This window comes from Sebastes umbrosus, chromosome 6 (assembly GCF_015220745.1).
Source record: "Sebastes umbrosus isolate fSebUmb1 chromosome 6, fSebUmb1.pri, whole genome shotgun sequence".
Classification (NCBI taxonomy): Eukaryota; Metazoa; Chordata; class Actinopteri; order Perciformes; family Sebastidae; genus Sebastes; species Sebastes umbrosus.
Window position 1 is genome coordinate 15,554,259 of NC_051274.1, and position 60,445 is coordinate 15,614,703.

At 39.4% G+C, this 60,445-nt stretch overlaps 4 protein-coding genes and 2 non-coding genes across 38 annotated transcripts; 5 read left to right on the forward strand and 1 right to left on the reverse strand.

Annotated features, from left to right (window-relative positions):
* Nucleotides 1-11,488: 11,488 nt before the first annotated feature.
* Nucleotides 11,489-23,075, reverse strand: LOC119490178 (rho-related GTP-binding protein Rho6-like). Its single transcript, XM_037773408.1, has 5 exons — nt 22,788-23,075; nt 21,438-21,525; nt 15,529-15,638; nt 15,255-15,389; nt 11,489-13,823 (listed from the first exon to the last, which is right to left on the reverse strand). Exons 1-5 carry the CDS (start codon nt 22,905-22,907, stop codon nt 13,578-13,580), a joined length of 699 nt encoding a protein of 232 aa, XP_037629336.1. The 5' UTR covers nt 22,908-23,075; the 3' UTR covers nt 11,489-13,577.
* A 7,310-nt stretch (nt 23,076-30,385) lies between these two features.
* On the forward strand, nt 30,386-35,263 carry prim1 (DNA primase subunit 1). Its single transcript, XM_037771378.1, has 13 exons — nt 30,386-30,770; nt 31,492-31,649; nt 31,742-31,848; nt 31,936-32,009; nt 32,099-32,235; nt 33,267-33,325; nt 33,492-33,601; nt 33,762-33,853; nt 33,960-34,092; nt 34,178-34,247; nt 34,340-34,452; nt 34,742-34,840; nt 34,927-35,263. Exons 1-13 carry the CDS (start codon nt 30,662-30,664, stop codon nt 34,944-34,946), a joined length of 1,281 nt encoding a protein of 426 aa, XP_037627306.1. The 5' UTR covers nt 30,386-30,661; the 3' UTR covers nt 34,947-35,263.
* Nucleotides 35,264-39,776: 4,513 nt separating this feature from the next.
* Nucleotides 39,777-49,965, forward strand: naca (nascent polypeptide associated complex subunit alpha). 33 transcript variants are annotated; one of them, XM_037771601.1, is made up of 11 exons: nt 39,777-39,907; nt 41,477-41,551; nt 45,594-46,648; nt 46,679-46,960; nt 47,003-47,660; nt 48,282-48,367; nt 48,642-48,719; nt 48,822-48,968; nt 49,173-49,301; nt 49,462-49,584; nt 49,847-49,965. In XM_037771601.1, exons 2-11 carry the CDS (start codon nt 41,482-41,484, stop codon nt 49,859-49,861), a joined length of 2,643 nt encoding a protein of 880 aa, XP_037627529.1. In that variant the 5' UTR covers nt 39,777-39,907; nt 41,477-41,481; the 3' UTR covers nt 49,862-49,965. The 33 variants fall into 33 exon arrangements, with proteins under 33 accessions (XP_037627529.1, XP_037627526.1, XP_037627525.1 ...); XM_037771598.1 differs by having other exon boundaries at nt 46,679-46,846; nt 46,877-47,660; XM_037771611.1 differs by having other exon boundaries at nt 39,778-39,907; nt 45,594-46,678; nt 46,763-46,804; nt 46,877-47,660.
* On the forward strand, nt 48,463-48,536 carry LOC119490691. Its single transcript, XR_005207464.1, has one exon. It is a non-coding gene; the product is annotated as a small nucleolar RNA SNORD59 (small nucleolar RNA).
* On the forward strand, nt 49,695-49,768 carry LOC119490690. Its single transcript, XR_005207463.1, has one exon. It is a non-coding gene; the product is annotated as a small nucleolar RNA SNORD59 (small nucleolar RNA).
* Nucleotides 49,966-54,649: 4,684 nt separating the features above from the next.
* LOC119489337 (prostaglandin E synthase 3-like) lies at nt 54,650-60,354 on the forward strand. The gene is made up of 8 exons (XM_037771643.1): nt 54,650-54,862; nt 57,381-57,494; nt 57,635-57,704; nt 57,837-57,935; nt 58,076-58,165; nt 58,921-58,977; nt 59,170-59,203; nt 59,311-60,354. Coding segments are annotated over exons 1-8 (486 nt in total). The 5' UTR covers nt 54,650-54,860; the 3' UTR covers nt 59,331-60,354.
* Nucleotides 60,355-60,445: the final 91 nt, after the last annotated feature.

The following is a 60,445-nucleotide window of genomic DNA, read 5'->3' on the forward strand; positions in this document are numbered from 1 at the left end:
GAAGCTAGCTTGCACACTTTATCTAATCTCTCTATCTATCTATCTATCTACATGTTCTATCTACATGTATCTATCTATCTACTCTACATAAAGACAAAAACAGCAACTTTATGACCATGAAAATTGTAAAATGCAATCATAAGAAAAAGATTAAAAGGCCTATCAGTCTATTGTTGACTGTAGTGCAGCCATGATGAAATATGTCTGTCTCCTCAGTACCATTTAAAGTCACCATCCTCTGCAGCAGATTAACATTCAAGAAGTGCTGTTCGTGCAGAGACCAGACTATGTTTTTCCTGTAATCTAAACCATCCTCTGGTGTGTATGTGTGTGTACATGTTCCTGCAGACAGATAAAAGACATTTGAGATGCTGCTATGCCAGTCCGGATTGGCCCGAAGCTGATTCATATTCCGGACCTGCCTTTTCATCCACGCGGAGATCAAGAGAGATTTATGGAGCCCTTCTGAAGGTGAAACAGTTTCAGTAGAAACAGATCAAAGTTGATGGTATAAGAAAAAACACACTCACACACACACAACGGGGAAAGATGCAGGGGAAGAAAACAATAGACAGGTTAGACAGTAAAAGTTTAATATTTGCATTTTATATACTGAACTGTGGTCATTAGCATTTCTTTGTTTTCCCTGATTTTCAAGTTTAGATACAAGTCTGAGGATGAAAGCTGCACATGAAATGAATAATGAATTACCTCAGCCTCACAGCAATGTGCAAAGTGTTCTTTAATGGAGGGAAACTGTTTCAGGGTTACTCTCAGCACAGGTGTAACTAATAACATTAACAATGGCTCAGTTCCATTTAGGTGTCCCAGTAAGCCATGTCCGTGAACCAGCATGCCCTCAGACTTGAACACCTGAATGTCATGCAGCCATGATCAATGTTTTTGAATGTAATTGCTATTAGATGCCGAAATGTCAGCCACGAAAAGGGTTCATTCTGTGAATCCTATGATTTTATTTTTCTTCATTTCATTGGATAAATTGTGACTCAGCAGACATAATCAGCCGGGATGAAAACGTCTGGACTTGTTCGATAAGCAGGCTGTTACCAGTAGGCAACATTGAGCGAACAAATCCAACTGGCTGATTTCACATCAGCCATTTGACTCGCCGTTGTAGGAAAAACACAGGTGTTACTAATAACATTAACAATGCTTGTGTTGCTCTGGCTCAATCTGTTTTGGTATTGAGAGGAGGTTGTGTTGCTCTGGCTCTATCTGTTTGGCGTGGAGAGGAGGTTGTGTTGCTCTGGCTCTACCTGTTTGGCGTGGAGAGGAGGTCGTGTTGCTCTGGCTCTGTCTGTTTGGCATGGAGAGGAGGTTGTGTTGCTCTGGCTCTATCTGTTTGGCGTGGAGAGGAGTTCCTGTTGCTCTGGTTCTATCCATTTGGTGTGGAGAGGAGGTCGTGTTGCTCTGGCTCTATCCATTTGGTGTGTAGAGGAGGTTGTGTTGCTCTGGCTCTATTTGTTTTGGCATGGAGAGGAGGTTGTGTTGCTCTGGCTCTATCCATTTGGCGTGGAGAGGAGGTTGTGTTGCTCTTGCTCTATCTGTTTGGCATGGAGAGGAGGTTGTGTTGCTCTGGCTCTATCTGTTTGGCGTGGAGAGGAGTTCCTGTTGCTCTGGCTCTATCCATTTGGCGTGGAGAGGAGGTCGTGTTGCTCTGGCTCTATTTGTTTTGGCATGGAGAGGAGGTCGTGTTGCTCTGGCTCTATCTGTTTTGGCATGGAGAGGAGGTTGTGTTGCTCTGGCTCTATCCATTTGGCGTGGAGAGGAGGTCGTGTTGCTCTTGCTCTATCTGTTTGGCATGGAGAGGAGGTTGTGTTGCTCTGGCTCTATCTGTTTGGCGTGGAGAGGAGGTTGTGTTGCTCTGGGTCTCTCCATTTAGAGTGGAGAGGAGGTTGTGTTGCTCTTTGTGATTTTGGGCTATACAAATAAAAATAACTGACTAAATTGACTTGACAGTGTTTTCGCTTTTTACCTGATCAGACCTCTTTCCAAGACTGTGGGCGTGTACATGTTGTGCACTTAAACAGGGGAAATAGTGAGTGAGAAGGATGAAGAAATCACACACGCAGCTCTTGCCGTCACTCGTCTCTGTATTGAGTGAGGAAGAGGAGCGAGATCCCTCTAATGGAGCCCCGAGGTATCACCAACAGATCAGCGCACAATCAACCTACACAGACAAGGATCTGCGTCACCTATCTTCATCATTCCTCTTTTTGTTTCACTGCATAGTGCTGCATAGTTTCAACAGTGACCAGTATTGATGCACATTTACATCCAAAAATTCAATTACATGCCCTGAAAATTATACAATAATAACTGAGACAACAAAGAAATTTGCTTTTCTCCAAATAAATGAATTAAGCCTGAAAATGAATTATTCTTGTCTGTCACATACAGAGAGTGTTTGATTGACATCTCCTTCACTCTCCAGGTTTGTTACACCTGTTAGGGGCGGGACAACTTACATCTTTATGATTTCCTGCCCAACTTTAACCTGAGTAGAGGTCTAATGAGACAGAATAAACCACCTGTGTGGGTGTGCAGGGCCTTTAAGTTGCTAGATATCATGTTGTTGTTTCAGGTATGTTCATTTGAAAGAGATGAAATAACATGGACAAAAACATTGTAGTTTTGTAGATGAAATATCAATAATATATATATATATATATATATACATATATATATATAATATTAAACTGGTGGAAAGTGTTCTCTATATCTAAAAACTCTATTGTAAAATGTATTTTTGTGATGTTTGTGTTTTATTTATGATTACAAATGTCCTTCAACATTATACTCGTTCTATGGTAAGTGCTGTACTGTGGTGTTAATATATGGTTCTAACACTCTCATACAGAACATGTAAACAAAACACAGAAACATAGTTCATTAATATTGTGTAGAAAGTGAATTGCAGTACCATATTCTCATAGATTTATTATCATAATTACTCATTACGCTTCATCACAACTAAAGAAGGAGTCATGAAAGTGTTGATTTATATCGTTTTGCCAGCAGTTTTAGGTACAGTTGCACATCAGGCACCAGAAATATCAAGGTGGTGTTATTTCTATCCAATGCCCATGACATGTTGTGTCTCTGCCAAGTGCTGACACAAGTCACTCACACACAGACACGCTGTCTTGATACTTTTGTGCTTCACCGTTGCCATGACTACCCTACGTTTGCCATTAGGTGCTTGTCTAATACAATATGTCTATAGTTGCCCCAAGATAGTTATGCATAGAGGGAGGATTTAGAGTAAAATATGCTTATTAGCATTACTGTCATCATTTTCTTTTTGCCGTATTTTTGGTGTTTCTACAGTGAAATTTAAGCAGAAGTAGAATGACAAAAGGCAGAAGGATGTGGAGGGACACAACATGAGATAAACGCACTCAGGCACACACAATTGAAGATTTTCCAGCACAGAAATCCATTCAACTAACTAGTTATTCATCCTCAAGTTAATAGGTGTGTTTAATGTGCTTGAGGAGAACATTTTTTTAATTATAAGCTGGGGACAATGTCTTAAAAGGGAGGAAATAATTCTGTAAACAGGCAAAAATTCTAATTTTACCCTGATGCAACTTTCTATATGCATTTTTTACAATCAAAATGTGGCTCTATACATGTTTTGTTTGTGTCACGGCCAGTTAATGATTCTTTAGGTCAGGAAGCTGAGCTGTGTTGTGTAGTGATGACAATTACTTAATTCAGATCACTAACAGCTGACTATTGATAACAGTTAAAGTAAGGCTTTGTGCAAGGAAAGAGATCAATATAAGACTGACAAATCGCATTTAGGGTCAATTCTTGTGCACAAAACACTTTTGATTTAAAGATAAAACATGGAAACGACTGCACTGATCAGCACATATTTACCAGTTCTGAAGCCCTAGAAACAGATTTTTTTGCAGGCGCCTCATGATTGGATGGCACAGATATGTTTTTAGCTGTTATCCAGATGTGCACATCACATCTCCAACTGTAACCCTCTCCCCCCAACTCCTAACTACAGTCGACCCCCATCCCAAACACCTCCTGTGCCCCAGCCTTTGCTCCCTTCCCCCCATATTCCCCGATGCCAGGCGTGGTTGTCTAATTAAACCGCTAGAAGAGCACTGACTCTTGACATGCCCTCAGGGTGTGCCACACGGGGCACGTGGGCACGAAGAGGGGGGGTAGATCTGGTGAAGGTGAGCAGTGTGGGTAAATAAGGGTGTCTGGGGGTGTCATAATAATATGGCGGATGAGGCGAGGGGAGCAAGATAGTTACCAGTACCAGGGGAGTCTATTTACCTGGGGGACACAAGGGGTCTTATCATCCAGCAGACCTGAGCTGAACACCGGTGTCCAGCCTGGATCCCCTCGCTGCACTTGGAGAGCAAGAAAATATGCAGAGCAGACGAGATAAACTGCTTAGTATACACAGCACACACTGACACACATTCATACACCAAATCACATGTACATCGACACGCATGAATGCCCTTAACTGCAAATACAGTCCTCACAGACAAACATGAACAGATAATGGGACGGCGCTGGCACAACACAAATGAGACAAAGAAACTTGGTTGAATCACAGTATTCACAGCAGCAATAAATAGATTTAATTAAAAAAAATCACAGATGAGGCGTCATATGTATTGAATATTTGATTTGATTTTCAGGACAGTATGCACTGTATGCAAATGTTAATACAGCTTAACATGGTTAATATTAATGTGAGTCGGTCCTCGGGGTTCAGGGCTATAGAAAGGCTGTGGTGTCTGCTGTCTGCTGATGTCTGTGTGCCTCATTGAGTCGCCCAAAGCACACAGACATACACAGGCTGAAAGACGCCCTCCATACTGCCTGAACCCGTCACATCACGGCAGCTTTGGACTGAGTAATCAGACAGAGAGCGACGGATTGATTGAAAGAAACTTCACTCCAATAAGTCTGGTACAATCAGAGAAATTCAGCTTTGATTTTTGTTATTTTTGTGCCGGTTCTGGCTGCTATAGTCTGGCTTTTTGTATTGAAGAGAGATGACAGAGCAATTCAGACACTTGTAAAGAAATATTTTAGAGAAACAAACATATCAGTAATTGTAATATCAATATACAATGACAGTTTGTATTTGATAAGCTTAATAGAACGTTTAATAGAGTAATTCAACATTTTGGGAAATATTCTTATTTGCTTTCTTACTAAGAGTTAGTTGAGCAGCGCCATACTATTATTTGCCCAACAGCTGATTAGTTTAGCTTAGCGTAAAGATTGGAGAGAGTAGGGAATAGTCAAGCATTCTCTGCCTACCAGCATCTCTTATGGTACGTGTCCACAGGATGCATCCTTTCCACGCTTCCCATTCGTTGTCTATGTAAGCAGCCGTGCAATGCATTCTGGTAGCGTGGCGGAGCGATTCGAGAAACTGATCGTTACGTCACCCGCTGCTCATTTGCATAAAGTTGAGGTCTAGGCTACTTTATGCAAATCAGAGACGTCCGGCGCGGCTCATCACCGCTGGAAACTCACGAAAATATCTTAAACTAACCGTTGTCGATACAATATGAAAACAGATTCAGCAACTGCATGGCTTATTTCTCGCTTAAAATGTTTTCAGAAACACATTTCGGTGAACTATTTTTGTAATGTACAAGAAAGAAGTTTCCAAATGAGCCGCCATGTTGGTTCCGGTTTGAAAGCTGGGAGCAGCAACCCACGAGGGAAAGCGTTCGTCCAATCAGCCACTGCCCAGCGGCAGCCCATCAAGCGTCCAATGCTGGGAACCGATGCGATCCCTTGCTTTGTTTTTTTAAGTGATTAAACAAACAAGATAAAATGTATTAGTTTGTGAGTTTTAGAGTTGCTGGTAAGTGGGTTTTGTTACATTTGGACAGAGCCGTTTCCAATCTTTATGCTAAGCTAAGTGGCTTCTGGCTGTAGCCTTGCATGAACTTTACAAACCATAAACTTTATGTAAGAAGTGGACGAGGTCACTGTGACGTCACCTTTACTATCTTGTGGACTGCCGTTTTGGAGTAACGGGTTTATCATCTTGGTTTTTGGCCGTCGCCCTCTTGTTTCTTTTGCATCCAGAAGTGGCATGAGAAGGCGGAGCTAAGTACAACTGAACACTCAAGTGTAGAAGTAGGGTCATTTTCTCATAGACGTATACAACCAGACTTTTTGCAAACAGAGGAGTCGCCACCTCTGGCTATCAGAAAGAACGAAAGGCACTTCCATCATGGTACAAACGTCAGAGTTGTATCGATCTTCTCATCTAACTCTCTGCAAGAAAGCAAATACACGTATTTCCCAAAATGTCAAAACGATTGCTTTAAAGTACTTGGATTATGCAGACATACAGCAGGTTGGGAAATTGCACAAAAACAATATGTGGAAAGACATTATAGTGGCCATGTATGCTGGACTGAACCACAGAGAGGCATATTGCCCGTGGGACACTGGAGAATGTCACTCCTTACCCAGCTGAGCCTTTGACATACAACCCCATTTTCCATCCAGAGACAGGAGTTATGACACTGTCAGAGCAGCTGTGGCAAAGCTCACTGTTATAGTGGATGGGTGTGTGTGTGTGTGTGTTCGGTGTGCTCAGGCATATAAGGGAATGTAACCTATATGTCAGTCTGCAGATAGCTCATCAGTAACCAGGCACCATAGCCTTACAAACCCCCCATCCTCTCATCAGCCCTCTGCTTCCTTCTCTGCCGCTGCGGTGCTGGAGATGTCTGATAGGTTGATTGTGCGAATGTGTGTGAGCTTGCATCATGTGTGTGTGTGCGCTTTTATGTGTGTCTGCGCTGCCATGTCTGATAGATGATGTGCTTATGTGGTAATGAGCCACACTGCACTGCAACCATTTTCTCTGACTCCCCGAGAGGGTTTCAGATGGCAGCTCTCTTCCCTAAATCATCCTCCCTCTGGTTCCTGATCCTGATCCTCAACGGCCTCACCGTCTCGGCTGCAGGCACCTATACATCAGGGGGGAGGCAGGGACAAATGTCAAGATGCACAGATCACTTGCTGCTGACCTGTTCATTAGTTTACATCAAATATGTCAGTGTCATACATGTGTCTTTGTTGGCCTGTACAAATCTATTTTCAAGCATGGACTGATTTTCAGAGGTTCTCCTGGACATGGAGGTAATTTTATCAATAAATCAGCCGTGCAGCCTCCAATTTCATTTTGGGGGGATTCAAGTTTTTATTTTCTTTATGCACACTCAAGTTAAAATAAAAGAGAAATTATAAAGTATATAAAAACAATGGCAAAATCATATAACATAAAACAATATACATAGCCTATACCTCATCCGTGGAAAAGTCTTTGACAATGTGACGTAAAGACGGCAGTGAACAGTGAACTTTATTGAAAGGACTAGTTTGACATTTTGGGAAACACAAAAGAGAAGATCAGAAGCCTACCACTCTCAAGACTTTTTTCTTTATGCTGTTGTGCTGGCTGTAGCTGTATATTAAAGCTATAATATGTAACAGTTATCGGTTTCTGTTTGTAAACACACGGCATTCACTCGCCGAGAGGGAGAGAGAGCAGCGATGGTGGCGTGGGCTATAGAGTGTCTGAAGAGAAGGAGTGGCGTTAATGAGAACAAAGCAGTGAATCAGAGAAATAAAACGTTATATTATGATCGTTTCACAGCGGTTATTTTCTAAAGAACAAATACAATTCAACACAACCACAACTCTGTACAACCCTGTGGGAAGGTGCAAAGTTGCCGGATTTTGAATGAATGCAGCCTTCCTATCTGCTGGCTGTGGCACAACGCTGCTCTTGTCAGAGGGGGACTTGTGCCTTGGTATCAGAAGTCGAGGGGCGTCACAAAGTGGCGGCATTTGACCACCTGAATGGGCTGCACACGCTGTGCACTGTTATTAGTTGGGGATTACCGCCCCACGTGGGGCAGAAAGCCACTTTGCAGACGCCCAGAAGAGTCCCGAGCACAGCAAAATAATAAGAAAAGAGAAAATACGAGCACAGGGCTGCAGGGTCTCTGCAGAAACAGACAACGCCACACACTTCTAGTGGGTCATCAGTGATGATTGAGAGAGATTATTTTTGTGTCAGTCTACACATTGTTTCTAGGAAATTCTTGCATATCGTACCTTAAACCATATAGAAATGTGAGTTGTGTATTTTGAAAATGTTGAACTATCCCTTTAAGCATAGTCTGCAGCAAAACCAGCAGAAAAAGCTAAATAGCTTCATCCAAAAAGGTGCAGCCTTTGTCAAAGGTTCCACATCCACTGCGGTCGTGCAGTATAATCATGCCTTGGAGCAACATCCCATGACAGGCTCAGTACGCCTTTGTCAGAGATTAATCTGATTTACAGAGACATGTAATTTTACATGGGCCAATTGTTGATAAATGTGTGCATGTATCTGTGTGTGAGAGAAACGGGGAAAAACTGTAGAAAAAGATAAGAGAGGAGCGTCAGACAGGCTGGCAGCCCTGTTTATCCAAAAGACGATCAAACCACCAGTAGTGCATTTCCAGCTGCGGAAAATCAATGCTGGAGCAGACAAGAGATGGAATTTATCTGAGACCGGTGAAGCAGAGTATATTCTCACAATTTCCTTGTCTCCTATTGTACAAGGGTAATGGATAAGGAGGTCATGAGTCACTGCCGTATCCTGTGTGTGATAGTTCAGGAATGGCAAACATTCAGCGACTTCATGTCATCAGTGGGCAGAGTGTGACAGCAGGACGCAGCCACAGCGATCCTGATAAGAGCCAATATCAGTCAAGGGAAAGACTAAGCAAATACAGTAATGGAGGTCAGAGTGGACGACTGGTTACATAAGAAAAAGCTAGAGAAAAGGAAACGGCAAAATCAGCAGTGGAGAGAAAAGGAAATGCTCAAGTTTTAATATTTGTATACTTTGTTCAAATTAACCTAGTCATAATAAGTGTTTAATAAGTTTAACATTATAAATTACAGGCTGCACCACATTACCAGGTAAACATAGTTGTTACTAAATGTTTACACTCAGTAACTCCAACACTATAATTCAAATGTTACATTGGCCCCCAAATGTAGGGGCAATTGTAACGTAATACCTTCATATAAATACCAAGGACCACAATAAACTACCAAGAATATAGTATATATATTTAAAACAGTTTAATATCCATTGAACAATTAACTACTCTCATACCTCAAAAGAAATCCTTTGTCCTTTGGCAGGCAGAGGGCTCATCACAGACCATGTGCATAATGAGTTTCGTGGTTATGTCTTGTTTCTGATTGGAGATATTTCACATGTTACACATGTCCCTTGTTTAAAATGTATAAAAATGTAATGGCTCCAACCAGGTTTTAAATCTGAGTTTCAATACTAGGCTACTATTTCAAAACCAAAAATAATAATTGAAAAATATGTTGATTTTCAGCCAATTTGGCAGTTTAAAGTTAAGAAAACTTCTGATTCGTAGACATTGAAGATCTTAAAAGCCTGAGAAATTGTCTCTAACAGGAATTGAATCGAGGTCCCTATATTGAGAAGTAAGAGACTTAACCAATGAACTCTGCCGTGTTAACTTTGACAGCCCTATTTTATACATAATTTTTCCTCCTAAAATTTAATTTTTGGAAGTTATAGCTCATGATGCTTATAAGTTAAGCCATTTCTTAATTTCTAAAGGTGCAACATAGTTTATAAATCACTAGTTAGTTATAAGACCTCAGGAAGGACTTTACACACAAACTTCGTCATAATTTTACGAATAGCTGGTGCAAGCCAAGCTGACTGCTCAATTAGGACAACAATAAATCCTCCTTTTTTCAAACAAAACAATACAAAGTGGCAAGTTTTCAAAACTAGTCATGTATGTAACACATGTGGCTTTGGACATGTGTGTGTGTGTATGTGTTTGTTGGGGGAAGGGTTTATTCCTTAAGGCTATGTTCATGCTTCAGTGGTACAACATCCACAGGCTTGTTTTGACACCGTACTGTGTAGCTGCCGTCATCATCTAATTGTAGGTCACACAGTCCTTAGGGACTGAACAAAAAAGTTCAGTGTAAATCTATATGAACACAAATTAGGGCTGTCAAAGTTAATGCGATAATAACGTGTTAATGCAAATTCGTTTTAACGCCACTAATTTCTTTAACGCATTAATGCAATCGATCTTTCGGAGATTGTAGCAGGCTCAGTTTTAAAAGCTAGAAAACCTAAGGAATCCATTGGTACCATGTCATACTAGCTTGTTGCACAGGAGGTTAAATAACGCCCCAAAGTTACGTTAAATTTTGGTGAGGAAAAGCTGTCATGGCCCTTTTCAAAGGGGTCCCTTGACCTCTGACCTCAAGATATGTGAATGAAAATGGGTTCTATGGGTACCCACGAGTCTCCCCTATTACAGCCCACTTTATGATAATCACTTGCAGTTTTGGGGCAAGTCATAGTCAAGTCAGCACACTGACACACTGACAGCTGTTGTTGCCTGTTGGGCTGCAGTTTGACATGTTCAAATTTGAGCATATTTTTATACTATATGCAGTACCTGTGAGGGTTTTTGGATAATATTTGTCATTGTTTCATGTTGATAATTGATTTACAATAATAAATATATACATACCCTCTCCCATGTTAATAAGAGTATTAACTAATTGTCAAATCTCCCTTTAAGGTACATTTTGAACAGATAAAAAGTGCAATTAATTTGCGATTAATCACGATCAACTATTTTAATTGATCGGCAGCCCTAATACAAACCTGCACTTAATTTTAAAACTGACCTAAAACTGGTGCCATTTCTATTATTTTGTCGAGCTACTTTGAATAACCCTGAGGAATAACAGTGTAGTCAGTATCAGCTGGCCTTTCATTAAGATACAGTAGAAGAATGTGTTCTCTATCTCATGGACGTATTAGTGTGAAGTGAACTGTGCCCTTGACCTGACCTGAGAAATAAGAATTATCATTCTTTCTTAAGACAAAATAGACAATGTGCTCTTAAGCTATCAGTCTGTCTTCCTCTCGGGGAGCCTTGAATTTGATTAAATTACCCAAATAGTCTCTTGTTCTGATTTGATACAGCTTCTTAACTCGTCTGCGTGAAAAGTGCTTCTCGTTAAACATGAATAAAGCAATACAGAAATCAAATAACTGACTTAAATGGACAGACAAAACATGTCCTCCTAAATGTTTGATATCCATCTAGGGTCTATTAATGTAATGGGTTTAACACAGAAATAAATGAACTTCAGGCATAATTTATATAGTTTTATATATAATTTGCCCCAGGTTATAGCTTATGATACTACTATTTACTACCCATTACTAAAGTCTGTCTAAGACATTTCTGAACTTATGAAGGGGCACCACAATTTAGTGTGTATTTCCTCATGAACAGTGATCAGTGCATCCATAGAAGGTCTATTTATAATGGATTTAATGCAGAAATAAACACTGACGTGTAAATGAACTTCAGACATATTTATTTAAATAAAGACTTAAAGAAAGTAGCGTATGACAATAACAAATACAGAATTCAGTCAATAACTTAAAGCCATAATAGGCAACTTGACACAAACATTTTGTTTTGCTTCAGTAACATTCTTTTTAAGGGTTTATAATAAACAGTTTTACTTGGAAGGATATGTACAACAAAAAACAAGTCTGCCTGTCAAAAAACGAGCAAGTGAGGAAAAAGTGAAATGACGGCTGTATATTTGAACCAAGTGGAGCTTGTTTGAAAGAAGAAGCAGAGCTACAGAGGCATGTCTTAAGACAGCACGTTGTTTCCAACAACCCACTCGTGGCTGCTACCAGCGTGGGGTCTTTAAAACCATGTGGAGATCATGAGCAGTCTGCCGCTCCCTGAAATGTCCAGCCGTCACCTTCGCAGTGGCTTCTGTCTAATGCTACAAATAAAAGGTGAGGCGCCCTCTCGGAGAGCCATCCCTCCCTCTCTCTCTCTCTCCGTGAGGACCCCACTCACGCTGCCCCTGCTCACACTGTTGCTAGGCAACACTTAAAATTCCAGTGTTCTGTACATCCAGAGAACTCCGGGCTTCTCGGTGCAGACCTACAAATCATCAAGTCCTGCATTAGCCGAGCTGTCAACAGCCGCTAATGCCAGGAGACTCAAGTGAATACAACATCAACAGCTACAAAAAAAACACACACCAAAGACAGCCACAAGCAAGTAGAAACATCCAGGAAAAAAAGTTATTTAATAAATGGAAAATGTTATGAATACTTTTTGTTGGTTTTTTTTAAAAAAAGGAAAGGAAAAAATATCTTTCTCCAGACAGGACCAGCCTGTTTGTGTGATTCAATTCAAGCTTCCCACCTATCATCTCAGGGATATTTAGTGTTATAATAATGCAGCTTATCCAGGCAGAGGCATCTCGGATAACTGTTAACCATATTCAGCTGTCCAAAGTTCAAAGTTGAGGACTATTACTATCAAATATCCATGAGGCAGAGGAAGAAGAAGATTTCTATGACTCCTTTGGGTACAAAAACAGTTGGGCTTGTGTAAAAAGAAACCTTTTAAAGACCAAGAAAAAATGCGTTTTTGCTGGAAATAAGCTGCCATGCAGCTCTTAACGTATCAGGGAACAGTGAGGTGATGCATCATTCATGTAACATCACCAAATCAAGCCTTGTGATTAATAACATTGAACAATGATGTTGTGATGTGTGTGGTGATGGCTAATGAAAGGGGATCTGACAAAAACATGCTCAGGCGGTCTTTACATGGCCCAGGATTTAGTGTTTGTTTTGTCACAGCGTGTCCACCCCTGGACTGTTTTGTAGCTCGTGTGAGTGCTGAGTCACACTGCGCTCCTTGAGACGTGCTCTCGGTTCGTCCTCCGACTTGCCTTTGCAAAATGAACGCTCTTGCTTTGCCAAATCCCTCCCTTCTCTCCCCTTTTTTCCTCCACTGTCAGCCTTAATTTCCAAACGAAATACCGTGAGGGGTCAGCGGGGGAATAACATCTTCAAGGACTGCTGTTTTAAATTCCCCGAGCCGCTTTTGTGTAGGCACCGCTTCCTGTCACTGTCAGATTTTACATTTCATCTCGTCACTCAGCCCATATCGTGACCTTAAAGAGACATTCAGAAAAGAAAGAGATGGATGGGAAAGGGCATCGCTATCAGAATTTCAAACGGGTCTCATCAGGGTAATGGAGTCAAATGCAGTGTTTACAGCCACTTGGAAAAGAGGAGGCACTGACCTTATTCAAGCTCTCACAGCAACCTTTAAGTGAGTGCCTGCTATGCTCTCTTTGTACAGGTGTATTTAACAGATCAGAAATATTTTCAACATCAAACATTTTTCCACTCTGTCTCTGCACTGGTGTGCTGGTGATATGTCATGATCGAAAGTTCAGTGTCAGAGTTGAATATAGAGAGTGAAGCAAACTTTTTTTGAAGTTTGGGGAGGATGCTGCAAAGGAGAGAGATGCTTTGTAGAAACCATTGCTCTCTTTCCCTTGCACACCCTTTGCTGAGCTTGTCCTTGCTTTCTTTTATTTCCCCAGCGTGTTCTCAGCGGTATTCACATGATGGAGCAGCTCTTGGACTTGTCCTTGTTGAAGGTGGAGGAGAGCAGGTCCGTCTTGCTGGGCAGGTGTAGCAGTCTCTTGGAGAGGCGGCGGACGGGGCTGGGTTTATTGGCAGGCTGGAGTTTGTTCATGCAGGCCAGAGCCGCAGTACGGAAAACACTGTGGATGCTCTTCTCTGACGTGAAGGCTGAGCACTCCAGGTAAGCCTCGGCTCCCAGCTGCTTGGCCAAGGACGAACCCTACAATGTGAAGGAAAAATATACGTTGAGCTCGGGTAGATTAAAACCAGTGGGCAACTCTGGATCTCAGAAGTGAAGCCAATGCTGAAGTGTCTTAAACTTGTATTCTTTCTACCCCAGCAGGGGGGCGACTCCTCTGGTTGCAACGAGAAGTCTGATTGTATAGAAGTCTATGAGAAAATGACCCTACTTCTCACTTGATGTATCACCTCAGTAAACATTGTAAACATGAGTTTATGGTCTCAATCACTATTTCAAGTCTTCTTCAATACAGCATGATGTTCATTTAGTAAATTATGGTCCCATTTAGAGTCAAATAGACCATAAAGCTACCACGGCGCTGTCCGGTCTGGGAGTTGTCTGTGTTTTCATCTTATAACTTTCCTTTCATAGTGTGTTTTCAGTTCACGAAAGTTAATTATAACACTAAAAAATGTCTTATAGAGAGCCGAAGTCCCTCCCCTTCCAGTGGACCACCATGGGATCTTATTTCAGAAATAATATGAACGGTAGTCAACGGCGAGAGCCAAATATTTTTTGGATCCCGTTTGAATTACAGCATGAATCACACATACTATGTTTTTCAATTTAAAAGATAATTTTGCAGGTCAAGAAAGTCACAGTTTGTCGTAAAACTGTTCAAGTATAAGACTGTAAAAATATGTAATTAGAAAAACTAAACACCCAAAAGTCACCTAAGTGAAGTCTCTCTCTCTGAAGATACGATGCCTGTGTGTTTCGTACTGAGATGTACTCACATCAGCAACGGGTCTCGCTCGTTCTTTCTCTTCCAGGCTGATAAAACAATCAGGAGTTGCTGGATGAAACACATCAGGTAAGATAACGTTTGATTTGTGCGTGGAACATAACTAAGTTAGCGAGCTAGCTAGTGCTGATGACGTATATTGTGCGAGACGAGAGATGTAGTTCACCGAGTGGTTTTACACATAACTAAATGATATTATGACAAACCTACAACAAACTGAGCCTTTCTTGACTTGCAAAATTATGTTTTAAATTGACAAACATCTTCATTATGTGTGATTCATGGCGCAATTCAAACGTGATCAAAAAATTATTTGTCTCTCGTTGACAACCGTATACTGTATATTTCTTCCGAAATAAGGTCCCATGGGATCCACCGGAAGGGGAGGGACTTCGCCTCTCTATTCAGCGTTGGGTTGTACTCAGCTCCACTCTCTCGTGTCACTTCTGGTTGCAAAAAAACAAGATGGCGACAGCCAAAATGCCTAACTCGAGGCTTCAAAACGCATTCCACAAACCAAATGGTGACGTCACGGTGACTACGTCCACTTCTTATCTACAGTCTATGATTAAAACAAAGGGGGATTTCTACGACTAACCAGTCTAGACAGGACACAGAAACCTAAATAGAGGCACAGAGGAAGAAAGAGTCGTCATGGAACAAACCTGTTCATGGGCGACGGGAGTCTGTTTCTGATTGGACAGCTCCATGCGCGTGCAAACGTCTGTGCGCAGGTCAGTCTTGCAGCCTATTAGTAGGATCCGTGTGCTGGGACAGAAGTCCTGGATCTCTGCTTTCCACTGCAAGGAGAAGACAAACAGGTGCCAAGAGACTGTCACTTGAAAGTGTAATTAGTAAATGAGTGAATATGGGGGAGGGCAGACTGTGCTGTTGTCAGCCTGTTATGTTCACACTGCAGCGTGTTAATAATATTAATACCTTCTTCAGCGCACTGTCTACTATGTCTGGTCGGCTGATGTCAAAGCATAAGAGCACTGCATCTGAGTCGCTGTAGCAGAGGGGTCTGACGTTGTCGTAGTATGGAGAACCTAGAGAGACAAAGTCAGGAAACACTTATTAATGTTTTATGCAACAACATATAATTGTATTAACATGTGGTTGAGGAAGGTGGGCACTTAGCTCAAAGCAACATCTTTGAAAATTAAAGTAAAGTTTTCCCCTCGTCAGCAAGCACAAACAAAGACTAAATATCTCTTTCTATGGTCTGAATCCAGCTGACACTATTATAATGTTCTATCACAATCATCCTCCTCACTTTCACACAGTACAAACACAAACAGTCACACACACACTCCTGCCAAACTGATAAGAGAGCAAACAATTTCACTGAGCTTGACGCCTTCCCACTGACAGGAATTCTTCCAGTAAAGTAAACTAACTCACTGAGTCACGATCACTCTGCACCAGTCACATCTTTCCATTATTAGTCAATAGCAAACTTTATTTGCCAAACTTTTGTTTGAGTAAAAAAAAAAAAAAAACTACCAGATGTCCTGTGAAACAAAATTATCGTCATACTGTAGGATTTCCAAGATTTTTGTTTTGCTTTCATGTTCAATTTCAGATAAAGTGCCAAAATACAGACACTGTGTCTAGGTCAATTATAATCTATATTAATGTTACTACAGCATATTAAATAAGTGAGTCCTTGTCTGCATCAAAAAACTGTTATATATTAAACATAGCTTGGTCATTGAAAAGTATACTTGTTAAAGCAAAAGTTTGAGTTACAGCTCTTTCCATTGTTTCTAAAATCAAACATTTGGATCAGAACTGCAGCATTAAAGGAATGAAAGAGGGAGGCTGTGTTTGCACGGTGGAACAAGTTCGCCACCGGTGGAAAACTTTGAGAAAAACATATTTTTGATGCACAGAAGCAAAATGGCACAAGCGGCTCCTGCCGTTCCACTTTTCTATATTTTGATGTGATAAACGACATGTTAGGGCATCAACCCCTGTCAAACACAGACGAGAATGGCGTCGACGTGGGATTCACCGGCCCCGCTGTTGAGGATGCCCTGAGCTCCTAAGATAGACCAGATGATGATGATGATGGTAAGAATAGGTAAAAAGACAACTAGGAACCCAGCTGACTTGTTTAGCTTAATGGGTTGTTTCTATGTCAGCATGACGTACTTCACGGGGACGTTTTAGGTTAATCAGAGTATGCACAGCTGCATGTAAACGGGAATATTCATTTTCATTAGCTATGTAAACAGCTTAGTAGGAATATTGTTTTTTCAGAATAAGGGCAAAAATCAGAATATATGGTGCATGTAAACGTAGTCTTTGATACTTAAAGACTGATTACAGTCATGTTTTCTGGTCAATAGGCAAATTATGTTGGAGAATATAACAACATTGTACAAAGATGAAATTTTGTGCAAAATTTGAAGTAAACCAGTGCAATGACCACGGAGTTTTAGTCACAGAAAGTTATGTCTTTACTGTAGTGCCACGGTTAGGCATTGACCTCGAATGATTAAGGTTAGGATAGGTCGTCGGGTGGCGAGTCTCCAGAGTTTTTGCAATCTTATTATTGGGTGTCGGTATATGTGCATCACCAAAGTTTGCATTCAAGTTTCAAAAGTGTTGCACAGATTGCAGCAGTCACACTAATACGAGACAAGAGCTACGCAAAAAGGGATTAATGTTGCTACAGGATCAGTTACAACATTGCAATATACCTCTTCATTTTAAGAAAGATCTATTTTACATATCTTTTATTGCAATACTTGTTTTTTCTTTTATCTAACTATGTTTATTGTGAAGGTTGTGCACGAAAACATCAAAGCAAATCACTTGTATGCGAAAACCAGAAAATGCACCGAATTGAAGGTGTCTTTTTATTACCAATGTCTTAATCAGCAGTGACTTTGCTATTCCAACAAATCTCTACTGAGACACTAATAACCCAATCCCCAAAATGATATCATACACTATTCATCACCTCAGTCAGACAGTCTACCCTGACTGTTGTCTCATAAATACGACACCTCTGTTATGAGAATGTGAATTACGGTGTGAAGGAAACATATTTTCCTTCCATTTCCATAAACAGCTCAGCTATAAGTAGAACCTTTCCTTTAAATCTCAGGAAGGCTCCTGAGCTAAAAACAGACTGACAGGATGTCCGCTCTCTATTGTCTTCCCTCTGCCACCTAATCACTCCCCACACACCAACGCTGAGATTTAATTTCCTACTCCTGTCCTCAGGGGCCAAACGTGCACAAGAAGCTTTCCTTGCAAATAAAAGAGGATATAATTATACCAGGAATAGATTCTTCTAATAAGCTTCTACCGGATCTAACTAACAATCATGTTGTCTTGATGTGTTCTCTCCCGAGGCAGGTTTTAACACCAATATTTTAACAACAAAAAGCCCTTCTGGTTTACTCAGCCTGTCAGAATATTTGACTTAAATCTGAAAAAGTAGGAAAAACTTACACAACTACAATCTATCAATAACATTTTTTTTTAGAAGGAATCAAAGCGCCCGTCACATAACTATCCAGGGTGATGTAAGGCTTGAGAAAGAGGAGGCAGAGAGATCTAAAGAGGACACAACTTCTAGCACCTACCACCTCCCACACATTAGCAGCCCCCTGCCTGGACACACAAACACACACAAACATACACACACAAGCCTTTCAGTTGATGCAGTGAATCTGCCCTCTCTACTCTCAAAGAAAGACAGCCGATGGAAGGACTCTTACACCAAAAGACTACACGTAAGATGAGGTCGTGTTGATAAAAGGTGCAGCGTGACCTGGACAAATATGCTTCTGAGTCTTTTTTTATTGTCAGAAAGCGTGTGGTAAATATAGAACTGGGGTGAAAAATGTAATTATAAGTCTTCTCACATCTGTTTTGTATGTTTAAGATCATATTATATTAGAATAAAACACCTGGAGCAATGTTATTACAGCTGAAACGATTAGTCGATTATTCAATTACTCTGTCGCCAGGACATGAATTGACTATTTTTTTTATATTTTTAAGGGTTTTTTTCATGCAAAAAATTACAAACATTCTATATTTTCAGCTTCTAAATTAAAGATCTGTTGCTTTTCTTTTATCTTATGTATTTGTAATCTGAATATCATTATAATGGAAAAAACAACTTGTGAGGATTGCAAATTTGGCTTAATATATATATTTTTAAATATTTTAATTTAATGTCATAAATCCATTATAAATAATAACCTTAGTTGCAGCCCTAAATGATATATAAATAAATATAATAAAGATGGAAAATGAAAAAAAAAAAGAGTGACAGGAGCTAAGGCTGGGCGATATGGAGAAAAAAATCCAATATCACTATATTCTTTACCAAATATCTCTATCGATATTGCGATGATATTGTAGGGTTGACTGTTGGTGCTTTCATAAAATATTTACACAATGAGATTTTTGATAAATAAATCAGTAATGTGTACATAATGACTAAATGGGTAAAGACAAATAATAAAACAGCTAAAACAGTCTAGAAATTTTTGAAAATTCACTTTCACTTTACTGTAATGCATCCTTTAAAACCAGGAAAAGACAACACTAATACGATATTACGATATCCAAAATCTAAGACAATATCTAGTCTCATATCATGATATTGATATAATATTGACATATTGCCCACGAACTGTGTTTGTGTGTGTTGCAAAAGTAAATAGTCTTATGCAATGTCTCCTCTGGAAAGGGTGACTGTCCAGAAAGTTTTTACTCCGTGGGAGACAAACACACACAAACCTACATTAGTTCAGCGCTGGTTCCAGTTACATAAGAGCTTTTTTTAGGCGGCACACACCATAAGGCAGTGCGGAGGTCATGCATATCTCTTCGCTCAGTATCCCTCACTTGTGCCTTCTGTTCACAGCGACTGTACGCCACACACACAGGGGCACACATAGTAAGACAGGACACACACACACACCGACACACATGCTTCCACCCCCTGCAGGACGAGGCATCCCCCTCTCCCCTGTGAAACAACCCCTCTGCAGGCCAACTGGCACGGCTCGACTTCCTCTGAGCACAATGCCTCAGCCAGTGCTGTTATGAACTAAATCTATACTCTAGTGGATTTCTTATTGATCCTATTTACATAATTTTTCTGTATGTTTAAGGTCATTATGTCAGCAGGCCACTAATGGTTCTCTGAACTGTATGTATTTTCTTGATTTGTTGATTCATCTTTTTGTCTATAAAATGTCCGGAAATTGTAAAAAATAAAGATTATCGTTTCAAATTCCTTGTTCCATATCGACCAACAGTCCAAAACTAAAAAAACTAAAAAAGATATTCAGTTTACAAAGATACAAAACAATGAAAAGCAACAAATCCTCACATTAGAGAAGGTGGAACCAAGAAATCTTTGTCATTTTTACTTTAAAAATGAATAAAAATGATTGATGCTGTATAATTGCTGTATTTTTTGTCAATGGACAATGTTCACGTAAGGCCTCTGACCTCTGACCTCTATGTGGAAGAAGTCAAGTTCTCAAATATCACAAAAGAAAGTCATATGTTGTATCCAAGATTGTTGTTTTTAGAACTCTACAAACATATTTTATAACAAAGGTTAAAACAAAAGCAGGTGAATAATGTGGGATACATTTTTAATCATAAATATATATTAGAGCTGCGATGATTAGCTCATTAATCAATTAGTTGATCAACAGAAAATTAACCAGCAACTATTTTGACAACCCAATAATCGTTTGTTTCACTTTTCAAGCAAAAATGGCAAGAATTTGCTGCTTCCAGCTCCTTAAATGGGAGGATTTCGATGCATTTCTCTGTTTTATATAATTGTAAACTGAACTGAATGTCTTTTTTTGGTTTTTGATTGTTGGTCGAACACAACAAGACATCTGAAGACATCACCATGGCCTCTGGGAAACTGAAGATTCACAATTTTAAAACATTTTACAGTTTATTAACATGATTTTTTTGATTGATTAATCGCAATGAAAGTAGTTGTTACTTGCAACCCTAATACACACAGTTCACAGAACCATTAGTGTCACTCCTCCTCTTGGTTTTGAATCCAAAAATGTGTGAAATGTTAGTGACCGTTTTAAGTTGCTGTTGTGAAAACGTTTTGTGGGTTAATTGCAGCGACCTACTGACATAATGATCTTTAACATACAGAAAAATCATGTAAATACGATCAATAAGAAAAGCCATCCACTCCAGTATATCTTTATCAGTAATAATCAAATGCACAAAGCTACAAGAATGCTGTTTATTTTTCAAAATTTTACAGATGAGACTGAAATGCTGCCCGAGTTAATGATCAAAACTGGGGCCTTTGTTTGTCTTTAATTGTGGGGCCTTTTTTTGTTGTTGTTTTTTTGCTTGTATGTTTTTTCATGTAAAATTGTGGATTTTTTGGGACCCCACTTCACCAGACTGGCTTGTTGCTCAGGCCTGTCGTTCATTGGCTCCACCAACCCACAAAGGAAGATCTCTCCACAGATTTCACACGAGTGAAAAGCTGCTTAACCGCATCGAAACGGGATTGGCAGATAGTGATGTCTGTGTAAACAGCTACAACACTGTTTGTAAATGAGATGGCGCTTCATTTACAGGCGTTACCCGACTCCAGGCTGACTGTGCTGTTGTTTAAACAAGTTCTACTAATCAGACCACGAATACGGCACTGAAACTGACTTCTTAACTACTCATCGCTCAACAAACAGGAAGGCTTGGGGGGAATTTTAACTTGGCAGTGAGTCAGCTGATAGAGGGGAGAGGTGATCACTGTCTTGATTGCCAGTTTTATCAAACTGTGGTACTAATAGAAATTTGAGCATAATCCTCACCTGATGTGTCCCAAAGGCTGAGCTCAACACGCTGGTCTTCAAGCTCCAGACAGGCGGTGTAGTTCTCAAACACAGTGGGGACGTAAGTCTAGAAATGGACAATAAAGAGCAGGGTTTAGGGAGCATTTTATCACAAATTCACATGGAAATGTATTAAACCAATTCATCATGAAAAACAAGAGCAGATGTCCAGTGATTGAGTTAATGAGTCTGACCAAAAGCAAAAAGTATTAAATATCTAATTATTTAAAATTAAAAGACAAACAGATCTCCATATTTGTGACGCATGTGTTATTTTTAAATGACTAAAACATTTATTTGGCAAAATTAGCGGTGATTAACTTTACTTTTAAATCAATTCATATGTTCAGCAGTGCTCAAACATATTAACCTTTAATATATAACAATGATCTTACAGTATCATTCCCAATCTGAAAGGATTTGATGTAGCCCTGTCGAAATGACTAAACCTACAGAAATATAGCCTATAGTCAAATATCATTTACTACACATGTATGTCAATCTATAATACTGTAAGCTATATGGCATCATAGGAGTTTGAAATGAGATCAAATAAGATCAAATAAGCCCCAGAGGGATTTATTTTATTTGAGGATGTCAAATTTGGCCCTCACATGTTTTTTTTTTTCATTATAAAGATATTCAGATTACAATCACATAAGATAAAAGAAAAGCAACAGATCTTAGAAGCTGAAAATATAGAATGTTTGTCATTTTTTGCATGAAAAAAACCCTTATAAATATTTTAAAAAATAGTCAATTCATGTTCTGGCGACAGAGTAATTGAATAATTAATAAATATATATATACATATTATCAATTTATTTGACTGAGGACAATACATGTAGGCATTGCACTTAATTAAAGTGCAACCGATGTAATGTATTTGCAGACCATGTCCTGTTTTTAATTAAAAAAAAATAATACATAATACACAATACCACAAAACCATATCATATAAAACTAAAATAAGAATAGAGGTAAAAAAAAAAAAAACTACACAAGAGCAAATAATAATAATGCTATAATAATAATAATAAAGGTCTTCAAGAATAAATAAGATCACTATAAATGTAAGTAGGCTATACTGGCATACTATACGTCTCTGACACAATTAGAAACATAAAAAGTATCTTATAATAAATGATAGTCATGGAAAAACTCCTGTCCAGTCTTCTGGTCCATGTGGGATATAGTAGGATATTAAAGTAATATTTATTCTTCCTGAATTATACAATCATGACCTGCAATTTAAATCATCCATTTATTTCCACTTCCAATAAAAAAATATAGAATATAGACATTATTATAAGGGATATGATCTCGTACCTCTGGATAGCAGTCCTTGGCCAGGACTTGTAACATCGCAGTTTTACCGCATTGGACGTCCCCGACCAGCACCAGCTTACACCTCGCTACACACGGCTGAGTTAGTCTCCTCTCCTTCATGCTGCAGCTGGATGAACCGAGCAGACTATCAAGCAGAGACAAGAGTGGGAATAACAGAGATAAAGTTGTGTAAATCCTCTCAGTGTGTAGCTCCTCTTCTTCCTCAGACAGTCAGTAGTCAGTCAGTGAGGCAGTGAGTGAGGCAGAGCAGTGAGGGGATCACTGCGGAACTTTATATTGTCGCGCCAACCAATGAGCGCACCAGAGGAGGAGGAGGAGGAGGAGGAAGAGGAGGAGGGCAGTGCGCACGAGGTCTCATCTTGTTATTTGGTGGTAATGGTGGATGGTAAACTGCAGGGCCATATAGCTGAGATTTAAGAAATACTGATGTCCCCTCAATGCACCACCTGAACCACATGTACCTCTCATTTTTTTACCAATACTAGTGACATAGTAGTGCCCACCACCCTGCAGAAATACATAAGTACAAGTCCTGCATTTACAATTTGACTTAAATAAAAGTACATAAGTATTAGCATCAACATTAACTCAACATACCAAATGTACGCACTATGCAGAATGGCTCCTTTCAAAGTGCAATATCGAATATTATATTTTTCTGTTTTAATCACTAATAAATAGACCTCCATGTAAGAGCATTTTAATGTTGTAGTTTGTCAACGTGGAGACAATTTTAGATACTCTGTATACTACTGGATAGATTAGTAGAGTAATACTGCATTATATCATACAAGCATATCATGTTTTTATATGTAAAAAGTTATAACTAGTACCTATAAGTATCAAATAAATGTAGTGGAGAAATAAAGTACAATAGTCCCCTCTGAAATGTAATGGATGAGTACAAGTATGTCAAACTTGTACTTAAGTACAGCACATGAGAGTACATGTACTTAGTTACATTCCACCACTGATAGTAGACTAGTGGGAACCCACACAATGGTGAATATGGCAGTAGTGTAACTAAGTACATTTAGTCAAGCGCTGTACTTAAGTAGAAATTTTGAGGTACTTGAACTTGCGTATTTCCATTTTATGCTACTTTATACTTCTACTCTACAACATTTCAGAGGGAAATACTGCACTTTGTACTTTCTATTAAGTAAACACTAAGAGCCTGATGACGTGTCACAAGTTAAAGGGGATTTTTGTCCTCTCATTTCCTCTCCATGGAAAACCTGACAGGTCTCATGGATATAGGCCTAAAATCTAATTTTGGTCACAGCAGCAACAGAAACAAATACTCATGAAGATATATTTAAATCTGATTAATCTCAATGTTATTGTTGTTTTCCTCTTTTGTGAGTATTTCTGTGAATGTGTGCATATAGTCTGTGTATATAGTTTGTATAGTCACATGGCCAGAAGTCATCAGAAAGTATCTCATTTGTCATCTGACTTGTGTTAATGGTGTGTATCTTCTTTAGATTAACAAATGTTTTGGAGTTGTATTACCTCAAAGTCTTTTAGTATCTCAGATCAGAGGTCAGACCTGCGGCATGTTATTTTGGTCAAATGATGAAATGGTTAGAAATGAAAAGGCTATGAAAAGGTTCAAATGAGGATATTACACAGAAAACCAGCTACTCAGAATTTGCTTTAAATGTTGTCTAAATGTCTCTCTAATGACTGGTTCACAGTGTATATCCTTCTGACCATCTGTGGGATATACAGTCATGTAAGAATGCATGCAATTATTTTTACATGAAGCATATGAGTGACTGTATGTGTACATATGTTTATATAACACGTAGCGTGTAGCGTACAGGCTGAGTGAGTGCTGAACAGATGACAGATGGCTTGATCAATCTGAAGTATAACGGAGAATTTAAGAGTGTCAGCCATTTGGAGAGGAAGTGGGGCATGGCTTGTTGTGCAGAACATAAATGGAAACAACAGAGGGCTCATTGATGCCATTAATGTGCAGCGTGAAACTGGATGGGGACATGAATTGCACCTGCTGCCTGGTGCAGAGAGACACAAGGTAAACCATGTCCCTCTTTGTCTTGCTTCATTGAAATCTATCACACACATGTAAATCATACACTAATAACATGCTCTTAATGCTTCACTCCCTCGTTCTCCCTTTTAGTGGTCTTACTGTTTGTGACTACGAACTGTATGTAAAACAGTATTAAATGTGTTACACATATGCTGCTGCCTCCCTTTATCATGCAGATTTCCTTTTCTTCTCAGTGAATAGAGTATTTGTTATTTAACTTTGTCCTTTATTTACATATTGTAGATGAGAGTGGGTGGATTTAAAGTTCCACATTTTGGGAAATATTAACTTTCTTGCAGAGGGTTATCTATCTGCAGCTCTGGGGATGGCACCCACTTTGGTCCAGACTGAAATATCTCAACAACCGTTGCATGGATGGCCATGAAATTGTGTACAGATATTCATGGTCTCTAGCAGATGAATCCTACCCACGCAACATATGGGCCGGATGAGCTGGGTCGGATCTGGGCCAGTATAAAAATGAACTGTGGCCCAGATTCGGGCAAGTTCTGGTTTATTTGGTTCATTCTTGGTTGACATGAGGCATTGCTATGGCTCGCTTGTGGCCCAGATCTGGTAAACAGGAGCGGACCGCCAGAGTGCCATCATTCTACGCGGTATGTGGCCCGGATCTGGGCCACAGCAATTTTGCTATCTGGGTACTGACTTGACTTTTACTTTAGCGCCACCATGAGGTTGACATTTGTTGATGATTTGAGTGAAATGTCTCAACAACTGTTGGACGGATTGCTATGAAACTTGGTACATACATTCATGTCCCCCTCAGGATGAACTGTAATAACTTTGTTGATCCTTTAACTTCATCATCTAGTATATACGTCATCTAACGCCATCATCAGGTCAAAATATTAATTTGTCAAATACTTTGGTTTGTGTCTCTAAATACCTGCAAAACTAATGGCATTCCCATCAGCCTCCGAACTTTGTGTTTAGTGTTACTTAGAAAAGGTTAGCATGCTAACACACTAAACTAAGATGTTGACCATTTTAAATATTATACTTGCTTAAAGGAGGTGTTCAATATTTAGGATGGTCTCAATGACAGAAATGGAATAGCCTATAATATTTCTAGGTATGTTTTCTTTAGTGTCTAATCACCTGAAAATAAGAATAATGTTTTCGTTACCTTAGAATGAGCCGTTTATATCTACATACAGAGCGGGTCCTCTTCACGGAACCGGCCGCCGTGTTTCTACAGTAGCCCAGAACGGACAAACCAAACGCTGGCTCTAGATAGGGCCATTAGTGTTTTCGCGTCAGCCACCGTAGTTCTTCTAAACACTTGGCACACGGGAGATGTTTCAGTTGGTTGCAATCTGCAACCTCACCGCTACATCCTACACACGGCACCTTTAACATCAGCATGTTAACTTTGTCACTGTGATCATGTTCGCATGCTGATGTTAGCATTTAGCTTAAAAAGTTACACTCACAGAGCTGCTATAGCATGGCTGTAGACTTGTTACTTCATGTAGGGATTAAACAAACAAGACACATGTTATTTAGTGAGTTGAAGAAGTGCTGGTAGGCATGTTATAGATTGTTGGAGTGAGCCATGCGAGTTGTTTCCTCTGTTTTTATCTTAAATTAAGCTAATTGATTTCGGCTAGAGCTCCATAGTTAATGCAAAGACATGAGAGTGGTATCAATCTTTTCATCTCACTCTTGGAAAGCAAATGAATAAACATATTATTTTATTTTTTGATCTACTATTCCTTTAAGGATAATCATAGACCATGAGGACATTCCTGATGATGGGACTAACAGAGTCAAACACAATGTTTGGTCACGTGATCACTGCAGACTGTGGTTCGACTCGTGAGGATTTCCACTGACCTATGTGTCCCTGGTGTTTTCCTGATGAAAAGCGACAACACTCTGAGACTGTGGCATGCTTTGGTCATCTGAAGATGCGGTGACTTTTATATCATCCCCATACTATGAATCCTCGTGTACAGCTAACACGGTGACCTATAGTGCTGGCCAACGTGCTCCATGGCCACCTGGCGACTGTCTGACCTAGATTTATCATAGACACACTGCTGAAAGTTATATTTTCATCTCTACCCTCTGACATTTAGTGTTTGTGTGTGTGTGTGTGTGTGTTTTCGTCAGTGGATAACAATAAGTATCTATTACACTGGGGATGCCTGTTTACATATCTATGCACGATGAGCCACAGGAAAGCTCAAGTAACAGTTTAGAGATGACCAATAATGCTTTAGGTAAGGAGCTACTGAATGTAATGTGCATTAATTTGCACCAAAATGTTCAACATACAGTGTCAGTAGAGACATCAAATCCATTTTGAATAATTTCTAAGAAAGGACTAACCACGTCCCCTATGGCTTGCAGCAACATAATTTGCATAATTCAAGTAAGACGTGGTTGAGAGCTTTTTCATTATGTAAATCAGGGTATGATTAAATAACATTACCATAAACACAAGTGCAATCATCAAGTGGAAATGTATTGGCATGCTTGTCTATTAATTGCACTTGAACGTGGCACAGTTCAGTGATGCTGCAAAGGAGAAAAAAGTTTGTTAGCATTAATAGTGCACAGGTATTTCACGTAGGAGATTGCAATGGTGGAAGGTAGTACACTACTCACTGTCAGCATCTACCTGTCTGATAGCTGTGAAACAACTAAATGTATTAAAGGTCTTATGGATAACATTTTTATGGAGACAAATATTTTTTGTTTAAATAATACATCCACAGAAACTTTAGAAAGGTAAATAAAGTATGACTTTTCAAGAAAAAAAATGATTATGACATTTGGTTCCCACTTCTAACAAGGCCTGTGAGCCAATAGTATAATAACATTGGTATCACGTGGTATCTCTGGGTCGTCGGTTAGTGTGGAAAACAACGGATAAATAAAAAGATTGACGTTAAGTGCCTGGCAACGACTTGTTGTGAAGTGAATGCAACATAACGGGGCGGGAGAATGTGACATCTAGTGGCTGAATGTTATCAGTGTTATCAATAGCACCTTTAAAGCTTCAGTAGGCAGAACGTTTTTGGCAACATTGGGCAAAGACTCCATAATAATCTTTCAGCATATTGTAATTCAAGTGTTCTGAGAGAAAACTAGACTTCTGCACCTCCTCATGGCTCTGTTTTCAGGCTTTAAAAAATCTAGCCAGTGACGGGAGACTTTGGCCAATCGCAGGTCATTTCAGAGAGAGAGCGTTCCTATTGAGTGTTCCTATTGGCTGTGCTACGGCTGGTGGCATGGCTGACGGGTCTGAAACTTTCTGATTTTACAGCTAAACAGTACACTAAAAGATGTTTCTGAAATCATTTGAGGCGAGAAATAGGCATTACAGTAACAGAATATTGATTCATATTTGATCAGCGCTGCTTAGTTTGACCGTTCGATCGGAGTTCGCGAGTGATTGACAGCTGCTCAGAGACGGCAAGGATCCAGCTAGGCTCTCATTGGTTGTTTTCCTCCGGTCTGTGAAATCATGCAGATGCCATTAGGAGCACCAGAGGACACCGGAGGCACATGATAGTTTTAACAGATTACCTGTCTCATGCTCTACTATCAGGATATAGTGACTGTTTTATAAAAATAACTTTTTTTAATAATTTTTGCTCCATTTGTACCCGCTGCAGCTTTAAATGGAGTTCATAAGAATGGTGATATCTAGGTTAGTCAGTTTTGTTTCTTAAAAGCTTCACATTTGCATTTCATATGCTGCAAGTTAAGATGAGGGAGGATTTACATCTGACGGCAGCTGCACTGTATTTAAAAAGGTTTCTATGCAAAATGTCTTACAGGTTGTAATGACAACAATGGACGAGTCAGGAGATGAGACAGAATGAATAAAATTATAGAACAACTCATATTCAATGTACAGCCACAGTACAAAGGGCGACAGGTATTTTATATCAGAAGTACAATAACTGACAAGAGCTCTTATTGCTGCACAGCCCTCAACCTTCAGTGTGAACAGCGCCACTTCAGTCAGATGGAGTTTTAGACTCTGGTTGGAAATACAACAGTAAAAAAGACACATCATTATTAAGCAATCAGTGTTGCCACTAGACTGTGTGACTAGTGGGTATAGGACAAAAAAGCGGCAGCATCCCTGCCCCTTTGTGTCTTGAAAGCTAAAGTGCCCTTTTCAAATGTCAAAGCAAAGGTTGTCCTTGCACATTGCATGTACGTGCAACTGTATCTGACTGAAGAGTGAATGGCATAAATTAGAGGAATTTAGCCAAAAAGAAACAAAAAGAAGACAGATGTGTGAAAACGTAAGCACGCAGGCCATCTCTACAACTAGGGAAGTGTCCTTTTTGTTTTCCACCTCTTTCCTGAGAGTACTGGTGTATTTTTTATTTCGACTGTTTTCTTATCTCTCTTTAGCCTCAAGAAAAGAAATGTTCATGAGTGTTTCAGTACCATTTATCTGCCAGGATGAGAATTACTATCACATTCCCTGAAATGGTGCTCAGTGTGGCAACCCTGTAAATATGCTCATGAAACTGTACTGCCCTCTAAAGGTGTAAGAAATAAATTACAGTCTAAACAAAGCCATGAAAACACAACACATTTAAGAGGCTCCAGTAATAATTTTATCGCTGGAGTGATTACAGAATTTCATTTCAAAATTTATTTTGAACATGTAGAATACAAAAGGAAATAAAATAAAAAATAAAGAAAAAGAATGATCTTACCAACAAGTGGACATTCAGAAACAAGTAGTATTTACATACAATGAAAAGCGTAAGAAAAATAAATTGTCAAATACTTGATGCCTTTATTTACATATTCGAAAAGGAGTGAGAAGAAGTATAAATTTATTTAATCCCACCCCTTTTCCATAAGTCAATTATTAATTATTAACCAGCTTCCTTATCGAGCCATACATATACTCTAATTAAATGTTCCTAAATTTGTCTAACTATAATTATTATTATTTATAATTATTCTAACTATAATAATTTCCTTTAATCTGTGACATAAATGCAGATATTTAAAAGTTACTCTATTTATTTTTATTATTTTAAACATTTTTGCTTTATTTATGTATTTATCTATTTATTTAGTCCTGTATCACAGCTGTTACCCTGCACTATATTCAGTTTTAACAGTTTTCTTCATCTCCTTGTATTTTTATATCTGGTATATTTTTTTGTAGTTTGCACTACTAACTTTTTTACTGCCTTTTTACTAACATGTTTTTGCACTATGGAACTGTGATGCTGGAAACTTGGATTTCCCTCGGGATCAATAAAGTTACTATCTATCTATCTATCTATCTATCTATTTATTTATTTATTTATTTATCTATCTATCTATCTATCTATCTATCTATCTATCTATCTATCTATCTATTTAAAAAAGCAGAGTCAAATGACTACACGTCCCATGATCCTCTCTTCACCTGGCGTCACTTCCGGCTTCACTTCCGTTGTAGGACGAATATTACAAGGTTAAGTCAAGCTTCGAATAACGTCAGCTAATCATTCAAGTTCAACGCTCTCGTAACTAATTTTTCTTAACGTTTCCTTGCTGGTTGAGCTAACAAAGAAGTTAATTCGTGAAAATATCGATTACTTACGAAACCAATTGCTTCCTTGTGTGACGTCATTGTCTCATCCTTATCTAATTGGTCCTCTCCTCTGCTTAAGAGTTTTTCCCGCGCTGCTGTTGGTGTAACAACACACTGTAACTGTCAGCAAAGCTAACGTCTAGCTGATAGTTTAACGTACTTTCTCACCGGTACCAGGTGCTGTTACTATACTGTCAGGTAATGCCGTCCTCAGACTATGACTCGGCCTGTCTGCCGGACTTATTACCTCTTTACTACCGCCGGCTGTTCCCTTTCTCCCAGTACTACCGCTGGCTGAACTATGGAGGAGGTGAGTGTCTTCATCAGACAGGCCGGTGTTGTGTTGAAGTGTGTTGTTCCCCCATAATGTCTCCTTCCTGTTAACATGAGAGCCGAAAGTCATATTAGCAGGTTAAATGAATGGAGCTGTTCACCTAGCTGCATGTGTTGATTTGTAAACCTTTATTTACACAGGTAATGTCATTGCCCATACCAAAAAGTTATATACTTCAAGTATATTTTATGAAGTATATTTAAGTAAGGTTCGAGTATATTTCCCCCAAGTATACTTTATGTAGTAAGAATACTAATATCAGTGTACTATTAGTACTATTAGTATACTTGTAAGTGTACTAGTAGTATACTTGTAAGTGTACTATTAGTATACTTGTAAGTGTACTAGTGGTATACTTGTAAGTGTACTAGTAGTATACTTGTAAGTGTACTATTAGTATACTTGTAAGTGTACTAGTGGTATACTTGTAAGTGTACTAGTAGTATACTTGTAAGTGTACTAGTGGTATACTTGTAAGTGTACTTGTATGTAGTTAATAAGCCAAGTATACTTAGACTTTTCTGTATACTTGTCAGTATAAGTATACAACAGCAAACAACACAAAGACAGGACATTCATGAGTAAATGTTTTGATGACATTGTGTATCATATTATCAACATGGTCTCCTCCCTCCTGAGTGAAAGAGCCAACAACACTATATAGACTGATATATTGTTTTCTCTTGTACAACCTCAGTGCACAAGAACTATTTTCAGAATCGAGAGTTCTCCTTCACACTCAAAGATGACATCTACGTCCGCTACCAGTCGTTCAGCACGCAGACCGAGCTGGAGAAGGAAATGCAGAAGATGAACCCTTACAAGGTTGACATCGGAGCCATATACAGTCACAGGGTGAGACTGCACGCATCTGCTTTTGCTTTCACAGATTTTTGTGTCACTGCAGACATGTTATGGAGAAAGTTTAATCTGTTTGTCACCCACAGCCCAATCAGCACAACACCGTGAAGTCAGGAACCTTCCAGGCCCTGGAGAAGGAGCTGGTGTTTGATATCGACATGACAGATTACGATGATGTCAGAAGCTGTTGCAGGTGAATTGATTATCTGATTCATTTTGTTCATTTCAGCATATTTCGACAGTCACATCATCACTGAGATAACACAAACTCTCCTCTTAGTGCTGCAGACATTTGCTGCAAGTGCTGGACCCTGATGACCATTGCCATCCGCATCCTGGATAGAGCTCTTCGAGGTTTGTTTGTCATTGAATTTGTGTCTTCGATTTTTCTGCAGAATGAGCATTAAACACTTTTTTTTTTTTTAATTTATGTGATCTTCTAGAGGACTTTGGTTTCCAGCACCTGCTGTGGGTTTACTCTGGCAGAAGAGGAGTGCATTGCTGGGTGTGTGATGAAGCTGCCAGGAAACTCTCTGTAGCAGCACGCTCTGCAGTCGCAGAATACCTCAGCCTGGTTAAGGTAACAGTATTTTAGCTTTTATCAGATGATTAGGACAGATTAATTTAGGGTTTTGTGTCCATCATTGTGTGTGTATTAGTGTCTTTCTCTCAGGTAAAATAGTGCCCGACCAATAGACGTCCGCTTTATCTCTGATATATTGGTATCGGCATGTATGGAGGCCGATACCAATATATCGGCCTCCATACAAACTGTGTCTCGTAACTTCACCTGAGAGTACTTTTTAAACGAGTTAACGTCAGGAATCCTTATGACAACGGTTTATGTCCTGCATGTATGTATAAAATATATAATAGCATATCATTCTCAGATCATAACTCTCAAATATTGATATTGGCTCTAAAAATCCAGTATCAGTCGGGCTACAGTCAAGACCCAGAGAGGCTCCATGAAGCACTAGTCTAGCACATTTACAAAGCACTGTGAGGTATCAAAAGGTTGGATGTGCACAGCTCCTGATTTCTTCAGTTGACTATAACTGCTGCCAATTTTTTTAAGCAATATTATTTTATTTTTATTATTTTTTATTGCCTTCATTGGTCTGTTATATTTGATAGGTATTATTGGGCATTAGTGTGGCAGGAAGTTGAAGCAGAGCTGCAACGATTAGTTGATTAATTAATCAGACAATCGACAGAAAATTAATCGGCAAGTATTTTAATAATTGATTAATCGTTATATACATTTTTAAGCAAAAATGTTAAACCAATTCCCTTCTCAAATGTGAGGATCTGATGCGTTTTTGTCATATGTATAATAATAAACTGAATATCGTTAGGTTTTGGACATTTGGTTGAATATAACAAACTATATGAATACATCAGCTCAGGCTGTCAGAAATTAAAAAAGGCATTTTTCTCTATTCTGTGGCATTTTATAGTCAAAGCTATCAATCGATTAATCGTAAAAAATAATCATCAGATTAATCTTTAACAAAAACGAGCGTTAGTTGCAGCTCATTTACGTTTATGTTCTTCTCTGTATAAAACCATTGAGGTTTTGTGATGTGATTTCATTCACGGCTGTTATAGGGAGGCGACGAGACGGTGAAGAAAGTTGTGCTCAACGATCCAATTCATCCTTTTATCAGGTAAGAATCAGATCATTTTATTAGTGAAGGTCAGTTTTGGAGTTTTAACTGTGTTTTTTCTGTTTTGATGTTTGTGTCTAATTGCACCGAGTGTCATTGAGGTTGTTGCCTCTGACGGTTGTCTGGGCTGCAGCTGTTTAAGAGTCTGTACCTGTGTTCTCACCAGAGAGTCTCTGACGGTGGTGGAGCAATACTTCCCCCGGTACGCGCTACAGGATCAGGACATACTGGGCCGCAAGGAGTCTGTAGAAAAAGTGCTGGCACTCACCCCTGAAGATATCCTTTCACAACATGCAGTAGAGCTGATAGCTGATGGGGGAAGAAATAATTTTCATTCTCTCAAATGTGATTTAAATATATAGAGTATGATCTCTTCTTCTGTTTGGTTAAAACCTCTGTGAAAATAACTGGACTTGACCTTAACTCCAGCCTTTACATGTAAGAAAAGAATTAAAGCAGGACTTCCAAAACGAGAAGAAACCAGAGAACCGTTGGAAACTGGTGAAGGACCAAGCCAAAAGGAAACAGGTTCGCTATTCTGCTCGTATTACATAATAACCGTTGTTTAACCTTGAATTGATTTTTAAATATTACAGGAAGAGAGCTTATAATAAACACCGGCTTCGTCCTCCAGGGCACTGCCAAAAAGGGCCAACACTTTGAGAAAGAAATCATGCTGCAGTATTGTTACCCGCGGCTCGATGTGAACGTCAGTAAAGGGGTGAACCATTTGCTGAAGAGCCCCTTTAGTGTTCATCCCAAAACAGGTGAGCGTATATCTAATGAGATTCAATCAACATGGCACCGCTGACAGAGTCTCACTGTCACTTCTCTCTTTTGAACTCTGGCCAGGACGCATTTCTGTTCCCATGGACCTCAAAGAATTAGAAGCGTTTGATCCTTTTGCTGTGCCTACAATCAGGTAAGCAATAATTGAATGTCTCGTGCTCTGTTGTGTGAAGCGTTTGATATTCGTCAGAGCTGATGTCATTACTTTTTCTTTTTTTTTTCCAGTCAGATCTGCGAAGAGCTGGATCGACCCAGGACAGGCGAAGAGGAAGAGAAGTCGGAGGACACCAAGGAGAAGGAAAACGAAAAGGACGCAGCAGAGAGACGAAAGATCAGAGGTGAGATTCTGAAATCTGAATTTCAGGTGTATTATATTACACACAAGAGCTTATAAGTAGGCCAACTCAAGGTAATCTGGCAACGTTTTTTTCTTGCCTCAAAATGTGGTTCTTTAATATGAAAATAAATTCAAACATGTGGCAGGTACTGAACAAATGTGTGAGGCCTCATATGCCTCTCTCCCTTTAGGAATCACTGAATTCTTGTTCCTGTTTTATTCTAATTATCATTAATAGGAGTTTTAGTTTATTCTAAATTACCTAAATAAGTGATGACTTTTCTTCACAGATTACAAAAGAACAAGTCTGGGGAAGTATGTGAAACACTTTGATCAGTTCCTGGATGGGATGGCTCGCTCATGGAAAGGAGAACTTCTCAAAAAAAGTGGTAAGTTTTATTCTTAGTGGATGACATGAAGGCAGAGCGACTTTTAAGAAGTTTGTTCTTTCATGTAATAATTTTTTTTCTTTTAGATCTTCAGAAAGACTTCTGAATGGATCAACAATCAGGAAGTGATACAGAAGACAAACTGTTAAGAGCTCCCTGTTACTTAATGTGGGTGACGATGCATACTGTCCTGTTTTGGGGGCTTCATGTTGTGGAAGGTTTTTCTGATGAACGACATCATCCTTATCATTACACTCGTATGAGACGCAGTAGTAATACATCCATAAAGGGAAACATAAGCAAATTATCTCCTTACTGCAGCATTTTCCTACTACAATACCAATTTGATGTTGTGTCTGCTCTCTGCCTACACTTTTCTATTGTACAGTCATTTGTGAAAATAAATTTGGTATTTCAACTTTCTCAAGATCTTGTATTCAAGTTACTTTTAATAAGAAAATAAGATGTTTTGCAGATTTAGTTTTTGTTATCTGGAATAGAAATTTTGAAAAAAGAGGTCTTATTATACCAAGTTGTTTGTTTTTTTTAAATTAGCCTACATTTTTCACTGATAAATATGTAGGTTATGGAATCTTGTTCATTTTGTATTTTGTAATCTTTTTTTTTTTTAGGGTTGTAATTCTCCAGTGTTTGTGGGGTTAATTTGCTCCTCCGCAAATGTAGTCGTCCAGGTTTTGTTGAGGCACCTACTGCATATTGTGCATAGCCAGCCTGTTAATCCTAAAGAGCGTTATTTATTGTATTCCCAGCCTGAATATGTGCTTTTACTTTGAATCTCTGTTTAAAGTTCAATTACTGTATGTAGTATCCCCTCTATTATTACAATATCTGTATTGGTATATGGACTTGCATTTATATAGTGCTTTTCTAGTCTTCCAATCACTCAAAGCGTTTTACCCTACATGTCAGCATTCACCCATTCACACACACATTCATACACTGATGGCAGAGGCTGCCATACAAGGTGCCAACTTTGCCCATAAGAATCTAATCTAAATACTCATTCATACACCGATGGCTATGCCAGCTATGGTCACTGGTTATTTTTCAGATTTAGGTTTCAAAACATAAAATCATCTTATGAAGTATGATGCACTGTATATATTAAACTACCCACGGGTTTATAAAGTAGTTAAAATGACCTAGTACCTCTATAGACCTAGACCTAATACTGTATATACTGCTCCTTTTTTATACTTCCTTCTATTTAAATGGTTCATATTTTGCTACACTTTGTTTAGCTCTTTTTTTTTTACTGTGTTAGCTGATGCATCTTGTTTTTTGCACTATCCCCTTTGCTGCTGTACACTGCAAATTTCCCCACTGCGGGACTAATAAAGGAATATCTTATCTTAGCTTGACCAATTGCTGTGTAATGAATACTTTAATAAGTGCACTTTAAATATTTTGAATGTAGAACTTTTTCTTGCAGTGGTGTATTTTTACATTGTTGTATTGCTGCTTTTACTCAAGTAAAGAAAGCAGAATAATTCTTCCGTCACGGTTATTCTTTTCTAACACTTAAGCAACATAATTCTCATGACATTTATGCCAGTAAAGTTGTTTAATAGGCCAATACCATAGATATGCAGGAGGCCAAATTACACACTGTGATCAAAATGAAAGTCAAAATTCACCGTTACAGAGCTCAACAGTGAGGTTCTGGAAGTGAAATCCCATTCATATTCACATATATTCACTATGTATAAGTATAGAGACTGATAACGCATACAGTATAATTAAAGCTGCAGTGGGTAGAATTGGAGCAAATATGATTTAAAAACTTTTTTTTTATAAAACGGTTACTATATCCTGACAGTATTGCATGAGACGGGTATTCTGAAAAAAAATCATGTTCTTCTCTGTCCTCCGGTGCTCCTAATGGCATCTGCAAGAGTTCCCAGACCGGAGGAAAACAACCAATCTGAGCCGAGCTGGAGCCTGTCGTCTCTGAGCAGCTGTCAATCACTCGAGAACTCTGTTCAAACGGTCAATATTCTGTTAATGTAATGTCTATTTCTCGCCTCAAATGTTTTCAGAAACATCTTGTAGTGTACTGTTTAGCTGTAAAATCAGAAAGTTTGTGGCCCGGCAGCCATGTTGAGATCAGTTGAGGAAATACCAAACACCCCCCTCCAGCCGGAGCACAGCCAATAAAAATGCACAATAGGAACGCTCTCTCTCTGAAATGACCTGTGATTGGCCAAAGTCTCCCATCACAGGCTAGATTTTCTAAAAGCGGAAAACAGAGCCATGATGAGGTGCAGAAGTCTAGTTTTTTTCTCAGAACACTTGAATTACAATATGCTAAAAGGTTATTATGGACTTTTTGCCCAATGATGCCAAAAGTATTCTGCCTACTGCAGGTTTAAGTTACAAGTTATTGGTGATTTCGGATGCTGTTAAAGTTTTGTTTACATCCGTGAGATCTGTAAATACAGCAGGAAACGGGTAATTATGTCATTTATGATTGTGGTGGTGGAAATATTCAGATCCTTTAATAAAAGTAGCAATATGACAGTGTAAAAACACTTCATTACAAATAAAAGTCCTGAGTTATAAATGTTACTCAATCAAAAGTACATTAGTATTAAAAGCACATGTTGAGTGTCAAAAGTAAAAGTACTAATTCACCTATTCAAAAAAAGTTCCCTGTGATTGATATATTATCATATATTACATAATTGGATTATTATTGCCATTAATTACAGCTGTCAGATAAATGTTAGTGAAATGCTTGTTTTTTTTTAAGAGGTGACAGTTGGTTAGACTTACATTCCTAAAAGTACAAGTATAAAATAGGTACAAATTCTACAAAAACTTAACGTAGTGTTGTAGTTTAGTAAATGCTGTTTTTTCTAGAAGCCAAGCTCCTTTTATTAGTATTAGTATTACTGCTATATGTGGATATGATTAGTATTTTTACCACCCACCCCACCCCCATTTCTGCCCCACCACACACACATACACAGTTATAATTATATATGATCTTCAAATTAACTTAAAACATTTTTTTTATTTATTATTGTTATTATTTATTTATTTATTTATCTCACTTATTATTGTAAGTGTTGGTATTATTATTGTTGTTGATATTATTATCGTGACCTCATCATCATCATCATCATCATCATCATCATCTTTATTATTATTCATATTATTAATATATATGTGTATGTATATACACTGTATTATATATATATTTTACTCATTTATTTTCTTTTTGCTTTGTTTTTGTCCCCCCTATGTATGCTCTACACATAAAAGGAAGGATGTCTGTATGTGTGTAGATATGTGTGTGTGTGCATGTGTACAGTATATGTGTTTAACCCTCCTATTATCTTTGGGGTCAATTTGACCCCATTCAATATTTAACGTCTCTAAATAAATGATTGACATCATTTTTTTTGCTTCATATTTAATGACTTTTCCTAATTTAATGGGGATAACTGGGTAGACATAAAATTAAAATGATGATCTGTTTTCAATGTCCTGTACACATGCTGTACGCATCGGTGTTCTTTGGGGTCAGTTTGACCCCAGGCTGTTTTAGCTGTCTAAAACATATAAGAAATATCAACATTTTACACACATTTGTTTTGGATGATATTGAGGTCACTATAACATGCAACTTTATAATCTTCAAAAAGCTTTGGGGCCTTAACCTAACATAACCATAACTGTAGTAGTGCGAGAACCACTGATAGTTCACACGACATGGAGGAGGGGAAACATCATTCTCACGAGAACTTTGATATTTCCCCACGCTTTGGGGGCGGCAAAATATGGTTCCCGTGAAGATATTGATTTTATTTAAAGGGCTATTTAGGTAGTCAACAAACAAACATAAAGTACCTGACACATAAACTTTAGTAACAATTTGAATTATAAACATTTTCTGGAGGTTTAAATTGCTGGGGTCAAATTGACCCCAAGGATAAAAGATGTTAATAAATGTGAAGGTAACAGGAGGGTTAAGAGTAGATATATGTCATATATGACCATCTAGCCCAGGGGTGCCCAATACGTCGATCGCGATCTACCGGTCGATCGCAAAGGTAGTGTGGGTAGATCGCATGGCATTAAAAAAAAAAAAAAATTTTTTTTAAAATAGACGTCAGCCAACAAATTGCAACACTGTTTCACCTGAACTCATCTGGAGTGGAGGATGAGATTTTGACACTACAAGCTGACATTCAGCTTAAGTCCAGGGCCCATGGACAGTTCTGGAACTTACTCACAGAGGAAAAGTACCTCAACATGAGGAAATGTGCTACCTCCTTGCCTGCATTATTCGGCTCCACTTATTTATGCGAGTCAGCCTTTTCCCACATGAAGATTATTAAGTCCAAATACCGTTCCACCTTGACTGATGATCATTTGGAAGTGTGCTTGAGGCTGGCTATCAGCAGCTACTGTCCGGACTATGCATCCCTGGCTGATTCCATTCAGTGCAAGTCATCAGAGTAAGGTAATGACAAAAAATGTACAGAGTTATATTGTACAATATGGGTTCATGCAGTTATGCAAGGTACACCAACATATATTGTACATATAAAGAATACTCAATATATTTATAAATAAATATATGTTTTGCATTTTTATAGTAGGTAGATCATTTTGACTTGGTCATTTTATAAGTAGCTCGCATGCTGAAAAAGTGTGGGCACTCCTGATCTAGCCTCATTCAATGCCAAACAAACACCCTTTATCCACATCTCACACACGCACACATTCTTCAACCTACTTTTATCCCCTTGTGTTGTTTTTGTTTTGTTTTGTTTGTTTTTTATACTTATGTTATTTCTCTTTATAATATATTTTGGTCTTTTTATATATGTCCCTGCACATGTCTTCACTTGTTTTGTAATCACTTTATAACACAATAAAAAAAAAAGAAAAAAATAATTTGTATGGTCAAAACATTACCTCTCGTGCCTTTAAGTGACCCGGAAGCAGAACCCGCCGCTCTGAAGCAGATATCACGGAGGAGCTGAGGTCAGGAGTTCTCTCTCACAGCCATCTTGGATATAGCGTCCCGAGTCGGTGAGTCTCTCCTCTGATAATCCAACATCATCCTCCTGTTTATAACACATCCTCGTCTATATTAAAGACTCAAAGCGTTAAAGTAAAGTAGTATCATCAGGCTGGTTCAGATATGTGTGATCTATGGTCTCTCAGCTCGGTGATATATGAGTTTATGTGCGAGCTGTTCGTGCCACCAGATGAACCTGCTCAAAATGGGGGAGCGTGACTTCAGTTCACCAACAGCCTGTCAGGGCCGCAGTGAGCTGGGCTACAGGCTGTCTCAGTGTTTGTGTTTAAATGTGGATAAAAGGTGTTGGTGGACTTTGTTAAATGAGGTTTATCTTTCCTCTTGTTGAGGCTGTCAGGATCAGTTAGCTAACTGAAGCTAACGGTAGCTCGAGACTGAGCTAAAGCTAAAGCATGGGGCTCCGTCACCTGTTCTGCTGTTCTGCTGTTCTGCTGTTCTACTGTTCTGCTGTTCTGCTGTTCTACTGTTCTGCTGTTCTGCTGTTCTACTGTTCTGCTGTTCTACTGTTCTGCTGTTCTGCTGTTCTACCGGCTGAGACAACTGATAGGCAGCGTCTGAAATCACTAACCAGTCCGTGTTAACCTCAATGATCCGCCTAGTGACACAGAAGTTATCTTTTTGCTCTAATAATTTTATTTGAGGAGCACTTTTCAAGCACAAAGTGCTTTCCAAGGAAATTCACATCATAGACAACAGAATACACTGAAACATAATAACATGTTTATTTATAGCTTATTTTGTATATTATATATTGGTAGAATTTAAATTTTTATTTTATTCTAACGTTTTTATCTATTCTTTTGTAATATTGTTTAACTTGCACCAACAAAACCAAAGCAAATTCCTCGTGTATACCTCTTACACCTGGCAATAAACACCATTCTGATAAATGATTAAATAAAAAACAAAAGAATGGGAAAATAAAGAAACAAGCATATACATATTCATACAGTTACATATGCACATCAGCACACAAAAGACTATAATTCAGCTGATTGGAAAAGCCTTTCTATAAAAGCACTTTCCAAGGAAATTCACATCATATACAACAGAATACACTGAAACATAAGTAATTAAATAAAAAACAATAGATTGGGAAAATAAAGAAACAAGCATATATATATATATTCATATAGTTACATAGGCACATATATACACATCAGCACACAAGCATGCAAAGGACTGTAATTCAGCTGATTGGAAAAGCCTTTCTATAAAAGTGCGTTTTAAGACTGGATTTAAAAGTCGTGACAGAGTCAGCTGATCTAATGCTCATTAGAAGATTGTTCCAGAGTCTGGGAGCGAGTACTGCAAAAGCACGATCACCTTTTTGTTTTCAAGCTGGTCTTTAGAACAGTTAAAAGACCCAGACTTGAGGGGCCTGTTTGGACTGTGTGAGGAGCTCAGTTACATACTCCGGTGCCAGGTCATTCAGAGCTTTATATGTGATTAAAAAGTACTTTAAAATCAATTCTGAAAGAGACTGGGAAATTTACACCACCAGTAGTTAACTTGGAGTCAGCTTGATGCTAATAAACTTGTCTTTTTCTTCTCCACAGCAACCATGCCTGGTGAAGCCACAGAAACGGTCCCAGTCACCGAGCAGGAGATGCAGCAGCCTCAAGTGGAGACCGGTTCGTATGTTATTGCTTCTCATGAACGTGCATGCAATAATGCATATTTACAAAGGGGTCCTGGAACTCAAAGATTGGGGGGGGGGGGGGGAGTTCAACAAATGACCGTCTATGGAAGGTTAATTTGTTGAGTAGAGGAACAACACCACTGCATGATTGATTGATTATATGGTTCAGTGTGTTGCCTCAGCTGGCTGGACACTGAGCTGATGTAACAGGTGACGGTTATTTTGACTGTCACCATGTGTTGGGACATTTGTAACAGTAGTTTGAGGGATCTGCAGTGGTGATATTGGCTTGAAAAGAGTGATCCAGGACCCCTTTTTTGTATTTACACAAACTCACAACGGGATGTGGTGAATTGCACTGACAACTGGATTTAGCACACAATGCATGGTGTTGTGTGTAGTTCTCCCTGTGCACAAAAAATGCCTTAAACGCACTTAACATAGATTAACAGTAGACCTGTAAGCAGTGGCACGGATCAATCTTTATTGCATATTTATTTAAGTCTGACCTCAAAATTCTTACTATTAATAATAGTGGACATCATGTGAAAGCCATCAGTTAACATATTGTACATGGGGCTCTTTTGACCACAATTAGGTAATAACTGGGTAATAAAGTGAAGAATATTTTTTTCTGGTCCATGTTAGTTGAAGACGTTGAAGTGTTATATCAGGGAGGAGGACACTTGTCTCCACAACAGTGAATTGTAACTGCATAATTCTCAAATTGCATAATACACATATCATTTTATACATCTTTTGGTGCCTTCAAATGGGTATGTTTACCGTGTTCACGAGAAGAGTCCATATAAACGCCCCCCTCTTGTGGTATTCACAACCTCGTAAGTGGAAAGTTTCTGAAAGCTCTGAGTTCACAAGATGTGACGGTTTTGTTGACATTGTCAGAAATGGTAGCGGCCATGGAAGTTAGTTAATTTCTTAGTTTATAATAAGTTCATATATTGTAATTTTAGTCGTATATTGTTTTTCTTCGCAATTTTATAATATGTCTGAGGAAAATGTTAATATTCCCAACGGCCCTCTGTCATTATGCCTTTGCATTTCCTGCATTATGTTACTCACTTGCTAAATTGTTAGCCTCTGTGGCTTCTAGACGCCGACAGTAACGTTAATATTGCCGTTGCTTAGCAGCGGTGTTCTCACAACTTAACCACTTGAACGCCAAATATATTGTGTACACGACTTCCCATGTTGTAAACACGAGCTCACGAATTTCATTTGAAGGCACCATTTATAGTAGCAGTGGAAACTGTGCACTTACTTTGGGCTTAACATCACATTATTGTTTAAGACAAACTCCATGGCAACAAAACACTCCAGAGCCGTTCAGATGACGTTTGAGGGGGAAAGACGTCTCTTCTCAATAAATGTGTTTCCTTAATGACGATGGTTGGGGCAAATACTTAGACCCCCAGATGGGTCAATACTGGACACTACTCAAAATGATGTCAAGTGTTGGGTCCTCATTTCATAGGGATTGTTTGTGTTGGCCTTTTCTCACACCACTCTATAAATGCTGACCCCAATGCTCTCATCTTCAAATTAAAGGCCTTTGAAATGATTTGCAAAGTGATTTTGGATGTTTTGTTAACTATTCTGAAGTTGAGTAATGACTCCACATAGACTTTGCCATGAAGCAGTACAATAATGTACAAATACTGAGCTGTCTAATTAATTAAAGGCTTTTGTTAGTAATAAATTAATAGCTTATTTTCATGCATAGTTGTGCATAGATCCTCTGGTGTTTATCTCACATATGGACACTGCATGGAGTTTGGGATGCGGGACAATTTGTTTCTTTTACTTACTGCACCTAACACTCCCCTCTTTTTATACTTTGGCAAACCGAGACAATAACACATCGATTAACTTCTCACAAACCCTCGTTTCTGTTCACCTGTGGAGCACGATTTCTTTTTCCCTTCACGGTGTATTCATGAAGCTCTTAAAATTTGCGTTGAAGTGGAATTGCTCCTCAAACAACTACTGTGATTGCCCTTCCCCCTGTTACTCCTCTTGCTTTTCCTTAATCATCTGTAGGAGTATTGAATACTTCTGCTCCTCCCGAGACGGCCGTTCCTGTGAGCAAAGCAATCCCACTGGAGAATCCTCCAGAAACCTCTGTTCCTGCTCAAGAGATGAGCTCCCCCGAAGAAGCTAGCATTCAGACTGATGATCAAGCAAATGGTGTTGCTGCCACTCAAGAAATGACCACGCATACTGAAGAGCCTGGGTTGGCGGCCATACCTGTCTTGCAGCAAGAGGCGACTGTTGACCATGCAGGGTCTTCAGCTGATGTGGCAGTTCCTGAAGTGTCTGTGCCTGCTGCCGAAACTCCCGTTGTTTCCTCAGAAAAGCCACATGCTCAAGAAGCAGCTCCAACTGTAGAGGTGAAAGAGCCACCCGCTCAAGAAGAAGCAGCTCCAACTGCAGAGGTAGAAGAGACACCCGCTCAAGAAGAAGCAGCTCCAGCTGCAGAGGTAGAAGAGACGCCCGCTCAAGAAGAAGCAGCTCCAACTATAGAGGTGAAAGAGACACCCGCTCAAGAAGAAGCAGCTCCAACTGCAGAGGTAGAAGAGACGCCCGCTCAAGAAGAAGCAGCTCCAACTATAGAGGTGAAAGAGACACCCGCTCAAGAAGAAGCAGCTCCAACTGCAGAGGTAGAAGAGACGCCCGCTCAAGAAGAAGCAGCTCCAACTGCCGCTCAAGAAGAAGCCGCTCCAACTATAGAGGTTAAAGAGACACCCGCTCAAGAAGAAGCAGCTCCAACTGTAGAGGTGAAACAGTCAATCGCTCAAGAAGAAGCAGCTCCAACTGTAGAAGCGCCACCCGCTCAAGAAGACGCAGCCTCAACCGTAGATGTACCAAGTCAGGAGTCTGTTGCTGCAACTGAAGAATCAGCCTGCCAAGAGGTTGAGCAGATTTCCGTTGAAGCAAAGGCCTCTGGAGACGAGCCCAGTGCAGTGGCAGAGGAAATTCCCAGTGATCCAAAACCATCTGCTCCTGAAGACGTCAGTGCAAAAATTGAAGATGTGAAAGCAACCGATGCCCCAAAGACGAAGGTAGAAGAGTCAAGTAATTGTCTGGACGCAGCTCAAGATGATGCATTGACTGGTGATGTGAATGTCGACGTGGCTATTCAAAATGATCTTGACAAGAAAGAAGCTGTTACACGTCTCTCCAAGACCATTCAGTCAAAGGAGTCCTCCAAATGTGAAGGCCCGCGTCTTTCCACTTGCCACCTGTCAGGTTGGTTTATCCTGATAAGCAGGCACTCCCCTCCCCCACTTTCTGTTGCAATCATTTCAATGCACCTTTTTGATCGGGTTGGGCATATTTTTTTTCGCAGGTTGTAACTTGATTGGTACAAGTTCAATGAACAAAGGTTTAATGCTTATGCTTCCACTGTTACAGTGTTTTTTTGTCAGGGAGGGTCATGGTTTATTTAAAGTTCTATATTTTTGGCTGCATCTGTAGTGCTAAAATCTTTGCTTAAGCAGGTAGATGGCTTTCTTTTTATTTCACTTTATAACACATGGCCAGAAACAGCTTTGTTTGACTAAAGTTACATTTTTATCCGATGTTATACATTTTGATTTAGATGTTCGTTCAGAGGAAGTATTTAATTGTTGCATTTAATTGCATAAGATTCGAAAAGTTAATTTATTTGGCCAGGATTTCGGTCAGTTCTACCTTGAAGCGTCAGTTCAGTGGTACAATAGCAGGTGCGTTTATGCATCATGATGTGGTATTCATTGCAAGTATGATTTTCCCTTTTGTCCTAAGTGCATCCTGACTAAATATAGAATGTGGGTTTCTGTGTGGAAGTAAGTAGTACGTACTTTGCATTTTGAGTGGCGTTTTGCATCAAGCTCTAAAGTTAGGCAGGTGTGTCCTTTTCCTAACCCTAAGCAAGGAGAGTGCGTCTTGGTTTGTGATCACTTAACCCGCATGAGTAAGACTTATTTTCCCATTAAAAAAAAAAAAAATTAAATAGTGATTTTTCTATTCAGCTACACCTCCTGCCCCATCTTCCTCCCAGAAACCTCAGGCAGCTTCTGGCCCTGCAAAGCCCAAAGGCAAAGATGCCAAGAGTGCGCAGGGCTCCTCTGCCCCAAAGGCTGTCCCTGGCAGAAGAAAACGCTCCTCTATGTCTGCCTCTTCTTCCTCTCCCACCTCACCGAAATCTGCTACTGCCACTACCCCTCTGTCACCTGTTACATCTCCCCTAGCTACCTCACCTGGCAGCTCTCCTGCTGCCCGCTTCACCCCGAAAGTTGTCAAGGCTGGCAAACAAGGAAAAGCTAAGAAAGGAGAGGCTTTTGTGCCTGTTCCTTCCCCTGTGGAGTGCAAGGTCACACCAGTAAAGGAAAAACCAGTAGAGGCTAACCTCATGCAAACTGTTGTTGAAGCTAAACCTGCCCCAGTTGAGCCAAACAAACCATCAGCAGCTGCTGCAAAGCCTGTTGTTGCCCCAGCTGCTTTTAAAGTTACCTCAAAGCCTGCTGTGGCAGCTCCAGTTTCATTTTCAGATACTCTTGCCTCTAGCCCTCCCACATCAGTTGAATTTAAGACAGCTTCATCAAAGGTTGCTCCTGTTTTTGCAGCTGCTGATGATGATCTCCCTCCACTGATTCCACCTGTGAAGCCAGTTAAAATGCCAGAACCTCTTCCCCCTGTAGACGCTACTAAGGTAGCATCTAAACCTAAGATGGATATTGAGCTTCAGTCTGTGCCTGTTGAAGTTGCCAAAGCAGTAACCATGGTTAAATCTGCACCTATTGAAAGTGCTAAAGTGGTTGCTAAAGCCTCAACTGCAGCTGTTGAGGTTGTTAAAGCAGCCCCAGCCAAAATTGAGGCTGTTAAGGAGGCTCCCCCAATCAAACATGCTCCCGTTGAGGCTGATAAGCCAGCTGTTGTGGCTAAACCTGCTCCCGTTGAGGCTGCTAAGCCAGCTGTTGTGGCCAAACCTGCTCCTGTCGAGGCTGCTAAGCCAGCCTTTGTAGCCAAACCTGCTCCCGTTGAGGCTGCGAAGCCAGCTGCTGAGGCCAAACCTGCCCCTGTTGAGGCAGCTGTAGCCAAACCAGCTCCCATTGAGGCTGTTAAGCCAGCTGCTGAGGCCAAACTAGCTCCAGTTGAGGCTGCTAAGCCAGTTGTTGTAGCCAAACCTGCTCCCGTTGAGGCTGCTAAGCCAGCTGTTGTAGCCAAACCTGCTCCCGTTGAGGCTGCTAAGTCAGCTGTTGTAGCCAAACCTGCCCCTGTTGAGGCTGCTGTAGCCGAACCTGCTCCCGTTGAGGCTGTTAAGCCAGCTGCTGAGGCAAAACCTGCTCCAGTTGAGGCTGCTAAACCTGCTGTTGTAGCCAAACCTGCTCCCGTTGAGGCTGTTAAGCCAGCTGCTGAGGCAAAACCTGCTCCAATTGAGGCTGCTAAGTCAGCTGTTATAGCCAAACCTGCTCCTGTTGAGGCTGCTAAGCCAGCCTTTGTAGCCAAACCTGCTCCCGTTGAGGCTGAAAAGCCAGCTGCTGAGGCCAAACCTGCTCAAATTGAGGCTGCTAAACCAGTTGCAAAACCTAAACCAGCTCCCGTTGAGGCTGCTAAGCCAGTTGCAGAACCTAAACCAGCTCCCGTTGAGGCTGCTAAACCAGTTGCAGAACCTAAACCAGCTCCCGTTGAGGCTGCTAAACCAGTTGCAGAACATAAACCAGCTCACGTTGAGGCTGCTAAACCAGTTGCAGAACATAAACCAACTGCCGCTGAGGTTACCAAGCCGGCCCCTGTTGTGGTTGCTAAGCCAGCTACTGAGGCAGAATTGGTCAAGGCGGCACCTGCCGAGGTGCCTTCCAAACCAGCAGCTGAGCCTTCATCTGCTCCCCTAAAACCCGCTTCAGTTGAGCCTGCTGTTCCTGCCCCAGTTCCCCATAAACTCACATTTGCTGAGGCAGTTGCAAAACCTGCCCCTGTTAAACCTGAGGTTGAGGTAATTGGTAAGACTCCTTCTGAACCCATCTCATCACCCAAACCTGCCCCCAAACCTGCTAAAACCCCAGTCAAGGTGGAGCCTGTGATCAAGAACGACAAGGGTATTTTCTTCTTTCTCTCTTCATCTGTTTTTCCAACTGTCACTGCGTTCAGGGAACTCCTCAGATACTTAGATATGTTCTCTTAAAAAGCCATGGTTGTGAAGTATACATTAGCTTTATTTTTAAATTTTAAACTGTCCTTTCTTGAAGATGCATCTCAGTTGTTGACATGGATGCTTCTCTTATTGGAAACAGTCAGTCAGTTCTGTTGTTGCATACTGTCCGCCATGTTGTGCCGTTTCATGCGTTCAATCATATGATGTCTAATAGTCAGTTTTTATTTAGTCAGTGAAGATGTGTAGTGCCGGTCTGGTGAATGTGGTATTAGATAGAAGGGTATTGTTTTCAACATACTTACACATTAGTTAAGATTTGAAGTTAAATAGCTTTAATCACAGTGACCCTTTTGCAACATCAAGTTAATGGTTATTGCAGTTTACACTGAAAGTTTTAATATGTTAAGTGGGTGTAGTTCATCTAAGGTAACAACAAACACTGTATTCTGAATCACTAACCTGCCTATCTTCCTTCCCCAGGATTGATGCAGCAAGTATACATAGGCTGTATGTAAAAGTTGGCATGTTGTGACTAAATGTTGGTTTCTGTCGGTGGTTTCTGTAGGATCCGGTACTGAGTCAGACAGCGATGACTCAGTCCCTGAGCTGGAGGAACAGGACTCTGCGCAGACACAGACACAGCAAGCTCAGGTGAGAGTTCAGTCTGGTCTTGAATGTCGTGTCCACTGTTGACTTGAACCTAAACAGAAAAGAAAAACGTTGCACGGGTTTTGTTTGTCCTTTACTCTTCAGTGATGATTGATACAGTGACTTTCGTTCTTCTGAGTCTCCTGAAGCCACCCTTTCTGTCCTGAGAAGAGAAAGTGTTTACACAATGACTAGCATTACATCAAACTCGCCTGATTCCTCTGTCTGCATTTACTCGTTGGCATAAAACTATGGATGAATATTCTGTCTTCCGCAGCTTGCAGCAGCTGCTGAAATTGACGAGGAACCGGTCAGCAAAGCCAAACAGAGCCGCAGTGAAAAGAAGGCACGAAAGGTAACGTGTGATCGTGTTTCATTAATGTAATTTTCACTTTTCTGCTTTCTTTGTGACGGTCAAAATTGGCCACATTTGTGAAATGACTTGTATTTCTTGCAGGCAATGTCAAAGCTTGGTCTCAGGCAGGTAACAGGGGTCACCAGGGTCACCATTCGCAAGTCAAAGAACATCTTGTTTGTCATCACCAAACCAGACGTCTACAAGAGCCCTGCATCAGACACATACATAGTCTTCGGTGAAGCTAAGGTATGTAGCCAACATCATTACTAGCCACCTTAGTCTTTGTCCTACCATCCTGTCTAGTTTTTGCTTTTTATAAGGCAGCAGAACAATGATTGAAAGATCAAGTTAACGATACATGGAGATGGTCAAAATGGTACAAAAATCTCTCAGTTGAAAATGTTGTGCCAAATAATGTATTAATATCTAATTTTACTCTTTATTCTCTAGATTGAAGATCTCTCACAGCAAGCCCAGCTGGCCGCCGCAGAAAAATTCAAGGTACAGGGAGAAGCTGTTTCAAACATCCAGGAAAACACACAGACGCCAACAGTACAGGAGGAGAGCGAAGAAGAAGAGGTAAGATGCAGTTTTATTCAAGTGAAGATGGATCAAAACATAGTCAATAAAAATACTGTGGCATGAAGTAGTGTGTTTACGGACGCTGTTCTGATAGCCTTGCACCTACGTGATCTGTGTATAATCTTCATATAACAACTCATTGTCCTTATTTTTCTAGGTGGATGACACCGGAGTGGAGGTCAAGGACATTGAACTCGTCATGTCACAAGCCAACGTGTCGCGGACGAAGGCTGTACGCGCTCTGAAAAACAACAACAACGACATTGTCAATGCTATTATGGTAAGATTTCGGAAAAAAAATCTGATGCTAGTAAAATGTTTTTGAGTCTTTATTCAACAGTCCATTTTAAATGGTTTACATAAATCTCCTTAAATTAATGTATGGAGAACTCTTCAGTGATGATTAACACAGTGACTTTCGTTCTTCTGAATTTACTGAAGCCAACATTTCTGTCCTGAGAAGAGAGAAATCATTTAAATTGTGGAAAGAAAAAAAATAAGACAAAAGTTAACGATTCTTTTTTTTGTTCCCTTTTTTGCAGGAGTTGACAATGTAATGGGACCCTGACAACAAAGGGTTGAAGAAAGGTTGCTGATTTAAGCTCATTTATACAATTTATACCCAAGATGGAAATAAAGTTGTGGCTTGATGAAATGAAAATTTGATGTTTTTGCACTTTATTTGGAAATACGGGGACTTTTTATTGCAGGATTGATTGTTAGCCTGGTCATGGCCGGGGTAGGGCAGGTATGCCTAAACAAGAAACTCAAAATGCTAAAAATATAGATTTTCAATATGGATTTTTGCTTCTGTTTTCCATTCTCACATATTCCTATTTAAGGGTCACAAGGAGCCAGACCAATCCCAGCATTGTATTGTACAGGGCACCAGTTATTCAAAGTCCTAGGATTCAGACTAAAGCTTAGATTTAAGCCTGTGACAGTGCTAAACAGCCGCCATGACACCCTGTTAACACCTTAATAGATAGGACTCATTGCCTTGAGCCAGACTTGACTATAAACACACTAGTGAGACTGCAGGTCACACCTCAAATTCTCCTATTTTCTTAAGTAAATGGATAAATCTCAAGGGTCTTGAGATGATTCATGGGATATGAAAGAAGAATTTGCTTCACAAATGTTTAAATTTTTTGGTACAAGTATTTAAATGAAACCATGTGAGAAGTTTTGAGGGGAGATCTTTATTTGAGGTGCTACAAGTCATATATGAAATGTAATAAGCGGCCCCAACTAGACTGTTTTTTTTAGAGGTCACAAGCCAATGAAGGTGGGGAATGGGAACCACAGGTTTATTCTCAATGTGTTTGTATTTTATAATATGCAAATTATAATCTGAAAGGTAATTACAGCTGTTGGATAGATGTAGTATGTGAAGTAATAAGTACAATATCTCCCTTTTGAGATGATGTGCAGTAGAAGTATAAAGTAGCATCAAATGGAAATATTTGAGTAGCCTATGACTACCTCAAAAGTATACTTAAAGGTTACATGTGGAGTTGTTGACCTCTAGTAACCTATGGGTCTGTTTTATGAGTGAGTCCCTGTCGGGTTTATCTCATGCATACACGCGGTTGGCACATACACTCCTACCAATGGTGTTGCACTATTCCACTAATCAACAGATATGCAGCAATGTGCCAGTAAAGAGAGAAGACTGCAAGCTCATCCATGTTTACTGGCTTGACGCCTTCTTCCTTGTTTTATTTTAATCATGGATGTGAACTGCTGGATTTAAAATACTTTTTAAAAAAAAATTAGGCTTTTAAAATACTTTGAGGAGGGAAATATGTTCAACACAGGTAATTCAACTTATTTAGACTGGTTGCCTCTTTGTGTGTACTTTTGTTGCACTTGTTAGGGTGTGACAGGTGGTATGCTTATGATTTTTTTAACTGCTGGTATATGGAGTTAAATTACATTAAACTCTCAGCATGACACCACGGAACTGAAAACAATTGCGTGGGTGTGCAGGGCGCTGCTTCATGCCACACCCACGCAAATCCCTTGGAGTTGATAAGCCTTCACAGTCTGCCCTTGCTTGCAGCTGGACACATGTTGGCAGGGGAGTAGAGCAAAAAAAAATGCAACTTAAAATAAAACTGCTTGAATAAGGCAAAATTATTGTGGCATTCCTCGTGGTTAGAAGGCTGTTCTCACATGCATCTGCTGAAGAGTGGGTACGCTTCTCTGTGCTCACCTCAAATGTGCATTTAAGTTGTGTACGTACAGATTTGGAAGCCAATCTTTGTCCAATATGTAACTTCAAGTGCGCATACACTGAGAATGGACCCTTCAGTGAAGTAGGAGCTATCTTACACCGATCAGCCATAACATGAAGACCACTGACAGGTGAAGTGAATTACATTGATTATCTTGTTACAATGGCACCTGGCAGTGGGTGGGATATATTAGGCATCAAGTGAACATTTTGAACTTTGTGTTGGAAGCAGAAAAAATGGGCAAGGGTAAGGATGTGAGCGACTGACGAGGGCCAAATTGTGCTGGCTAGACGACTGGGTCAGAGCATCGCCAGAACTGCAGCTCTTGTGGGATGTCCTTGGTCTGCAGTGGTCAGGACCTACCAAGAGTGGTCCAAGGAAGGAAAAACCGGTGAACCGTCGACAGGGTCAGACCCAAGGCTCGTTGATGCACGTGGGGAGCGAAGGCTGGCCCGTGTTGTCCAATCCAATAGAAGAGCTACTGTAGCTCAAACTGCTGAAAAAGTTAATGCTGGTTCCGATAGAAAGGTGTCGGAACACAGTGAGGAGCAGTTTGTTGCGTATGGGGCTGCGTAGCCGTAGACCGGTCAGGGTGCCCATGCTGTCATAATGTTATGGCTGATTGGTGTATGTCTGAGGGAGAATGGGTAGATGTTAATGTAAGAATTTTAGGTAATTGTGGAAAAAAACACATCAGACTCAAATTATTACTTCAAGCACTGTGTTTCTATATAAAGATGTCTTGAGGGGATCTTTAATAACCATTTGAAGGCGACACAAATAGAGGGGGGTTGTTAAATGTAATTTCTTCAATCAATGATTGATTTTACTTTTCTCTAATCATTCATTGGAGGGCCTTTTTTTCTCTCCTTCAGTTTAAAGGTAAAAGGAGGAATGTACCCGTTATAGTCTTATTTGAAGTATTTCTTTTCTCTGTGCTTTGAAATAAGTGACTTGACCTTTTGAGCTGTCCCCGTCCATAATTCTTAATGGCTGATCTGCATGAGCCAGAACATTTCTAGTTATCACTCCTTCACTGGATCTCACTTTATAGAAAATGATTTGATGATTCAATCACTCAGATTAGTTCTTTAAAATGTGTGTACTTTATATTGGTATTGTTCTATTTTTTTTTACAATTACTGCTACACAAGTGGATAGTGCTGACATTTTTTGTTTTGATTAACGAATCTGTTAATCGGCCTCTATTTTATAAATATTTACTGATATTTACCATATATAATTGCAAATTTAAATTGTTTTTGACTGTTGGTTGGAACAAAACAAAATATTTGAATGGCAATTTGGGTTTTTACTATTTTTCTTACATTTTAAAAAATACTCTGCAGATTTATGTGGACATGAATCGATAATGAAAGTAATTGTTAGTTTCCATTATTCCATATTAGTTTATGTATGTATATATACATATAAACTTATACATGCATGCAGTTATATATGCATGCATGTATGTAGTTATATACTGTATGAATATGTATATACATGTATGTATGCATATAGTGTGTGTGTGTGTTTGTATATACAACATATATATAACATATACAGTATATTGTCCTGCTTAGTTTCTATTTTATTAAAACCTCTTATTCCTCTATATCCCTTTTCAATTTTTCTAATTATCTGAATATATTTGTGCTGCTGTGCCGAAATTCTCTTCTGGGGATAAAAAAAGGCATATATTATCTTTTCTTGTCTATTTTCCATTATTTTGTAATACGTTAATTATTTGATATATGTTTACCTGTTTATTTGTTTGTGACGTCCTTATAGTACATGCACATATTTTGATAAGTATTTATTGTGTATTTTCTTCTAACCTGAAATCCTACCAGTTTCATCTATTAAATGACTCGTTCATGATGAAGGTTACATGAGGCGATCATACTGGGTGGTACGGAGCAACCATAGCAGATCCCATTAGATTTGTTCCACATCAGATTACACAGCGCTGCCTCCTTCACATCATCCTGCTGCTGGCAGCTGTGTGTGGCTGAACCCTCTAGAAGCGTCTAGTACGCTCCTACTGCGTCACTACGCTCCTACTGCGTCACTACGCTCATTCTCATCCCGGAGTACGCAAGAAGATCCGGTGTTAACGGGTAGAGTCTAGTGATGGGAATTCCGGCTCTTTTTAGTGAGCCAGATCATTTGGCTCAGCTCACCAAGAAGAGCCGGCTCTTTCTTCGTTTTACCACTTCTGCCTTTTATAATTCAGCCAAATTTAGCGCTGTTTTGACCTACGTTTAGTATGTGTGTACATATATCACTTAAATTATACAATTTAATTATACTAAACCTTATAATTTCCAGAATACCATAATTTTACATGCTGCTTCGTTTCCGACTGTTACTCATCTTGACTGCTATACACGCACCGCACTCCTCTCTCTCCTTCTCTATTCCTCTCCCTCCTGCTCTGTACCTGTAGACCATCAACGCGCCGTGCGCCCCCACCCCTCCCTGCTTGAATGTATGATCCTTGTCTGTCATCACCTGATTGGTCAGACGGACGTCATTAACACAACATTCAGTCACAGTCAGTGCATGGAGTGCCCGTGGTGCGGAGAAGATCGTCCTATCATTCTGCCTTGAATTAAAGGGACTGTTTGTAACTTCTTACACGTATAAATCTAACGGGTCGGATTCTCATGCGCGCTTGCATATGCGCGCTCACGTGTGACTACGCTGTTCAGACTCAAACTCCGACACAAATTACACTGAAGCACCAAAAACCGCAAAGTTCTATCTAGTGAAGCCAGTCTTGCAAACAATGTCAACTCTTCCTGCTCCAGACCCCTGACCACGGCCAGAAGACACAGGGGAGACGGTAGCTTTGGTCTCCAGGGCCGGAGTCTCTGCTCCGCTGCTCCGCGGAGCCCGAAGCTGACTTTTGTTGACTTAATGGCCACAGGTGTCGCTGTTAACAAGCATTTCTGAAAGTTACAAACAGTCCCTTTAATTAAAGAAAATCGTTCACTTAAAAGAACCGGCTCTTTGAACCGGCTCGTTCGTGACCCACACATCGCTAGTGTGGCTGAACCCTCTAGAAGCGTCTAAAGTACGCTCCTACTAGCGTCACTACGCTCCTGCTGCGTCACTACGCTCATTCTCAGCCTGGGATACGCAATAAGATCCGGTGTTAGCGGGTAGAGTCCACCAGGCTAGTAGAGGCGGGTTGCATTGCTTGTTTTGTGGGCAGCACTCCTTCTTCTCTTTCTGCAGGCGTTACCCACCTTTCTTTTAAACGAGGCTTGTTTTTATCTACGAAAAAAGAAGCTCTCCCTTCACTTCAAACATGTAAGTAGTGTAAAGTTAACAGGAGGAGGGTGTAATCAACGGAGGAGAATAGTAACAAGCAGCTAACACCGTGTTAGCCGTCTGACAACATGCTGTTTCTCTAAAGGCGGGAGGTTGGCCTTGTTGCCTTCAATGAACCGGAGGATCACGGCCACTATCCACCTAGCTTCAACCACATATACTGAGTTAAAGAACACAATTCACCGTCTCCGTTATCAAAGCACACCTGGTGTTTAGCATTAGTACGATATAAACGTTACTTTCCTCCGTTAGCATGCTGCTAGGTTGCACCGCATGGTTTAACTAACGTAGTGGCTAACGCTGTTAGCTTAGCTTAGCGAGTGTGTGTTCACTGGGCGACTAGGAAGGCGATCATTAGATTATCTGTGTTAGAAAGTCACGATTTTATCATTAAAATATGTGATGTTGAATTCAAAGCTAACCACCATGAATACGGTAGAGGTTTGATGTTAAAGTAGTGAAGGTGAGTGAGCAACATTGTGTCAGCTTTAGCTTCCACGCACTGTCTGGCACTGCCCTTGTTGCTCCACGTTAATGTGTGTGTAAGAGGATTTGGATAATGATGCTGTCGTTTTTAATGCTTAGAGCAATGTCGTGTCGGTAAACATGCTGCAGAAGAAATCGATACCACTAGTTCACAAAAGAAATATTAACTTATCAATGAACTGAAGTCAGGAGGAGGAGGTTATTGATTAATGCTGTTGTAACTACTGCCTTGCATCATTGTAGTACCGTCAGTCAATGGTACGTTTGTAATATCATTTAATACGTTTTTTAGTGTCCAATGGTGTAAATAAAACAATATGTTCTTCCATGTTCTTCTCTTGTAAAGTTAGACTGATCTCTGAGCTTGAATTGAATTGAGCATCACTTATGTATTTGATGGTAAACTGTGGATATTAGTCTCACCCTAGGACTTCATAAAATGTGAATTGAGCATGAGGAGTGGGAGAACATGTTTGCTTTATGAAAATGTATGTATATATTTATTTCTAAAAATATTAACTTATCAATAAACTGTAGTCACTGAGTCGTTATTGATTAATGCTGTTGTAAAAAAATAAAGAAAAAGAATGATCATACCAACAAGTGGACAGTCAGAAACAAGTAGTATTTACATACAATGAAAAGCATAAGAAAAATAAATTGTCAAACACTTGATGCCTTGATTTACATATTCGAAAAGGAGTGAGAAGAAGTATAAATATATTTAATCCCACCCCCTCCATAAGTCAATTATTAATTATTAACCAGCTTCCTTATTGAGCCATACATATACTCTAATTAAATGTTCCTAAATTTGTCTAACTATAATTATTATTTATAATTATTCTAACAAGCATGATTATAACTTTTGCATCTATAAGGTTACAAGCTGTCAATCGATTAAAATATTTTATCGCATGATTGTCCATAGATAATCGCGATTAATCACACTTTTTTTTTTATCTGTTCAAAATATACCGTAAAGGAGATTTGTCAAGTATTTAATACTCTTATCAACATGGGAGTGGGAAAAACATGCTTGCTTTATGCAAATGTATGTATATATTTATTACTGACAACTAACAACACAAAACAATGACAAATATTGTCCAGAAAACCTCACAGGTACTGCTTTTAGTATAAAAGTATGTTCAAATCATAACATGGCAAACTCAAGCCCAACAGGCAACAACAGCTCTGTGTGCTGATTTGACTAAGACTTGTCACAAACTGCAGGTGATTATCATAAATTGGTCATGTCCATAAAGAGGAGACTCGTGGGTACCCATAGAACTCATTTTCATTCGCATATCTTGAGGTTAGAGGTCAAGCGACCCCTTGCAAAATGGCCATGTCAGTTTTTCCTCACCAAAATTTACCCTAAGTCTGGAGGGTTATTTAACTCCTTTCGTGACAAGCTAGTATGACTTTGTTAGGTTTTCTAGTGTCATATGATACCAGTATCTTCACTCTAGCTTTAAAACTGAGCCACTACAACCTAAAAAGTAATGCGTTAAAGAAATTAGTGGCTTTAAAATGAATTTGCGTTAACGTGTTATCCCGCTAATTTTGACAGCCCTAGTTACAATAAATAAAGGTTACAATAATGTATGGGGAAACTTGAGCTGAACCCACACAAAACATCTAGTTGATTTGACTTTTCATATCTTAGCATGCATAGATATTTCACTTTTGAGGCTTCTTGATACAGGAGCGCATTGTGTAACTGGATGCTGTGTAGCAACCTGATACAGAGGCTTTTTGATGCCTTACCCACCTGTCACCAGCACTGGTGACCTGTATTATGTATTTTTTATGCAAGTTGTGGGTCTGATGAGCTGTGCTGTTGTACAATAAATAGGAAAGGTTAGGCATTTTCATTGTTTTTGTTTATTAACCGGATACTTTGAATGGGTTTGGTGAATTTATCTAGTAAACTTTTTTATGCTTTAAGTTCTGTAACAGACTGTTTACATGTGTTGATGTTTTGATGTCCTCTGTCTCTTCACAGGCATCCAGCAACAGCTAAGTGGTACGATAGGAGGGACTCCGTTTTTATAGAGTTCTGTGTAGCCGACAGCAAAGATGTTAAAATCAAATTTGATAAAACAAAGTGTGGTTTCAGGTACGTTTATACTCATTTTGCATTTAACTATGAATTTCTTGTTAAATGTATTGGTGTTGGTTCTGCTCTTAACTCATTTCTGGGAAAAATAAAACACTGAACACAGGTTACTTAAGTGTAATTTCTTTTTTTTTCCACAGTTGTCTTGGAGGAACTGACAATGTCAAACATGACAATGAAATAGCCCTTTTTGAAGCCATTGATGAAAATGTAAGTCACACAGAATCATTGCTTTGATTAATATTACTTTATAACATTAGAACCATATTGCAGATTACATTGTATAAGGTGCGGACAGAAACTGACCACACATTCCTTTATTTTCTTTCCACTTATACGCAGGAGTCCAAACATAAACGCACAGATCGCTCAGTGTTGTGCTATTTACGAAAAGCACAGCCAGGGAAGCCATGGCCAAGGCTAACAAAAGACAAGGCTAAGGTCAGTTGAACACAAACCCATTAAATGTAAATAACATTGTGTATCATACATTTGAAACAGTTAACAGTACAATACAGTTAATCTACAGTATGTACATTACAATGTCATAAATGAGAAATCAATATTTTGTGTTTTCACAGCTGAGTTGGCTCAGTGTCGACTTCAACAACTGGAAAGACTGGGAGGACGACTCTGATGAGGAGATAGGCAACTTCGATCAATTCTCAGATGTAAGCACTATGCATGGATTAATGTGTTGAAGATGTCAAAGTTTGACACAATGGAGAGCTTTTCCTAAATTGTTGCAACAGCTTTTATCAGTCACAAACGGGCCCACCCGAAAAACCCACGCATGGCATTTGGCCAAGGCTTAAAAGAATGTGGGTAGAAGACAAAATTAAGGAATATAATAATGTCTGTTTAAAAAATTAGATTGAAGAATACTAATTTGATAATTGTATTTTTCAATGTAACAACTGAATATTTCACACCTAAGTATAAGATACCAGTTAGGTACAGATTTTAAATAAACAATTTCACTCCTGGTAAAAAATAACACTTAGGTCCAGATTTTAGTTAAACAATGAATGGCAGCGTCCCCGGTTCGTGTCCGACCGAAAACCGTTTTTGCATGTCATTCCCCCACCTTTCTTATTTCTACTGTTACTATCTAATAAAGACATAACATGCCCCCAAAATAATTATTGAAGAAAATGGATAGAAGAAAACCTGGCACTGCTGTTGAATTGGTACTTGATATTGGCCAATACCCTGAGTATAGATACCACAATTGGTACTAAGAGACAAAAAGTGAAATTGGTGCATCCCTACTATCTAGTGTTTGCCAACCTTAAACGGAGAAAGATTCAAAAGATTTTCTATCATTGCCCTACTCTGAGTGCTCAGATTGATGTATTTTGCAGTAGCAGCATTTGTTTAATAATGAGTACTTTTAATAGTTAACAATTTTGGTTTCATTTTACAGATGATGAACAACATGGGAGGGGATGAGGACCTGCCCGATCTAGACGGTGCTGAGGATGTAAGAATGCTTTTTTTTAGTTTCACTTCATTTCTAAGCATTAAGCTTATATTCAGAAATAAAAGCTGATCATAAATCAGATGTTAATCAGTGTCAGTAGGGGTTAAGGCACTCATCTTATTGTAGTGAACCATTAAATCAGGTTTAATGTGTAACAGTTTTCAATCTTATATCCCTGTTTTTTGCCTTCAGGATGAGTCTGCGTCTGCAGATAGCGATGATGAGAGTAAGTATTTATCAATTACATCTGTATATGATGGCTTCCATTTTTGATAGAGTAATACGTTTGTTGTGACGAAGTTTAATGTTATTTCTGTTCCACTTTACTTTCAGAAATGCCAGATTTGGAATAGAAGACTGTAAGACTCCGGGAAGAAAAATGGAAGAACCGAGGGCAAGAGGAATCATAACAAATGTATATCTTGAAATTGAAGGCAGTGACAGACAACTGTATATATGAGTCAGTAGCCATATTTAAATCCATAGCCTCAGCTCCAACTCCTGACCGATCAGTACACTGAAGGTTGATATGCATGGTATTGTACAGAGCAGCTATCTCCACTTCCATTTGCTGTACCGCACCTTTTGGGTATCTTGTTTTACTGTTAAATATTACAAGTAAGCACACATTATTTGTTGGAAAAGCTGTATAGTTGTCCTCAACTGAGCAATACGTGTTAACAAATTTACAATTTGTTTTCAAATTAATTGTGGTTTTAAAAAATGATTAGGCCCACCCATTCCCAATGTTGTGGTTTTAAGTAGGTCGACCAGTGTAGTTTATTTCTTGATTTAAAAAAGACACTAGTTATGTACATCATAAGAATTAGATGTATTTACTGATTGGGTTCCTCTAAAGCCTTCCATGTGCCGTGAATTAGATATCCACGAAGCCAGTTGTTGTTTCGGTGGCTTAACCTTCCAGCTTACATGTTTCCCTTTTACTTCTTGTTTTAATGTTTGTAAAATTGGAATATTCTAAAATCATTGCAGCATCTTCCCAGTTTTATCGCCTACTTTGGTAATCATAATGGATTCCACATATTTAGTATCTTAACAGTTCCTGTCTCCATGCCTAACCTAACATGCACACTCATGTTAGACTGCAGAAGCAAAGTGAAATGTTTTGCAGCTGATAAAGAGTTTTGAAGCTTGGTTGGGCCTCAACATCGTGTGGTTTGTTGCTATTCTCCAGGTCCGTTTATTTTCATCCTCCCTTCTTGACGAGGGCGTGTCAGAACGATACGGCGACGTGTAATGACCAAATTCTATTTGCACTGTCAGTAAAATGTAAGGGGAGACAAAACATGTTGAATTACAGTGGAAAATTCTTTTTTTATTGTCTACATCTTTCTAATAAACTGTTTAAGAATCATTTAAATGCCTTTTTTCTTTTATTAATTTCCCCTTATTTCCAGAATACATAATTTAGGGAGTTGTGGGAGCAAGCTGAGCTCCTAACCTGGTA

Excerpts from the sequence above, each read along its gene's own strand:
- LOC119489337 (XM_037771643.1), top strand. Across the intron at positions 57,495-57,634 it reads AAAACAAAGTGTGGTTTCAG|TTGTCTTGGAGGAACTGACA; the intron begins GTACGTTTATAC and ends TTTTTTCCACAG. Across the intron at positions 57,936-58,075 it reads TAACAAAAGACAAGGCTAAG|CTGAGTTGGCTCAGTGTCGA; the intron begins GTCAGTTGAACA and ends GTGTTTTCACAG.
- prim1 (XM_037771378.1), top strand. The coding sequence starts at position 30,662 with ATGCCGTCCTCAGACTATGACTCGGCCTGTCTGCCGGACTTATTACCT. Across the intron at positions 31,650-31,741 it reads GAGCCATATACAGTCACAGG|CCCAATCAGCACAACACCGT; the intron begins GTGAGACTGCAC and ends TGTCACCCACAG. Across the intron at positions 33,602-33,761 it reads GCTGGCACTCACCCCTGAAG|ATGTAAGAAAAGAATTAAAG; the intron begins ATATCCTTTCAC and ends TCCAGCCTTTAC.
- naca (XM_037771596.1), top strand. The coding sequence starts at position 41,482 with ATGCCTGGTGAAGCCACAGAAACGGTCCCAGTCACCGAGCAGGAGATG. Across the intron at positions 47,661-48,281 it reads TGTGATCAAGAACGACAAGG|GATCCGGTACTGAGTCAGAC; the intron begins GTATTTTCTTCT and ends TGGTTTCTGTAG. Across the intron at positions 49,302-49,461 it reads AGGAGAGCGAAGAAGAAGAG|GTGGATGACACCGGAGTGGA; the intron begins GTAAGATGCAGT and ends TTATTTTTCTAG.
- LOC119490178 (XM_037773408.1), bottom strand. The coding sequence starts at position 22,907 with ATGAAGGAGAGGAGACTAACTCAGCCGTGTGTAGCGAGGTGTAAGCTG. Across the intron at positions 15,390-15,528 it reads TAGACAGTGCGCTGAAGAAG|TGGAAAGCAGAGATCCAGGA; the intron begins GTATTAATATTA and ends TTCTCCTTGCAG. Across the intron at positions 13,824-15,254 it reads CTCCCGTCGCCCATGAACAG|GGTTCGTCCTTGGCCAAGCA; the intron begins GTTTGTTCCATG and ends TTCACATTGTAG.